Below are 70,074 nucleotides of genomic sequence, written 5' to 3' on the forward strand. Positions count from 1 at the left end.
TAGTTGATAAATTATGAAATCTTTCATGGCCAGCAACATCAAGTTTACAGTGATCCAATTGCATTCTTAAGTGATACAAATCTTGTGAATCGAAATCAAGATAATAAAATTTCTAAGCAAGTCGATAGATATGATCAACATTAAGAAGCTTAAAGTTTTCTTTAGGTTTCAAAGTACAACTAAGTTTAAGAAGTTCAACTGCCTCATCCTTGAATCAATTATTAAGCTCTTCAACTTGAAATTCTATTGTAGCTGTAAATACATCAAATCAATAGTGGTGCTCAACTGTGGTTGAATCATTTTGTTGATAAGAACGACCTATACCAGATTTATAACTAGCTTCCATGTGAAGTATCTCAATGTCATACTTGACACAAACTTCTTTCACATGACTAAGTAGAAGATCAAATCCTTCTTCTATCAAAGTACAAAGCAAAGTTTTAGGCGTTGAAACGTAATCCATTGTACTTAAAATATCTAGATATTTCTTTTGCAATGCTCGACAAAGCAGATTTGTTATCCCCATTATCTTATGCATCAAGTATAATATGAATATGAAATCAAAAGACTTCACTGCAATCAATGCATCACTAGCTTCACCACGAATGGAATTAGAAGCTCCATCATTCACAATATTTTCTAACACGGTAATCACAGAGCTATACATATCGATCATGCTACAAAGTGAGTCAAAATTAGAATTCCAACGAGTATTTCCATGTCGTAATAAATTTTCAATTTGATTACATCCTCTACCTGTATCACGTTCATCAGTAGCTACCATATGCGCAACTTCAATTCTTTGAGCAGAATGTAACTCATCATGTCGTTTAGAAGATGCATTGATGTGATTACAAATAGAATTCAATTTTAAAAAGAATAACCAAATGGATACCTTTTTTTCAGCAGCTGTGGTTAATGTTAGTTGAAGCCGATGAGCAAAATAATGTACATAATATGCACACGCAATCTTTCAAGAAAAGAGCCTACAATCCATTCCGAGAACAGCGCATATTTCTAGTGTAACATCCCGTAATAAAATAAATAACACTACTTTAAAATTTGCGAAAATTTTAAAGTAGTATTAGTTATTTTATTATGGGATGTTACAGCTAGCACCATCATATCCCTGTCCACGCATGTTGTGGATATGCAAGTCATAACGACCAAGTGCATCAGACATTTCTTTCTTAAGTGTTGCAGCAGTTGTATTTGTCACGTGTACAATGGCAAAGAACCGCTATCGTAAAAAACCTTGAGTATCCACAAATCTTAATGCAATAGCTATCTGCTCTTTGTTAGATGCATCTCTCGCTTCATCAACTAAAATGCAGAATTTTGTATCCCCAATTTCTTTACGAATCTTCGCTCTCACTTGGTTGGAAAATGATATTCAAAACATCTTTCTGAATATCAGGTGAAGTATACTTTGCATTTTTTGGAGCTTTCTCTAAAACGATGTTCCCAATACTCTTTTTTATTTTTCCTATAAAATTTATCATCTCGATAAAATTTTCACGATTATTAGAAGATGGTGATTCTTCATGCCCTCTAAATGTACATGCTTGCAAAGTGAGCCATCGAATGCTTTCAATAGTTGCTGTAAATCACAATCTGTTCTTCTGTTTTTCTTCTAAATATTGCGCATTTATCACTTTGTCAATATGACGAGGTATATTCATCAAATTATCAAGATATTCTACATCATTGTTATGTAGTGAAGTATTGCATCCTATAATCATTAAAAATGCGCATCTATCGTCATTATTAACTCGCTTCTAATATTTGAATCCATCAATTGTAAATGCAGGATTACGAGGATGCTTATGTTCAAACAAGAAGCACGGAAAACAAAATGCAGCATCTTTTGAAGGAGATTATTCTAACCAAGTAAAATTTTAAACCAGTTACTCTGGAATCGTCGATTTTGACTTCCAAATTTGGTCGATGGATACTCATTCTTAATTGGCTGATATGGACCCATCTTGATATAAGCTCGTCTAACTTCATCCATTTGATTAACATGATATTTCTATATCGAAGTTCGTAATGCTGGACCAGGTTCAAAAGAACTCACATCAACATCAATTCTAGGAGATTTGTTAAGCTGTTGATCAATGGGATTTGAGATATCAATATTGTATGGAGAATGTTCTTAACTTTCCGATGTCTGCTCTTTTTGTTTAAAAAATGAGTCGATTGTTTTCTTCATTTTTGAGTTTCTTTTCTCCTTGGTGTCGTCTACACCATAAAATATTACTTTAGTTATTTACGGCTAACCGAATCAAATCAACATTACCGACACTAAATAATTGTTACTTTAATCCAATACACCTTGAAAACAATTATAATTATTCCAAAACAATTCTCGAAGTTAACATTTGACAATCCTAAAGTATAATACATTTAAATATAAAAATTTTACAGCCATTTAAGTTCGAAAATCCCATTTACATAATTAAGAATTTTTAAAAAATTCCTAAAAAATTCCATAAATTTGCATTTATATTTTCCATAACATCTAAACAACCAAATAATAAATAATAAACACTAAAAATAAAAAATCCCCAATGTAGAATCTGGAAATTCGAAATAATGCCCAAATAAATTCCGAAAAATTATCAATACATCCAATCGGCTCAAATATAGCACCTACAATCAACAATTTAACATATATCAATTATTGGAATTCAAAAGAACCAAAATACCCAAATTTCGAAACACTAAAAATATGAAATTACCTTTAAAATTCGAAATCTAACTTAGAACAACAATAACGAGCTGTAGTAAGTCTAACACTAAGATTTCATCACGATTTCTCGTACAAACGACGACCAATGGGCGACGGCCGATTTCAAGATGAAAAAAAACTTCAAAAATTTAGTATTAAAAGAAAGCGTATGTCGTGGGCTTTCCGAATCTACAATCGATTTTGAAAACCGACTATCAACGGTGAAGTTACAGTCATGTCAAGTAACAAAAATTGTGATGGCTTGAGGAAAAAGAATAGAGCTGCCACAGAGAGTGCAATGGGTGAATAAGAGAGAGAAAATTGATTGGAACTAGTCAACAAAATTTTTAAAACAAAGTATACCTTTTTTAAAAAAAAAAATTAAGTGGGGCTAGAGCCCAACCTAGCCCCAGTGTAGCTCTGCCCCAAGTGGTGGTGAAGGCCATCGGGAAGTTGAACTTGATGTTATCTCCGGCGTCGTAGTACCCACCGGTGAGGTTCAACGTCACCTGTCACCTGTCGCCTAGCCCGGAATGCCCACGCCACGATATTCTCTGGTACGCCGGAAAATACCCCGCTATCTAGGGGTACTCACGGTGTGGTTTTTTTAAAAAATTCAAACCGAATTGCCATATGCTGTTGATTATTATTTTAAAAAAATAATCGCAGTTTTACGTGTAGAATTAGTCTTGCGATTTTGAGCGGTTTAAGGCGGTTGCGGTCGGTTTACAATTTTTTTAATGAAAAATATTTTACAAATATTTTAATTTATTTGAAAACAACAATATAATGTCTTCAAATATAAAATATATTTCAAATCATACAAAGATAAAACTAGATAAAACAATAATCAAGATTCAAAACTAAATTAATAATTTGACAACACAACACACTCACAACAAAAAATACATTTACACTATTTTATCTTTTTTTTAATTTCAAACACAATATTATGATAAAAGAAATAAATATTCTAATAAAATACTAATATGAAGAATAATTAAAAAGAAGATAAGTTTTATTTGGAGGATTAATAATTTTGAAGAGAGTTGACATATAATGAATGACGATTTTTTTTAATTGAATATGTTGTTTACAAATTATTATAATCGTGAGCCAAATATCATGACAAGCGGTTTAGGCGATGTGGTTTGGTGCAGTTCTTGGGAAAAAAATAACCGAGCCGCGTATGCGGTGTAGTTTATGGTTACTATTTTTTATCACGATTTTTATAAAAAATATTAGGAAAAACGGTGCGATGCAATTCGGTTAGAGCGATTAATAAAAAAAATTTGATCACTCTTACCGCTCTATGTCCCTCGAAGAACAAGATGGATTTCGACAATGCGTGAGCATAGTCGTGGAAACCCATGGCGCCACGGCAGAAAAATTGGAAGACGAACGTGTGCACGTCGAAGGACTCTGTACACTTTCATGGCTGATATCTTCCACTTTTAGGCAAGCCGGCTGGCCTAGAATGGGGGAGATGGGGTTGAAGGAGAATGGGTTCTGAGGTCAGCTAGCTTTAATTTTGGTGCCAGATTTGAGAGTTTCTTGTTTTCAATAAAGAAATTCTATCTCACGCATGGCTGCACATGAGGTTGCAAATCAAGAGCTTGATTTGAACCGAAAAGGGGATGATTTGTGTACAAGCGTACGAGTGCGACTCGAGTGCGTGAAATTTCGAATCGATCAAGGCAAAACTGCCAACCAAATTTCACCTGACTTTTTGTTATTTTAATTTTCGAAAATTCATTCTAGATAAGTCATTAATTTTTTACTGTTTTGTTGTTGTTGTTATACATACATCATATTTATACTTCCTAATAAATATTTGTCAGGTTAGTAATTTAGTTTATAACAATGAAAGTGGCATTTCAATATTTGAAAATCAAAGTATTGATTGTAACAGAGTATTTAATTGTCATAATAAAATTATAGTCCAAATCATATTAAAACGATTCTACTACAGCTACACATTTTATTGAAACCAAAGTCGCGGATTTCGGAAACATCAATTTTAGAAACGTAATCTAGTCTAGTAAAAAACAATATAATATTATTTGATTCGTGTCATGAAACAACAACAACAACAATAATAATAATAATAATTCAAATTATTATAGAATTCGAGTCCGGGGGAGAAAACATAGATGTGGCCTGTTGTTCCTAAAAGTTGACAAATCTAAGGGCCCAACCCAAGTCGTCCAATTTCAGAAGAAAGCTACGGGCTTGGCATTATCTTTTATTCCAAGTCCAATTGTATTAGGCCCAAACTTTGGAAGACCCGGCCCACCCCTAATTTTATCGAATCCAGTTATCTGCTAAACATTCGAGCTTACATGGCTAGAGCTAGGCTATTATTCGGAACCAGGGTTAGGTTTTTCTGAAGGAATTGGAAATCACAGTCGCGCTGAGGATGAAGAGACTGAATTGAACGTGATTCCGTCGGAAAATGGAAGAGGGAAATTTGGGAATTGAAGAAACCAAGATTGAAGAAAAATGCGAACTTTTTCCTGTATTGGGTGGATTGAATGTGAATGTCGGCGGAGAAATAACTGAAATGAAGTCTTTAGAGGAGGTGGAAGCCGAAGATGGAGAAGAACAGGTTGTTTTGGAGAATCATTTGACGGCAGAGTCGGAAATCATGGAGGAGGCGGTAGCGGTGGCTGAGGTGGACGAGCCACTTAAGGTTGGGGAGCATGTACTAGAAATGAAATCAGAGCAAGTATGTGAGAGAGTGGACGATGTTAACGTGGGAAAGGATGTAACTTGTGCAGGGGATGCGCAACTGTTTCCTGGGTGGCAGGCGGAGGCGGAGGCGAGAGGGGACGAAATTTCCGTGGACCAACGGGGCGGAGTGAAAGAAGAGGTAAAAGTTATGATGGCTGTAGTTGATTCCAAGGTGGAAGCAGTTGTTACTGACGTAGCCGAAACTGTTTCGTGTTCCGAGTCCCAGACATCTGGGAGCGGCAATGATTTGCTAGAAGAGAGGGAGGGGATGGAACCATGGAATGATAAATCAGGAAAGGAGTTGGAGGGGAAGATGAGTGAAGGAGAGAAGTTTACAGAACCGGGACTAGTAGAGGTGGATGGTCTGAGGTTAGAAAATGATCCGGATTTGATGGTGTCAAGTGATGCAAATGATGTGGAGAAGATTGACATAGCTGCCAATTATTTGGGAGTTGAGACAGCCGAAAAATCTTCTGATGTTGAAACCGAGGAAACACATATCGCAGATGTTAAAACAGGTATGGAGCTAATAACTGAGGTGAGCCCAGATATACTTGATGCCAGAAAAAATGTGCAGGTTCATGAACTAGGTGATATGGAATATGCTGGTGTTGATGCTAGAGATGAGCTTGCCAAGAGTAAAGAGTTAACCGCGGAGGAGGATATGATGTATGATGCGAAGATGCTGGAAGTTGAGAACACGAGTGTGGAAGTTGAAAAGGATTTCAAGTTAGATGTGTGTGCGACTGTGGTGGAAAATAGGGATGACATAATAGTACACGAGGATCTTTCTGCAGGAAACTGTAGAATTGAAACAGTGGAGGGATTGGATTCAGACATTAGGAATGATGTACCTGAGGTTCATATGGAAGATGCTGAAGTGAAAACAGGGACAGCAGTGGATGTGGTGGCTGATAAAATTGCATGCGAAGACACAAAGTTTGAGACAAAGATAACTAGTAGCTCCACGTGTGATCCTTGTGAGGGGATGAATGATTCGTCAGCTGCAGTACAGGATGAAAACAATGATACAGCTACTGCCAAGGAGGAGATAAGAACTCGAGACACTGAAATGGAGACAGAAACAGATGTGGTTGAATCCGGGAATGCATTCGGAGGGAAGCGGAAGAGAGGAAAGGTTTCTAAAAGTCCTTTGGTTTCTAAATACGTTGGAAAGGCCTCATCTAGGAAGACAGCTGAAGAAGACGTTTGCTTCATTTGCTTTGATGGTGGGGAGCTCGTGTTGTGTGATCGGAGGTAAGGTTTGAGGTGTGGGATTGAAATTTTCAATTTTGCCTAAGAAAGAGTTACTTTATTTTTATTTAGTGTTTGCTGACTATCTAATTTTTCTCATCCATTACATTTCTTCCATTGTTTCTCAGAGGTTGCCCAAAGGCATATCATCCAACCTGTGTTAATCGAGACGAAGCTTTTTTCAGGTCGAAGGGTCGATGGAACTGTGGTATGTGTTTCTTTACGTCACCTCAAAACTCATGCACAAATTGATGATAGTTGATCCTTTTGTTGATGCTTTGAGGATTACACCTGCTTTTTATCTAAGCATCAGGAAACCAACCGTTAATAGTTGTGTTATTCTAAGTAACTATAAAATTACTAATTTGGTTTGTATTAATTATCACTAGTTGCAAGCTGCTATGTCTGGTTGATCTGTTCATTATTCACGGTAACCTGTTCGGTAACTTCATTATGTTTTGGCTCTGTAATTTTAAAAAGGACTTTGCTTTCAATTCCAATTGAAATGGAAATACAGATTATTGATGCAGATTTTTAGTTTTAGATGGTTGCGTGTCAAATGTGTTAAGACTATCATAAGTATTATAGTGGTTCAATTTTGATCCCTCCTTCATGCGATGGACATACGGAGGGAATTTGATTTGGTGTCATTTATCTTTTATCTGTTTCTCTGACAGACAATTGCCCCTTTCTCTTCATATCCACCCGGACAAAATAAATCCTTCAATTCAGTCTATTTTTCCCCATTTTTAAGTTGCTCTAATTCCACTTATATATGATAATGTTTTCATAACCGAACCGGTGATCAAACCGATATACTTTATAAAAACGGTTCAACCGATTGGACCGGAAAACCGTTTATATTGTATAAAAATAATAATATAATATAACAAGTAATATATTTTAAATTCTAAAGATCTTAAATATGCATATAAATAAATAATTAAAAATATATAATTATTTTAGTTTGAAATCTTAATAATATACATATAATTAGAGGCTGTGCAACTATTGGGTTAAACCAAAAAAACCGACCAAACCAATTTTTTTGAAAAATTCGGTTCGGTTAATTCGGTAGTTCGATTTTGAAGTTTTAAAAAATCGGTTAATTCGGTTTGGTTCGGTTTCAGTTTTAATTTTCTAAATTCAGTTAAACCGAATTAACTGATTTAGTATATATATTTAGTAAAAATAATTTGTATATGGGCTTTTAGAAATAAAATTAGAAGGAAGCCCAATTTTCATACATGTGCCAAACTTTTGAACCCAATATATTTTGTCTGATCCTAACCTAATTCTGATTTCTGCGCTAACTAAAATTCGAAATTATCTTCCGCGTGCAATTCGGTGATCGTGTCTGTAATTTTCGTCTTCTTAATCGAAAAATCTTCAAGGTAAATACTGTGTGACATTGTGTTTGTGTGACTATGTTTTCTTAGTCATGGAACTACAGCATTTTGTACTCGAACCGCATCCTTTATCGAATGTGTTCAAAAAATGGTCCCCGCATTAATTAGATGATATAAATAAAGGCATATCGCTTGTTGTGTGTATTCTCACTTTTCAGCTGATAGCTTAGAGGTTTTTTGTTGTCAATTTGTATGTTAAAAATGGATTTTAATTTCAAAAGCATATTTGCAGAAATAATAGCTGTAGTTCTACTCTAGAGTTCAAGGATTTTTATTAATAAAATCTCAAAATTATATTTTTCTACTTAAATTTCGGTTATTACCGATTTTAAAATCGGTTCGATTTATTCAGTTTTTATATTTATTTTGGCTGGTTCATTTTTTGTAAAATTTAATCGGTTAAATCGGTTTTAGGTCTATTCGGTTTGGTCGGTAATCGAATAGACCGATTGCACACCCCTGCATACAATAAAATATAACTGTATTTATATTTTTTAGACGAAAAATAAAACAAAACACGCTCCAATATTATCAAACTAATATTTTTTACAAAGTTCAAAATCCAAATATTTATATATAACTAAAAATAAAATTGAAAATATAAGAAATAAATTTTTTAAATAAAAATATAAGAAAATAATCAAATTTAAAAAAATTAAAAATCTTAAAAAAAAATTAAAACGTGACCACAACCGGTTCACCGGTTTAACCGGTAAAAAAGTTTTTAGACTAGGTCCAGAACGGTTTTTAAATAAAAAATCTGTTATATTTACATTGTCGGCTGATGCTTAAGTGGGTTACTTTCGCAGCAACTATCAACTGGTAGAAATGGTGATAAAGACATACCTTGGGAATGGGGAGAGTTAGGGATGTCTGTGACAATTGATATGTTGCACTAACTAGAACGGTTCATTATATATTACCTTGCAAGTGTTTGGATCGTTACTGAACACACTTCAACAAGTACGAGATCGATGCGCTAAGGATTTAATCCTAAGCTTTGCACCGTCGTCAAAGCTTTCTAATCCAGCAGCGCGGAATTGATATTGACTAAAGCGGAATTTAATGCAAAAAGTACCACAACTGAATGTGCAAATGTAATCCACAAGCAAGTAAATATAAAAACTAACCAAGCTAAATATATTTAGGGTTTAAAATTCACCTTGGCTACTTCTAACATCAAGGATGCCCAATATTGTTTGCATCCCATGTTTTTATCACATAATAATTTGGTAAGAAAGAAAACGAATGCTTTCGCTTTATTGGAATGAATTACACATGTTAGATTTACCTCTTAAATCTCTATGTGCAGTATAGTTTACAAACATAATTTAAACATTGAACTGATAATAAAATTCATTTACAACTTGAGTAACTTCTGCAATGGAGAGTGATCCCTATGAAATTCCTATTTTCATAAATAACAATCCTGCGTCTTCAGTTAAAGGTCTTAATCCACAAAAGTTTAACTTAGGACGAACCATGCAACAAACCACCTGTCCCGTTTGTTGCTGTTTAACCCTGTAACACTATAAAGTGTGAGATAGGAGCATGTTTAAGATGTCTAGGCTTGTGTGCCCCTTTGCTATTTGCAGTTTTAGGTGGAATGGAGGTGAAATATGATTCAAAATATTTCTACTGCGTATATTCTTTCTATTCAATTTGATCCAAGAAATGCCTTAGTTTGTCTTTTTATGCCTCTTCTAACGGCCACAATGGTTGGGTCATGCGTTGTATTCTGATTCAACTTATGTTTATCTTAATCTGAATTTGAAGCCTATATAGTGTTCCACTCTCATACAATGCTTGTGTGCTTTTCTTGTTTTCAGGCTGGCATATGTGTAGCATTTGCGAGAAGAATGCCCTCTTTATGTGCTATACATGTACATTCTCATTGTGCAAGAAATGTAGTAAAGATGCGGTTATCTTATGTGTCAGAGGAAATAAAGGTTTTTGTGAGACCTGCATGAAAACCGTCATGCTAATTGAGAACGTTGAACAGGAAAACAATGATGTATGTACTTTCTCTCCCTCTCTTCTAATGGTTTGGTTGATATGATATGTTAGTTTCAAGTCGGACAGGTTACTAGTGGCATTTGTTTTCCAAAGTTGAATATTGACCTTATGTTGTTTTATGAGTAACCTGTTTGTTGTCAGAGTGTATTTATCTTGAACTGGAAGATGATTCACGCAAACTGGTCTGTAAATCTGAAATTTCTATTATTTTGACTTAAGTTTTATTTTTAGTTTTTTTTTTTTGCAGCTATAATTTTTTTTGCTTATAGTTATATTTTTCACCTGACTGGTTGATTTGAATTTTTTGTTTCCATTTGCCAGACATCCAAATCTGGCTTAAACTTAAGGGGAGACATGTTTGCTTTTTCTTGTCAGCCAAATGTGAGCATATGATTTTTGTACGTAATCCCCAAGTATCTCAAAGATTGTCTTATTTTGAACTAGACTAATTAGTCGTTTAACTGGAATATGTTAAATGTGTGTGTTAGATTTGAGCTGGACCAGATTAACTCAATTATGTTGTTAGATTTATTTATTGTTCGCATTTGAGCATTGGCTTCTCACTTTCTTTTGTTTTGATGTCAGATTTTAGTCCTTATATAGCACCTTTATGTTCAGTTTCTAGATAAAGTGTACCTTAACTAATTTGGCCCATTTCCTGTCCCTGAATCATTGTGATCTATGTTTGGACATATTCTGAATGTTATATTGTGGCCCTTCTTGACTGATACAGGCTCTAACAAGTTTCGATGATAAAGGTAGCTGGGAGTATCTCTTCAAGGATTACTACACCGAATTGAAATCTAAGCTGTCACTTTCATCGGTTGAGGTCACAGAGGCTAAAAACCCATGGAAGGGAAAGGATTTGTTGTCTGGTCCCAGTAAACAAGAATCATCGGATGCCCAGGCTAATGGCATTGATGAAGGATCTGGTTCAGAAGAGTCTGTTGAGAATCTGAAAACTATTAAATCTAAAAGAAAAAAGAAAGGGAAAAAATCGAAATCCCTCACCAAAGAAAAGGATTTGGTGAGGGCTGGTGTTACAACTGGGGGCAAAGGTGTTGCATCATCAGCCAACTCTGAGTGGGCATCAAAAGAGCTACTTGAATTTGTTTCACACATGAAAAATGGTGATGCATCTGTGCTCTCCCAGTTTGATGTACAAGGTCTTTTGCTTGAGTATATAAAAAGAAACAAACTACGTGATCCTCGCCGGAAAAGTCAAATCATATGTGATGTAAGACTCGAAGTTTTATTTGGGAAACCTCGAGTTGGGCATTTTGAAATGTTAAAACTTCTGGAATCTCATTTTCTTCTTAGAGATGAGCAGAATGATGATGTTGAAGGAAGTATTGTTGACACCGAAAATAACCAGTTAGATATGGCGGGCAATACCGACCATCTGACCAAGGGTGTGAAAGATAGGAAACACAAAACACGCAAAAAAGGCGGTCTTCGGGGGCCACAGTCCAATCTTGATGATTATGCAGCTATTGACATGCACAACATTAGCTTAATTTACCTGCGAAGAAAATTGATGGAGGACTTGCTTGAGGATGTGGAGAAGTATCATGATAAGGTTATCGGGATGTTTGTTCGGATAAGGATTTCCAATAGTAGTCAAAAACAAGACTTGTACAGATTAGTGCAAGTTGTAGGTAAGAACTTTCTATTTGTATGTTACCACTGTTATGTAAGAACTTCATCTTTGTTATGTAACCACTGTATCGCTAGTATTGTTTCTAAGTTCTGTTGGAACTTTGACTATTTTCATCATAGTAGCTATCAGCTCCTTAATATGCACCCCCTCGAATAAAAACAGTAAAAGTGAATTATATTTGTATTTCATCTGCAGGCACGAGCAAGGCAAAGGAACCATACAAAATTGGTAAAAAGACCACCAACATTGTGTTGGAGATACTAAATCTAGACAAGACCGAAGTCACATCAATTGATACAATCTCAAATCAGGATTTCACTGAGGTGATTGCATCTACCATAGAGCCTTCAATACCTCTGTTTACGAGAAAATTCCTAATGTCATCTACATAGCATTCCCCACCCCCAAGTTTGTCCCCCACTCCCCCAATCTCTGATGTGATTTATCAATGTACTTCAAAGTGCAATCTAGTAAAACTTCTAGTTGAAATTATTGGATGTATTTGATATGCACTGGGTAACTACCATGCACTAGTCGGTCACTCAGTCTTATTGAATTAAGCTGTGATGTTATAAACTATGTTCAAATTTTCGAAATCTCAAGTTAAATCGATTTTAGAAGTCAATCATATATCATGATTTTTTCAACTTTTACAGGAGGAATGCAAACGCCTGCGCCAGAGTATCAAGTGTGGACTGATCAGTAGGCTGACTGTGGTAACTGTTTGCATACCTCTCGAGTATTTCTCGTTTTTGCCGCACACTTGGATAACGATAATTGTGGATTGCAGGGTGAAATTCTTGACAAGACCATGGAAATTCAGGAGGCCAGAGTTAATGATGTGTGTTTGTTTCCTGTTCTTTTGAAATTGTTCTGTTTATGGAAATTCTAATGGATGTTAAAAAAATGTATCTTTAAACCCTTCTTTCTTCCTAAAATATCTGGGAATGTAAGTTTTGGTACTCATGTAATGATGGAAACGGTGAGCAACTTGTTCTGGTCTTAACACTTTAACTGTGTATTTATTTGAAGAATCTCAACTATATGCTTTACATGTCAGAGTAAAATCTAACTTCTATTGAAAATATAATTTTTTTTTGGAAGATAAGAAAATATGAGTTTCTGAGTACCCTTTTTAAAAATACTTTTCAAATTGTGTAAAAACAGAAGCTCTTTTCATGTTTGGATATAATGGTGAAAATAAACTTATTAAGAAGCAGAAGCCACATTTTCTGTCTCTGAAAATTGCTGTTTCAAGAATTATTTAAATCAACTTCCGCATCCAACATTATAAATAATCTTGAAAAAAGTGTTTTTATGTCTATTCTTCTGAACACTCTTATTCTGGAATATGTCCTAGATTCGGTTCTTACTGGTCTTTTATTAAGGAGGTTTTGCCTAATATTATAGACTTGCTACTTATAACCCTCTGATGCACCTAGAAAACTCTCTCCGACTTTGTTTTTATTTGCTAATTTCTAATTTAGGCAATTTGACCTGTTTGATTTTATTAATAAACTGCCGCATCTTATTTAGCGCCAAGACTATATTCAGTTCTGGTCTCCTGGACGAAAGACTATATTTAGTTCTGGTCTTCTGGACAAAATCTAGGGGTTTGTTTTGTTAACAATTTACAAAAGAAGGGGTTTGGTATCTGTCAGTCACTTGAAGGATGGGGAGAGGGTAAATTCTAGAAGGAAAATACAGATAACTTGGTATGGCGGCTGGGATATGACTTGCATCATATTCTGCCTGTTAGCGAGAATGGACTCTATACGGGGAAAGGATAGGTGAATTGGCATTGAGATGGCAAAAATGCAAAATATGTCTTAATGAGAAGGGTAGTGTAAATGCTGGCTCGAGGGCTGCATGATTTAAGTGTCTTTGGTCTTTTTTCTTTAATTTGTTTGTTAAACTATCAATTTAAATGTCAACTGACACGGTACCCTTTCATTGATCCCCGTGTACATTTTTTATTCTTATATGATATATGAAATCCTGAACTGATATCTCCTGGTTTGTTTATTTACTTTTCTCCTTGTGGATGAAGAGTTCCATATGTTAGGTCATTTTTATCTAGTGAAGCGTATTTCTTTGTGGTAATTTACAGTGGCTGGAGTCAGAGTCTTTGCGGCTCAGTCATCTCCGTGATCGAGCCAGTGATTTAGGACGTCGGAAAGAATATCCTTTTTTTCCTTTTGATAGATTAAATAATTTAGTTCACTTTTTGCCTGTCATGTTGAGTCTTAAGCCTGTAGAAGTGTGAATAATTTTTTTGCGGCTACGCAATGCATGTAGCTAAAAGATTACTCTGCTTGTGAGTTATTTAGATTATTGGCAACCATTTGCAATTCCTGTATATCAACAAATACACGGATGCAGAGCTAGACAATAGTAGATATACTCCGTTTGAAGTTTGTTTTTCATAGCATGGAGAAGGTGGAAATCAGTTAGAACTGTCACTTTTTTTGTCAAATTTTTTAATGAGATCATCTATCAATGCAAACTCTAAAACTTGTCATTTAATACAATGGTTAATATGAGTGCTGTTAGGCAGATATTAAGCATGTGGATTTCATATGCTATATGTGACTGAAAGTGACAAGTTAGCCTTGACTTGTTTCCACGCTCAGAGAGTGTGTGGAAAAGTTACAGGTTTTGAAGACCCCTGAAGAGCGGCGTCGCAAACTGAAGGAAATTCCTGAAATACATGCTGATCCGAAGATGGATCCAAGTTATGAATCTGATGAGAATGACCTTGAAACTAAAGAGAGTAGACGAGGTTTTCTTCCTTTCCACAACTAGTTGTGTGAATACTGTAGCCTTTACCTAGTCCTAGCTGTTTATGTAAATTGATTTGCTGTATACAGATGATTTCTTGAGATCTAGAGGTTCCAGTTTTAGCAGGAGAGAAAGCGGCCTTATCTCTCCTGGAAATGACCCTTCTGTAAGGGGTGGTGCAGGAAAAGTTTCAAGCAAGGACAGGGAATTGAGTAGAAATCTGTCTGGTAATAATTTTTCTGGCAATGCTACTCATAGTGGTGAGATGGTAAACGAAATTTCTTGGAATTTAGAAGCCCGAAAAGATGCACAAGATTCCAAATATTTGGAGAACGTGAGTTCTAATTCTGCCTCTTCCGACAGAGGCAAGTGCAATGTGTCCCGAAGTGAATCACTTGCTGGTGTTTCATCAGTAACCTCAGAAGCATCTCTCTCAGTCAGGATTGCGGAAACTTCAACTATAATAAATGAAACGGAAAAGATGTGGCATTATCAAGATCCTTCAGGAAAAGTTCAAGGGCCCTTTTCCATGATGCAATTACGTAAATGGAGCAACACAGGTTACTTTCCTACTGATTTGAAGATCTGGAAAATTACAGATAAGCAAGAAGACTCCATACTTATGGCTGATGCGCTGGAAGGTAAGTTCAAGAAAGAGAAACCAGTTGTTGACAATGTTTTTTCATCAGCTGATACCCTCCAGAGTCTACCCATCTCTGCCAGCCATTTTGATCGGGCTTCTGGAACATCCTTACTCCATATTAAGAATAGAACTAGTTTCGATCAAAGCCCCGTGTCACACACAAAATTGTCTTCTGAAAAATGGATTGGAAATGATATAACGAACTTACCATCTCCTACTCCTAAACAAAGTAATGCAGCATGGACCGGAGGAGAAGGTGGCGTTCTCATAAGTGCTAATCCATCGCGTAGTGTTGAGAGAACTAATATTGGAACTCTTTCTGTTGCTGATGCATCGGTTTTGAATGCTATTGTCCAGTCTAGCACCGCTTTTAGCCCAACACCTAATTCACAACAAGTATTTCAGGTGCGTCCGGCAAACTCTTTTAGTTTTCAGTCGACCACAACAAGCGAAGGGGGAACACCACGAAGGGAGAGTGTACCGCATGCGATACAGATGCATGGCCATCACTCGACCATGGTCCACCAAGTTGTCAGTCAAAGTCCTTTAACTGAAACTCAGGTCATGGGTGGCTCAGCCGAGCCTCAGCCTCAACCTCAACCTCCTAATTATGGTTGGGTTGCGCCGAACATGCAGAATTATGCTGCAAATTTCTCAAATTTAAATACCAATGCTGCATCTCAACCTGAATATCAGAGACCAGCTCAAAGTATTCAACCGAACATATATCCTCCTGCCGTGCCCGATGGTACTAACTCTGGCTGGGGTACTCCACATGCGAACGCTGGCATGGGATGGGGGGATCCTTCACCGGCAAACACAAATATGTACAGGGGACCACCTATGCAACCCACAATCAATACAAATTCCGGTTGGATTGCTCCCGCTGGAAATGCTGGGGCTAATATTCCAGGACTGGTGCAGGCTCTGGGTCCCGGTTGGGTTGCTCCGCCTGTTCCGGTTCAAGGTCCAATACCTGGGAATGGGTGGGGCCCACCGAGTGCTAATCCGGGAGCACCCGCTCCTGTTCAAGGGTCTGCACAAGGAAATACAAACCAAGGATGGGGTGCTGCACCGCAAGGGAACCAGGGTTTGTGGGTGGGCCCACAGAACTACGGTGGTGATCAGTTTTCGGGACATCATAATGATCAGGGTCGAGATCCTGGTTTCGTTGGTGGCAGACCTTGGAAGAGGCAGTCGTCATACGGTGGTGGAGGCCCCAGAGGTTCTTTTAATAAGCGAGAAATGATGTGTCCATACTACGCAAATGGTCGATGTAGGAAGGGAGCACATTGCGATCTTCGGCATAACTAACTTAAAACACATTCATAGAGTTTGGGTAGTTTATGATTTTGTATAGTCATTTCATGTCAAATTAAAGTCGTAGGCTAACTTTTAGCAGCACAAACCGACCAATTGGGCTTGTTAGAAAATGGAAACTTTGTGCAGTATGTATGAATTACTATTTTCTGCTTACCGCCCTTGCTGTTTTTGGTCCCATTTTGTGAAATTTGAGCTGGCAGATTAAAATTCAATCCGCCACTCGTAAATCAAAGATGTATATTCGAGCATAAATAAATTTAAAAATTCAGAGTCATTCTACCTGATAGGCGAACTCTGAATTTGTTTTTCTTTTAAAATCTTAAAGCATAAACCTCAAAAAACATACAAAATTAAAACAAATCCGCCACTAATTTTTTCTTAAAAAATTGTTATTGGAGTACGCGTATTTGATATAGAATTTTCACCAAATTAGTGGTTTGTTAATTCTTTTCTCTTATTTTATGTACCATTTAATCTTATGCCACAATAATTGAAATTAGGAGACTATTGTAACAAAGTTATATGTTTGTCCGTTTAGTTTAGTTTTTTTTTAGGTGTAGCTCACACAGAGGATAAGATTAGTGAGAGACCAATAACGGTTTAAATCCAACATATCTTATATTGACAGGTTAATGGAAGGATGAGAAGGAGGGGTAGGAGGAGAAGTATAGGCAATTGACTGACATGATTTTTACTCAAAATATTAGAAATTTCTTAACAAAATCATGTTTCTACACATTTATGAACACGATAAACAGTATGCGGTTTCGGCCATTGAATGATTTGTAAGTTTTCTAATTTCCTCTGATTGAAGCTTTCTAAGCATTCCAATTATCTCCGTAGATGATGTATTTTGTTCTTATGAAGTGTGTGCTTAGGGATTTCAATCACCACTATTTATATGCATTTCTCATACCATCGATGAGTTTATCGGGAGCTCGAGAGTCAAAAGAAGAGACGTATGGGCGTCTCAATTTTCGAAAGTTGAGGCTGCTTGTACCGTTTGTAAAAAATGTAGCTATGGCCATCACTATTTCCTTCACGTCTTTCATTCTTTTGATAGATATGAGTCATTTTTCTTACATTCTCCTACTTGACCCATATATCTCTTTTACCATATGAGAAAACAAAACACATGAATCATGACGATATGTCCTCTAAAAACGAGTATTATTTTTCATGTATTACAATGCATTATGTTCTCAAATATGTATAATTGAATGAAAAAACCCTATGTTTATTCGATGTCCAACTTTATTGATAAATCACAAATCAATGAACGTGTGCGCAACAAATATGAGAAAATATCACATCATAGTTTCATAAAAATTGTTCTTACAATAAATTACATAAATGAACCAAGTCTCATTCTTTCTGTATGATCCTTAAATTTCAAGGGTGCAATGCCTTAGTCAAATGATCTGCAATTATTAGTTCAATGCTAATGTGCTCAATAATTAATTTCTTATCTTTAACACATTCTCGCATGGCTAAATACTTAATATCGATGTGCTTGTTTCGACTACCACTTTTGATATTTTTAGCCATAAAAACAACAACTGAATTTTCATAATATATTCTTAATGGCCTAGATATAGAATCCATAATTTTAAGCATCGAAATGAAACTCTTCAAACATACACAATGTGATGTTGCCTCAAAACAAGCTACGAACTCAGCTTCTATAGTGGAAGTAGTAGTCAATGTCTGCTTTGCACTTCTCCAAGATACAGCTCCACCAGCTAGCTTGAAAATATATCCTGAAATGGATTTCGTGAATTAATGCACCAGCGAGCGGAGTTTGAATCAGAGTAGCCAATTACTTTCAAATTCTCAATTAGTCTGAACATAAGCATATAATCTTTGGTCCCTTGAAGGTACCTCATCATTTTCTTTGCAGCTTTCCAGTGGTCTAAACTTGGATTACTCTGATATCTTTCCAACATCCCAACAACAAATACAATGTCAGATCTAGTGCAAATCGGAGCATACATCAAGTTGCCGACAGCAGAAGCATAAGGAATGTTTTTCATTTGTTCCCACTCTAGATCATTCTTTGGGCATTGGCTTAAATTGAACTTATCTTCTTTCACCACAATGAGAGCTATACTTGGTGAAAAATCTTTCATCCGGTATCTATCTAAAACTTAGTTGATATAAGTTTTTTGAGACAGACCTAGAACACCTCGAATTCTATCTCTATGTATTTTAATGCCAATGACATAAGATGCATCACCCATATCCTTCATATCAAAGTTTTTAGAGAGGAATTGTTTCACCTCATATAAAAAAAACCTTATAATTAGTTGCAAATAATATATCATTCACATATAGAACAAGGAAATAAATCTTACTCCCACCGACCTTCTAGTATATACATTGATCATGGGGTTCTCTACGAATTCGAATGAAGAGATAACATCATGAAATTAAAAATATCATTAATAGGAAGCTTGTTTCAATCCATATATAGATTTCTTAAGCTTACATACCAAGTGCTCACCATTACTAGAGAAGAATCTTTCAGGTTATTTCATATAAATCTCTTTCTCTAATTCTCTGTTGAGAAAAGCCGCTTTCACATCCATTTGTTGTAAATCTAAGTCAAATGTGCTACTAATGCTAGAATGATACGGAAATAATATTTCTTAGATACAGGAGAAAAATTATCCTTATAGCCGATTCCTTCCTGCTGAGTGAATCCTTTAGCTACGCGTCTTGCTTTATATCTTTCAATGTTGTCTAATGAGTTTTTCTTTGTTTTAAAAACCCATTTACATCCAATGGCTTTTACACCATCAGGCAACTGAAGAAGATCTCAGACTCCATTAAATGCCATAGAATTCATATATTCTTTCATAGCATTAATTCATAGTTTTGACTCATTACAACTCATGGCTTGTAAAAACATTTCAGGATCATTTTCGGCTCCAATTTTAAAGTTCGATTCTTGTAAATACACAACATAATCACTAGATAGAGCTGGTCTTCTTATTCTAGTAGATCTCCTTAGGTTGTTTGGTTTATCAACAATTTCTTGTTGTTTTTCATTAACAATCTACTGGATTTTGATCAGCGATTTGTAGAACTTCAGTAACCGGTGGCCTAACACCCGTTTGGTCTTGAGGGGTCTGAATAACAACAAATCTATCATTTGAATAAGAGAGTTGTGAATTAATGTGATCTTTCTCAAAAACTATGTCATTTGATTGATCACTCCCACTAATCAAGTCATTCTCAAGAAATTTATCATTTCTTGATTCCACAATTATAATGTTGTGAGATGGACAATAGAATCTGTACCCTTTGGATTTTTCGACGTACCCAACGAAATATCCACTTATAATTCTTGGGTCCAGTTTCTTTTCATGTGGGTTGTAAACTCTTGTTTCAGAAGGACAACCCCAAACATGTAGATGTTACAAACTAGGTTTCCAACCTTTTAATAATTCAAATGGCATCTTTGGGACATCCTTAGTTGGAACTCGGTTTAATATATACGCAACTGTCTTAAGAGCTGCAGTCCACAAGGATTTAGGAAGTTTGGAGCTACTAAACATGCTCCACACCATGTCCAATAATGTTCGATTTCTCCTTTCAGCTACACCATTTTGGTCCAAAGAACCAGACATAGTATATTGGACAACAATCCCATGTTCTCAGGACAAACTTTGCAAACGGACAGGTGCATGTCAATTCTCAATGTATCTACCGTAATATTCTCCACCTCTATCAGTTCTCACGATCTTAATTTGTTTACCACATTGCTTCTCCACTTCAGCCTTGAAAACCTTAAAAGCTTCAAATGCTTCATTTTTGTTATGAATCATGTAGAAAAACATGTATCGTGAGTAATCCTCAATGAAAAAAGATGAAGTATTTCGGACTTTGCATATCCATATCTAGACAAAAAATATCTAAATGTATGATTTCTAATATTTATGTACTCCTCTTAGCGCACTTTTTATACTAATTGGTCTGATTTCTCTTTATACAGTCCACACAAGTCTCAAAATTAATAAAATCTAAAGTACTAGGTACTCCATCATTTACTAATATTTTAATTATCTCTATGAAGATTTATCCCAATCTCTGATGCCATAATACAGAGGAATATTCATTTATAACACATCTTTTGATACCTCTTTGAACATGCATAATAGTGTTATTATTTTGTAAAGAAATAAAGAAAATACAATCAATCATTGTACCATTTTCAACAATATTTGATTTATAAAATAAATTTATTGGTTTATCCAAAAACTGGAAGAAATAACCAAGGGGTATAAGATTTGAAAATAAAATTAAATTCAATTAGAAAAACTAGAAATATAAAATGTATTTTCCAATTTAAAATAAAATCACTATCCAATATAAGGCAGCAAGTCACAATAGTCTCCACATGCGAAGACATCTTGTTTCCTAAATAGATGTTCCGCTCATTTCCTTGAGATTTCCTTAGGCTTTAAATACCCTGCAAGGTATTTGTAACATGGATTTTAGAACCAGAATCAATCCACTATGTGTTATAAATCATATCAATCATATTAGATTTGTAACATACAAATGAAATAGAAATATCTTTCTTTTCAAGACAATCCTTAAATTTTTGCAATCCTTCTTCATGTGTTTCGTCTTTTTACAGAAGAAACACTTGGATTCTTTCTTGATGTCAAGTTGGGGTGGAATTATACCTATCACACCCCGAGCCCGGGTGATGGATTAGTTCGGGCACCTTTGAAGGTGCTTCAAACACGATATTCTCAATGAGCTGCAATAACTCGTGTTTTAATAATTTAAACACCAATGAATTAGATCGAGTTTTGTTTTAAACCAAGCGGAAAATACTCGAAATAATCTTTCGTTAAGAAAGATAATCAGTTTAAAGCTTTTAAATCGTGTAAACTGATTAACTGATATAAGGGGGATCGATTCTTGCATATATTGGTTTAGTTATGGTGAGAACTGAACTGATAGCAGCTTGAACTGATCAAATCAGTTTGAAAACGAAAGTTAAGCAGTAAAATACACAAGATATATTTATGGACGTCCAGAGACTTCAACTGCTCCTACGCCATCCCTTCTACCACCTCGGGTAGGTTCCACTAGAAGACTTTGATTTATACAACACCTTGTACAAACCCACTCAACTTAGGACTTACCCTACTACCTAACTCAACTCCTAGCCTAGATTGAAGGCAGCACCTTCCAGCCAACACTTGTTTAACGTCTATGTGTCAAAGACTACATACACAAGTTTTACGTCTTTGTGCAAGACTCACTCAACTATTCAATAAGCTCAACTCTCTGTATGTGAGTTATTGTGTGTGTGCGTGTGTGAAAACTGATCTATGAATAAAACACGAAAGTGTTCTCACACACTGAGAATTTTGATTCTAGACTAAGCAGTTGGCATGCCCTTTTTCTCTTATTTTCGATCTTCACACACTTGTGTTTTTTTCCACACACTTATAAATTGATAATCGTGGTCTGGTATTTATAGAGACAATGAGATCGTACACCAATACTCATCAAATATGAACGTTGCAATTTGAATCTGTTTCTCGATATTTGTCTTGTACTTTCCGACAGCTATTTTGGAACATTTTGGCTTTAAGCATTGCTGCAACGTCTATTATTGTCCTTTGGCTGGACAAAAACATTTCCTCAGTGCGCACAACTGGATTTCATTGAATAAGCTTGTTGTGTTCTACAAACTGATTGACGCCTAACTGATGTTCTGAACTGGTCAGTTCAACTGATCTTGAATTGGTTCGGTGAAATCAGTTGGCTCGTCAGCTGAACTGATTTCGCTGCTTCAGTTGAACTGGTCAGATGTACTCGTCATCAGTTGAGCTCTTCATCAGCTGGCCGGGCTTCTGAAGATCTTCTGCTGAACTGACTATCAGCTGGACAATTAGTTGAACTAGTATTTTGATATTTCAGTTGAACTGGTTCAGTTTGGGTGATCAGTTGGCACTTTCAGTTTGCGTCTCGATAGCTTCAGTTTTGGCTCGATAACAGATCAGTTCGAATCCTGATCAGTTTCAGTTTCTGCGCAACTAGTTAAAATCATTTGAAACAAAATAACAAGGTTTGTGAACATCATAATCAAGATTGCGAACATGGAATGTTCTAACACCGGGCCCGCGCCTGCGTGACTGCACAATGGACCCTTATAGCAACTACTTTGTATTCGTCCTCGCTTTACGAAAATGATTAACCTAAGTTGCTATAGAAGTCCATTGTAGTTCATTATAAAATAATGTTAAATTTTTTATTTTTATCATGTAAGACAAGAGGTATCACAATCATCCCTTCTTCAGAACGCGACGTCTTCGTCGTGGCCTGACCCATCAATCCACCAGCACCGAGAATCTAGAGGTGACTCCTACGAATATACCTAACTAGTCCATTCATTTTGATAAGGTTCAAGTCGAACTTTTGGCTTGCTACAAGCTGGGCTCAGGTGAATCCATGGAGGGCCATCATTGAATATGATTCGTATGTATAAGGAAAAATAAGGTTCAAGAGATGGCCTAGTAATGTAGCACTTTGCCCCGCAGGTTCAAGAGGTGGCTCTCATGCACGTAGCACTTTGCCCCGCATAACACTTATTTCCCGGTGTTTCTTGTTGGTGACCGTCTATGATACCATTCTGTTACGCCCCGAGATCGGGCACGCGCTTGTGTGACTGCACAATGAGCCCCTATAACAACTACTTCGTATTCATCATCGTTTTATGAAAATGATTGACTCAAGTTGCTGTAGAAGCCCATTGTAGCCAATTATAAACTCATTTTAAAATTTTAATTTTTACCATATGAGACAAGAGGTATCACAATACATTTTTCTTTTCCCTTGACTTTGGTTTGCTTCTTGTAGTTTCATTGTGTAGTCATAAAAACATTATCACTCGTTTCCATTAACAAACCTTCCCCATCTTGAACACACATAGTCATTAATTAATTTATTAACCATTTATCTTTATGTGTGTTGTAGGAAATTTTGAAGGGTCCATATTGTTGTGTAAGAGTGCATAAAATGTAGTGCACAAGAAAAATTTAAGACATTTCTACTTAAAGTGTCTTGAGTCGAGCCGCTATGTCCCGCATTTTCATGATGTGCTCTCGCATACCTCTAACACTGGTGAGCCTTAATGAAGATAATTTCATAATTAGAGTGCTGGCAAGTGCCTTATCTGAAGATTGAAACTGTTCATTAATAGCTTTTAGTAATTTTATGACATTATTATGCTGATCGATGGAATCATACATGCCAACAGAGATTTTGGTCTTTATGAACATTACACAGAGTCAATTAGATCGCTCTCATTTTCATAAAGATCAACATCATTTGGAATACTGTTTTCAGTCATAGCAGATGGTTTGTATTTTCGTATAGCATAATCAATATCCGTCCACCCTAATTGAAGAAGAATTCTTTCTTTCCATAATTTATAATTATTTCCCCTCAGTTCGGAAATGTCACATTTCATATCAGAAAAACTCGCATGTTGCATAACTGCATAAAAAAATATGATATGCTTATTATGTTTTAAAATTCTGAGATAATATCATGTTTTACCAATGTAAATTATGTTATAAAAATCTAGTTACATAAAATTTGTCTGTGGGCTAAAATTTTAATCTAACAAGATTTTTCTGGAACTTTATGATAAAACTATCAAAATATATTTTTCCTTAACTCTTGTGGGTAAGTTAAGAAAAATATAATTTCGATATTTTAACCTAATTAGTTATAGAAATATAATAAAAATCCTTGTGGGTACAATTTATTATGTTTATATAATTAATTACAATTGATGTCCATTATGTGATCCAAATTCACGTAATGCAAAATTTTTCATAATTAAGGATGTTGTGACTATTCCTTAAGTATTTAAAATTATATGGTTCACAGAACAAAATTTTAGTTTTACTTAATGCTTTATATAATAATTATTTAGTGACACAATTAACACTTTTCAAGAGTGCTCCTAGGAAAGATAGGTAGGGATAAGACCTTTTAAATATCTAACTCCTAGACAGAACAACATTCATCAGGGAGATCAGCGGCAAGTCAAGACAGTTTAAACTGATCTACGAAGAATTTCCTCAGATGATATTTTCTTACGTCACCTTATAATTATTATTTAATTTAATTATCCACATTTATGTGAATCTTTATAAGCCAAAACTTTTATTAATAACTTTATATTCACATTTTTACGTGATATGTTCATTAAAAATTATAAACAATTTTATATAATTTAACATGAACATAATGTGAATTTTAATGTTCTGAAATCTCATATTAAAAGCATAAAAAATATTTATGGTTTTAATTTAAGTATATTAATAATATTCCACTTAATATTGTATGTATATACATAAATAATAAATTATACATGCAAAAACAGAATAAATATTTTTATACACAAATTATACAAAAGCTTTTAGAACTATTTTTAATGTATACATTATTTTTTAAGAAAATAATAATAATAATAATAATAATAATAATAATAATAATAATAATAAAATTGAATTCATTGCCGTGTGGGTCTCCTTCAAAAGCCAGCAACACACACACACACAAAACAGAATAAATATTTTTTATATACAAATTATACAAAAACTTTTAGAACTATTTTTTATGTATACAAATTATTTAACCAAATGATATATGTTTACCTAATTATACATATAACTTAATAACACATTAAATAATTATTTTTTAAGAAAATAATAATAATAAATTGAATTCATCGCCGTGTGGATCTTGTTCAAAAGCCATATATATATATATATATATATATATACACACACATATCACATTAATTATTATTATTATTATTTTTAAAAAAAAAATAAAAAAAATGAAACATTTACCGACTCAACTGAAAGAAAAATTAAAGACATTCAATTTGTGGGGGCTCTTTAATATTAAATAAATAAATATATATATATACACACACACACACATATCACATTAATTATTATATATATACACACACACACATATCACATTAATTATTATTATTTTTTAAAAAAAATAAAAAAATGAAACATTTACCGACTCAATTGGAAGAAAAATTGAAGACATTCAATTTGTGGGGGCTCTTTAATATTAAATACATACACGTTACTTTGCATTATTCAATACATGCAAGTCTTCATCTTCTACAAATTTTTTCTTCTTCTGAATTTGTTTGCTCTAAAAATTTTGATCATCTAGTATCAAAAAATTTTAGAAAACAATTATCAATTTTAAAACTTCAACCGAGAACAATGTTTTCGCATAAGTAATACTCCGAAGATGTTCTAATGTAAATTTTTTATCAGATCTTCAAGCTTCTTATGCAAATTTCAGAAAGAAAATTTTCAAAATTTTATGATATCGGATTTTCAGAAAATGAAAACAAAATTTCAAGACAGAAGTATCACGGCTCTGATACCAAATGTTAGAGATTTCTTAAAAAAATCATGTTTCTACACATTTATGAACATGATAAATAATATGCGGAAGCAGATCGAGCGTTACCTTCGGCCATCGAATGATTTGTAAGTTTATTTCCTCCGATTGAAACATTCTAAGCATTCCAACTCTCTCCGTAGATGATGTATTTTGTTCTTATGCGGTGTGTACTTAGGGACCTCAATCACCGCTATTTATATGCATTTCTCATATCATCGATGTGTTTATCGGGAGCTCGAGAGTCAAAAGAAGAGGCGCATGCGCGTCTCAATTTTCTAAAGTTAAGGCGACTTGTACCTTTTGTCAAAAATGTAGGCTATGATCGTCGTCATTTTTTACACATTTTTCCTTCTTTTGATAGATATGGGTCATTTTTCTTACACAAAATATTTAGGTAGTCTAGCCCAAAAAAAAAATCCAAATAGGAACTATCAAATATCAATTTAATTGCTAACATGTTAGTATTAAACTTCAAATATCATATTAATCTATATTTATCACGATATTCTACTATTGCATATATAATTAATTTTATATATATCTTCTTGTGATACTCTAATTTATTACTTTATTAGAAATTGCATTAAAAATATAATTACAAAATTACACTAAAATTTTAAAAACGTGGAGAGAAAATTTAACTCATATGTAGAACATTTAAAAATAATATAAAGATGAATTATTTGATAAAATTAATATATAGGTTATATTTTACTTTTGAAATTATAAAAATTACTACAATCAATGTATATTGTAGCAATAATTCATTAACTATTAATTATATATTAGGTGAAATAACTATAAATTTTGATATTCTATTTTTGGATTTGTATTGATAAGGAGATCATTTTTATCTTTTCACAATTGAAAAACAAAGTCCATGATCCACACACACACACACATATATATATATAGTATTTTACAATTTTGAATTGGATATTGATAGATGATATTTGATTTTATATTTTTTTTATCTTGAATGTGATTAAATCGGTTGGTTTAAAGTGAGTTATTTAGTGCGAAAATTTGTTGTATGCAATATAATTTTATGACTTTGTAACTGATCATATTAGCTAATAATTGGAATTAATAAAAAAATAATATTTGTAAATTAAGGGATTTTATATTGCTAGTTCATTATATGTTTTTCAAGTTTTTTGATAAAGAAAAAATTTTATACTATTTTTCGTTTTGATTCAAAAATATGCTTCAATTTGTACATCATTATGAAATCAAAAGTAAAACAATTATTGATAGTATATGATTTAGATTGAATATAAGTTATCTTTCTAATTCAACAAAATTCTTTATATTTTTTACATGTACTTAATTTTATTAGTATTTTAATTATGATATTTTTCCCACCATTCTCATTTTACAACATTCATGAAACAAGGTTTTTTTTTTTATGAATATTAACTCCTCAAGACGCTTCTTCGAGAAAAAAATTTGTCCACCTAATGAAAAATTTTTGACCACCCCTAGGGTAGGTCATTGAAAACTTAGATAAATGTGGTTAAAGTTGATATTTTAGATCTTGGTTTAAAAGATGACATGTGTGAAAATCATTTAGTTTGGAAAGTTAATACCCATATAGCCGATCTTGCAACTAGCGAGAATGTGCTATGTGATGAATTATTTTTGAAATTAAGCTAATTTTATATAAAATCACGAATAATTATATTAAAAATATTTGTAATTACTTCGTCGTACTTTGTTATTATTGTTTGGATGATAAAAAATATATAATTATTTTAAAAATATGCTAATTTGTCTAGATAACGTGTGACTTTTTTATTTTGTATAAATGTAACCATTATTTTAAATATGTGTAATATGTTTTTATTGAATATTTGTATTGTGTAGTATGATAATTTGAACTTAATTTATTTATTCCATTTGGCAAATTTTTTATAGACTAATTGTCGTGGAATAAATAATTGAGAAAAATCTGAAAAAAATTGAAATAGATATGTTGCACATTGGTTTTGTATTTGGTGAAATAATAGAAGTTTTATTGAAAATTTGACTTCTATCTTATCGAAATTGCCGAGACGTGGTTAACGACTTGGATACTCGGAGTCAATTCACGAGATTTTTGTTGGTCCCAGTGCGGAATTTGAGATAATAAAACCCGAAAATAAAGAATAAACTAGACACCGAGATTTACGTGGAAAACCCCTTAAAATTATTAGGGTAAAAACCACGGGCAAGATGAAAAGAATTCCACTATAATATTTTGTGGTATACAACTCACTCACTGTGTTTCCAAAGAGAACATACACTCTCTTAATACAGGAGAACAAACAACTTACAAATATTATAGAACTAATAAGATGAGAGAAAACTCGAAGAATGAATGATTTCAGAATGAAAGAGGGGAGCTCTATTTATAGAGCCCCTTGTTCGTGTGAATACGCGTTAAAAACGCGTTATTCTCGTCTGAATTTTCTTCGTCAAAAGTTTGCCAACCTTGTTTAATTTTTTTTCAAAGGCTGCAAAACATTTTGTCCCTACAACAATAAATGCATATTGCCGACATTTCTCCCACTTGGAGATTTGATTGAGAATCAACACATCTCCATACATCTTTTCAATCTTGCCATTACATGCTGCTTACGTTTCCGCTAGGCCACTTGAGGATCTACACCACTCAAACTTATCAGTGTTCACCGGCTTAGTCAGAAAATCAGCTATTTTATCTTTTCTATGGATCTTCCGCATATCCACACTTCCATCTTCTACTACTTCCCGCACAAAGTGAAATTGAACTCCAATGTGTTTCGTCCTAGATTGAAAGGCTGGATTCCTTGCTATGTGCAAGGCACTCTGACTGTCACAAAACAAAGAAACATTCTCTTGTTTGTGCCCAATCTCCTCCAATAACCTTTTAATCCAAATTGCCTCCTTGCAAGCTTGAGTAGCTGCCATGTATTCTGCCTCTGTTGTAGATAATGTCACAACTGTTTGCAGTTTTGAAACCCATCTTACTGCTCTTCCTGCAAGTGTAAACACATAACCAGTAGTAGTTTTTTCTTATCATGATCACCTGCATAATCTGAATCGACATAGCCCCTGAGTGTAAAATCCGATCCTCCATAACACAGTACAGCATTTGAGGTACCCTTAATGTATCTAAGAATCCTCTTAACAGTGCTCCAATGCCCTCGTCCAGGATTCGCCATATACCGACTAACTGCTCCCACTGCTTGATAAATGTCCGGTCTTGTACAAATCCTAGCGAACATCAAACTTTCCATTGCTGATGCATATGGTACTCGAGACATCTCCATCCTCTCTGGTTCACTGCTAGGACACATCTCGGATGATAACTTGAAGTTAACAGGAAGATGGGTTGATTTGTCCAACAACATAGCTATTGTTTTGTCCAACAAGGTCCTGTTCATCCGCTCCGCCACTCCATTATGTTTGAGGTGTGTAAGTCATCGTGAATTGTTTTTTTGATGCCTTCATATTGACAATATGCATCAAACTCTTCACTGGTATATTCTCCTCCATTGTCAGTCCTCAAACACTTGATTTTTTTTTTCCAGAATCAAGTTCAACCCGCGCTTTGAAATCTTTGAAGATCTGGAAAACATCTGATTTCTTCTTGATTGGATACACCCAACATCTCAAGTATCTCGCTCCTCCTAGTGATACAACTGGTGCTTGCCTAACAACCGAATGAATCAGCTCCAATATGATTTTGTTCCTGGCAGTAGAAGTGCCAAACTTTAATCTGTGTTGTTTACTGGTAACACGGTGCTCACAAAAGGGTAGTGACACTTTTGTAAGTCCCGGCAGCAGCTTTCATTCTGAGAGAATTTTCAACCCCCGTTCTGACATATGCCCGAGCTTTTTATGCCATAACACTGTTAATTCTTCTCCTGAACTAATTGATGCAACAGCTAGTTCCGCCTCTTTGTGTGTTTCTCCCAAAAGTGCATACAGATTTGCAGCAAATTTTTCCGTCTTCATAACTACAAGCGCACCCTTCACAATTTTCATGATCTCGTTCTCGATACATGTTTTACACCCAATGTCATCCAATTGCCCCAAATACAAAAGATTTTTCGTCAGTCCTTTCACATGTCGTACCTCCTGAATGGTGCGAATGGTGCCATCAAACATTTTTATTTTGATAGTATCGACCCCAGCGATTTCTAAGGCATGATCATTTCTCATGAATACAGATCCTCCTGAGACTGGTTCATAATGATCGAACCATTCTCTCCGAGACGTCATGTGCCATGTCGCTCCTGAATCCATAATCCACGTGTCACAAAATTTGTGTCTGCCTTCTGCAATAGTTGCTGCTTCGCTGAATAATCTTTCACCACTGCCTGAAGTACTGGCCACATTTCCTTGAGAACTTTTCTCGATACTCGTACATTCTTTCTTGAAGTGCCCTTTACCGCCATATTTAAAGCAGTAAATATTTTTCTTCTTACTTCTCGACTTTGATCTATCTCGTCTTTAGCTCCCATTGAAGTCACGGTCCATAAATCTTTCTCTTATCATCGGCAAAGCCTCTGCCTGCTTCGAAGTTACCAACATATCTTCCTTATTCTTGCGCCAGCTCTCTTCTCCGAGAACCGCATTTAAGATATCGTCGAATTTTAGAAAGCCCATAAGAATATTGTTGGTAATGTTGATGATAAGTTGATCATATGAATCTGGTATACTTTGATGTAGAAGCTCCGCACGTTTATTTTCTCCTATTTTATGCCCCATAGAAGTGAGTTGGGAAAATAGTGTATTTAGCGTATTGATATGATCGGTCATCGATGATGATTCCGTCATCTGAAGAGTATAAAGCCTTCTCTTTAGGAAAATCATGTTGTATAGTGACTTGACCTCGTACATCTTTGTCAGAGTATCCCAGATAACTTTGGCTGTTTTTATCTCAGAGATACTTGACAGTACTTCATCTGCAATAGCCAAGTGTAAATTGACAACAACATTATCATTCATCTCATTCTACTTTCCATCGTCCGTAATTTCCACCGGTCTATCTCCAATAGCCCCCAAGCAATTCTCCTTTCTTAAAACTGTTTGTATCTTTATTTTCCACATCATAAAATTACTTCCGTTGAGCTTTGCTATCTCGTACATGCCGCCATTATGTCTACAACAATTTAGTAGACTGAACAAAATTAATCCCGCCTTAATAAAAAATCTCAAAAAAATCTTTTCTGAAATGGAAGATCAGTCTAGGCTGCAACCACAGAGCATACTCAGAATTTTAAGAAATTTTAAATCCAAGGCTCTGATACCACTTGTTGGTCCCACGTGCGGAATTTGAGATAATAAAACCTAAAATAAAGAATAAATTGGACACCGAGATTTACGTGAAAAATCCCTAAAAATTATTAGGATAAAAACCACGGGCAAGATGAAAAGAATTCCATTATAATATTTTGTGGTGTACAATTCACTCATTGTGTTTCCAAAGAGAACACACACTCTCTTAATACAGGAGAACAAACATCTCACAAATATTATAGAACTAATAGGATGAGAGAAAACTCGAAGAAGGGATGATTTCAGAATGAAAGGGGGAGCTTCTATTTATAGAGCCCCTTGTCCGTGTGAATACGCGTTAAAAACGCGTTATTCCCGTCTGAATTTTCTTCGACAAAAGTTTGCCAACCTTGTTTAATTTTTTTTTTCAAAGGCTGCAAAACATGTTGTCCCTACAACAATAAATGCATATTGCCGACAATTTTCGAAGTATTCTTTTTGCTCAAGAAACCCTCATATTCTGCAAAATAAAATAATTCAAATCGAAAGATGTTCCTCGCTTTGAATTGAATCTGGAGGTCGATGGCAGCATGTGTCAATAGTTGGGACCTTGATGTTAAGTCAATGTTACCCTTGAGATTAATCTTTTTATTAACTCGCATATTTTAACATATGAATCCAAAGAACTTTGGGTGATATGAGTGTTAGAGTAGGTATTCAACAAGTCAATTTGTAGCTTGAACTTTATTGAAAAACTATATTTATTTTAATAACATTTTACTATTCTATTCAATTTTATCATTTACTTTATCTGTATACACATACAAACTGCATAGATAAAGTCTTTGAATATACTATAGGTACCATGAGATCTATCTCTCAACATAAAATCATGAAACTCATTAAGGAGCGTAAAACATATTCTAAACAGGTTTCTGGTCGATTCAGCCACCTAAAATAAGGATAAATTTCGATTGAGCTTGAGAATAACAGTTTGTGATGTAAAACTCATATTTTATTGGTAAGGATATGGAGACGTCTAAGATCGATGAAGTTACAATTCACTGGACCGATTTTTGGAAGCAATGCTTGAAGTTACACTAGAAGGAAACATTGCAATTCCAATATTTTAGATCGTATGTTTGATTGTTCTGTTTGCAGAGTGTAGTGCTTGAGGAATGACAGAAAGATAGGAAGAAAGAAAAGTTGGCTTTCTTCATTGAAGAAGGTTCTCAGCATAGATTCAGAGGAAAGGAAAGCTGAGGTTCGTAATTTAGAAACAAATCGGATTGGCTAATAGTATGATGACTTGTTTGTTTATGAATGGAAACTAAATTTTTATTAAGTTTTTAATTCAGAGAGCGAATAAATCGAAGAAAAAATGGTTGAGGAAAGAAAAGCCATCGGTTTCAGATCCTCAAAATCCAGGGACTGTTGAAGTATCGTATCCTCGTCCTCTTCTGCCAATAAAAGATGTGAAGTTGATGGAGTTGGAGGATAAACAGACAAAACATGCTTATGATGTAGCAGTTGTTCCTGCTGCAGCCCATGACAAGGATGTAGCAGTTAACGAAATTGCTAATAACAAAATTATAGACACAAAAATTATAGAAGTAGGGAACAAAAGCAATCTTATAAAGTCAAAGCATTAAAAAAAATAAGTATATTATTGAAAGTATGAATATCATGTATAAAAGAACAACAAGAAAACAATAAATCAAACTGAAACGTGTATGAAGTACAATTTCGTTAAAACATATTTGTCCCCTCCGACGGTGTTTTGAGGATCTGGACGGACAATTGTTTCTCAGGATACAACGGAAAAACCTTGCAGCAACTTAGCACAAAGTAACTACATCGGCGAATTGAAATTGTACATTCACTTTATCACCGAAATTTAACGGAGGCAAATGAAAAGCTAACCATATGAAATGCAAGAAAATGCTTGATAGAGATCTTGAGTGTTTGTAAAATTTATTTATATATATATGGAATGAGGAAATGAACACACCATTTATAACCTCTAAAATGCACACAAAAAATAATGAAAGATTAGCTAACTCAGTTAATCTTCCAATTAACTAAAGAATATAAAGAGTCAAAAATCTTTAATTAACTCAAGAATGTGGAAAGTCAAAAGACAATGAACCACAACTAGCTCAAGATTGTGGAGAGTCAAAAGACACTCTCACATTCATGAGACATAATTTTTATCCAAACTTTAAATTTACTTAAAATTTCCAACATTAACTACCACACCAGAAACTCCTGAGCTACCTCAAACTTTTACTGTGGCCAGATTTGTCGGAAAATCAAAGGAGGAAATGGCGGCAATCAAAATTCAGACAGCATTATGTGGTTACCTGGTATAGTACTTTGATAATATAGAAGGGATACACATATTTTCTAAAGAATCATGAATCAGAAAATTTGGTGTTACTTTTAATTCCTTACTGAAAAACAAAATTAATTGATTAGAATAGAGTTTTTTATGGTGTTGCTAACATTAAGGCAATGAGAGCACTGCGAGCTCTAAGAGGGACTAGTCAGAATGAAATCATTTGTTGATGGGCAGATTGTGAACCGTCGAACAACAAACACTCTTAAATGCATGCAGGCTCTTTCAGATTCAATCAAGCCGGATCAAGATGTTAGAAGAGAATCGAGCTCTTCATAGACAGCTCCTGCAGAAATGTGCTAAAGAACTGGAGAGCTTGAAAGTTGGTATATTCTACTAATGCCCTTTTTTTCTTTACAAACATGGCAACATCTTTTACAGATGGGAAAGGAATGGGATGACAGTCTGCAATCAAAAGAACAAATTGATGATCTTGCTCCACAAGTACGAAACTGCTATGAGGCGAGAAAGAGCATTGGCTTATTCATACACTCATCAGGTACTCACTTTATCTCCATCTACCAGCATTGCATAAATTTAGAAATTTAACCTTTCTTTGACAAAGATTTTGTATATATGACCTATTCAATTTTTAATCCAAGGTGAAGAAAAATCTGTAACATTTGAAACATTCAAATGGAAGTATTCACTTCCGTAAATGTTTTATGGCATCATAAATCTTACATTTTTGTTAACTTGACGACATGTGAACTGAGCAACAAATGTGGAAGAAGTCAGCAGGCTCTTCAAATTTACTTTTCATGGACCCAACTAATCCTCATTGGGGTTGGAGCTGGTTAGAACGATGGATGGCTGATAGGCCATGGGAAACTCCAAGTTCGACAGAGAGAAGATATTAACAGTGATTCTGTATCGACAAAAAGTGCTATCCCCAGAACTAGTCAAGGAAAAATTACAAAATCTTTTGCATGTCACATACTAAACTCAGAAAATATGTCATCACCAATGTACCAAAAGCCACCTTCTAGTTACCAGTAAATTGGAACTCCCACTCCTCCGAAGGCATCTGCATCTTCAGTAGCAGCAAGAAAATTGAAACCCGCGAACCCAAGAGGATGGAGTGCTTTAAGTCAAGAAGATGATTCAAGAAGCATTCTTAGCTTACAATCCGAGCGTAATAGGAGGCATAATATTGTTGGTTCATCAGTTAGAGACGATGAAAGCTTGGGAAGGTCGATGTCAGTTCCGAGTTACATGACATCCATTCAATCTGCAAAGGCAAAGTCTAAGTTGCCAAGTCCATTAGGAATGGCAAGTGGTAATAATGTTAGCCAAATTGCAAATAAAAAAAATATAGAAGTAGGGAACGAAAGCAATCTCGTAAAGATACAGACAGAACGGCATTTTTAGGAGCCATCTTTATCCAATTATACTCAATATAGCAATCTATAAATGAAAAGCTTTCGAAACACTGTCGATGAGTAAGTATATCCATGTTCGGCAGAGGGAATTCATCTTTTGGGCAGACCTTGTTGAGGTCACGGTAGTCGACAATCAAAAACAATATACGAAAATTAGTATATTATTGAAAGTGTGAATATCGTGTATAAAATAACAACAATAAAACAGTAAATCAAACCGAGTCTTGTACGAAGTACATTTTCCTTAAAACAGATTTGTCCCCTCCGACGGTGCTTCGAGGATCTCGACAGACAACTGTTTCCCAGGATACAACGGCAAAATATTGCAGCAACTTAGCACGAAGTAACTACATCAGCGAACCGAAAACATACCTTCACTTTATTACCGAAATTTAACGGAGGCCAAATGGAAAGCTAACAATATGAAATACAAGAGAATGTTTGAAAGAGATAAAATTTCCATATTTTTGAAATGAAGAAATGAACACACTATTTATAATCCCCAAAATGCATACCAAGAGTCATGGAAGATTAATTAACTCAATTAATCTTCCCATTAACTCAAGAATATGAAGAGTCAAAACTCTTCAATTAACTAAAAAGTGTGGAAAGTCAAAAGACACTTCCAAAATAATGAGCCACAACTAACTCAAGAATGTGGAGAGCCAAAAGACACTCTCATATTCATGAGACATAATTTTTATTCAATCTTTAAATTTAATTGAAATTTCCAACAAATAATTCAAAGAAGGGATCTGCAAAGAAACACCTCTCGTTTCCACCTTCACCTGGCCAACCCAGGTGGCATTCTGGGTCATCGAAGGTCGACACTAGCTCCATTGATGTCAATGCTGTGAGTCGAGTTTTATGACCAAATTTTAAATTTTATTTATTTATTTTACATATGAGATTTTATGTTTTTTTTTTACTTTCACATGAGTCGGTAATAAACGATATTATCTATCTTCTATATTTTTGTTCTTTTTTTTAAAAAAAATTACATTTTATTCCACGTCCTCTCTCCGAGCTCTTAGATATATCACAATGAGTTACTAAGCAGAGCGAAAAGGGTTCCATGAGATGGAAAATGCAAAGTACTAGTCCCGCACGAAAAGGAGAATCTTGTGTTAGAATAGAAGTAGAAGGGATGTTGATTATTCAAGAATCGAAGTCGATTTGCTTTATAAAAAGATGATATTGATGAACTTCTATGAAATGCTTTCACGGGATTAAGCCAATTTTTTGATTGTGGAATATCATTGAGGAATAAGAATCCGCGATAGCAAAGGATTTCCTGCGATTATTTCTAGTATGGAATGTCAATCATACACTTGGTATCTTATTGAATAAAAAGGGTGATATTATTGTCGAATTGGTCCGCTGTGCTCCACCAAATAAACGGATTGAGTTGATAATATCTGAACCTACCCATATGATTGACCAATTCGACTTGTCTCACCTGGCAATTTTGACAATATAAATGGAAGGATATAACTATTTTTAAATTCAACTACAATAGAATTTAAGCCAAACACGTAGAGACAGAAAATTAAACCAAAGGTTTAAGTTCCACGAAAAAACTATCGCACAATATTACTTTTTTTACATCTTACAATTTCAAAGAGTAGAAGCAATTTATTAAACAATTGCAACTGAAGTCGCAATTCCTGCAAAGCGAGTTCTATTCAGATAGTATCTCTTTGAAGTTTCACACGCTTTTAGTTCCAACATTGACAGTAGCCTTGAGGATAGCCCTGTAAAGTCGGCTGTTCTCTCGGGATTGCGCCATTTGTCTTGAAAAATTATCCGTTTTCCTTTAATTTTACAGCAAGCAATCACATAGATATGGCAGTAGTGCCCCCAACTACTACTGTGTGCTTCATTGGACTCGAATTTCCACCTTTACTCGGTACTTGATTATGTGCAGTTGTTATGATTCAAGGGCAACTTTTAAATTCTTTGTTTTTGTAGTTGATGAAAGATAAATCTTGGTTGCTGTTTTGGGGGCGTTTTAGTTTTGATGGATGGAAATCATTCTTTTGTTAATTTCTGATTTCTAGTGTTTGCTCTTTCGAAGATGGAACAATGTAAAGCTTGGAGAAAGGAGGTTTAGTTCATTGAATTTTGTGGGATTGCGGCAGAGGTATTTTTCCTGCAACTTTTTCTCGCTGGTTTCAGTTTCAGCTAAAAAGATTAGTGCATGTATATTCTAGGTATGGAATGTGATAATGTAAGTTTATGCTTCTTTACTGGCATATTCCCGTTTAAAGAAAGTAACAAGCACTGCACAGAGTCAAGAATTACAAAGGCCAGGGAACAGATTCGAAGTAGTCAGTTTAAAATCCATTCTTATGTAGAAATTAACTGGTTGTGTAGAAATTATCAAGACTGGTTTATTTTCCAAACTGGGATCTTCAGATGCTACTATTTGATCTATTGGGGTTCTAATTTTCCTCATGCTTGGATTTAATAAACAGGAGAAATTTGATGTGTGCAGTCGGTAAGGATGCTGAGAAATCATTCAAGCAGATGGTGGAAGTAGATAGACTCATCGATATGCTGAGGGATACAGATGATAAGGAAGTAAGCCTTCTAATCTTTGTTGATTATTATGTCACATTGACTCCATAGGAAAATATGCAATGGTCAGGAGGAAAGATTTGGAGTCACTACAAGAAATTCCACGTTCATCCACACTCAAAAGACAACGGTTTTATCAGAAACCGTTGTCTTTTTCCTTTTAACAACGGTTTTAACGAAAATCGTTGTCTTTGTGAATTTTTTCCTTGTCAAAGACAACAGTTTTTTTAAAAACCATTGTCTTTTATAGGTCAACAACGGTTTGCTAAAAGCGTTGTCTATGGGCGTGCTTTTTGGTTGCTAATACAACGGTTTTAACAAAAACCGTTGTCTTTTATGGGTTGCGACAACGGTTTTTATACTGTTGTCTATGATCGGGTTTTTTTAGTAGCTACGACAACGGTTAATACCGTTGTCTATGAGCGCGTTTTTATGTAGCTAAGACAACGGTTTTTTTTTTAGCAGCTACGACAACGGTTTATAAAATCATTGTCTATGTACTTTTTTAGGGCCTAAGACAACGGTTTAAAAAAAACCGTTGTCGTATTACTAAAAAAATAGCTTTTAAAGCAACACTCTAAATCCTTTAACAACAGTGTTTAAAAAACTGTTGTTAAAAAAACCAATATCCCAACTTATCCCTACACACTTCTCGCATAACACACAGTGTACACCTAATAGAAATCGCGACACACACACACATACCAAACCCTCTCCCGTCGCCCTCCTTTTTCCCAGCCGAATCAAAGCCAGCCGCCCGTCCGTTCGCCGAGGGCCAGCGAAGGTAGCCCAGGTCCGGTCGACCTTGATTGCAACGGTAATCGGGAGTTTTGAGCAAGGCAAGGTCGTGAATCTTACTCCTATTCTGCGCGCGATTTGTCATCCGTTTGGGTAAGAATTTCACTCGATTATTTGGGTAATTTGAGGTTGTTTGAGATGTATTATAGTAGTTTTAAGTATTGTGGTTGTGTGTAGTTTTCATTGGACTCTCACTGTCATCGAGCCTTATAAGGAGATTGTTTATTTGGTGGATTCTCTAAGTCATCGCATTCGCGATGAGGATTGGAAATATGTTGTGGAAATGTGAGTTCATATTCCATTTTAATGATGCATTTCATTTAATGAAAAAACACTCATATATCAACTATGTTCAATGTTAATGAAGGGCGTTGAGATTGTTTAACTCAACTAAGGGAAGGAAAGGAAAAAAGCGTGTATAATAGGAAGTCATAAAGGTATGTGTATTTCTCATTCGAGCTAATTTTTTAATGTGTATATTTGTCATTCACAATTTGACATTTTTTAACATAGGCTCCTAGGCAACCGGATGAGAAACAATGTGGTTATTACGTGATGAGATTCATGACGCAGATTACTGAAGAAGTTGCAACTCTTGAGGGGGATTCACTTCGATCGATAGTAATATTATCTTGCTTATCTAAAATAATTACAAGTTATCTAGCTACTTATCATTTTGACGTAGGTCTTGTAAAACCATTGTTAAAGGCCCTGTGGTTAAAGAGTGTGCTCAAAGACAACGGTGAAAAACCGTTGTCGTAGACGTCTAAAGACGACGGTGAAAAACCGTTGTCGTAGGTCTTGTAAAACCGTTGTTAAAGGCCCCGTTGTTAAAGAGTGCGCTTGAAGACAACGGTGAAAAACCGTTGTCGTAGACGTCTAAAGACGATGGGGAAAAACCGTTGTCGTAGCACTGAAAAACCGTTGTAAAAGGTCCTATGGTTAAATGGTTCGCTCAAAGACAACAAGTGAAAAACCGTTGTCGTAGATGTATAAAGACAACGGTGATAAACCGTTGTCGTAGCTCTTAAAAACCGTTGTCTTATAGCAACGACAACGATAACCGTTGTCTTTTATCGCATTCGACAACAGTTAGTCAATGTTTTTAAACCGATGTCTTTCGCTGCAATATACAACAGTTTTACAACATTGTAAATCTGTTGTCTTTGGATTTGATTTACATCATTTTAAAATTGTTGTCTTATATATATAATCATTTTACCAAACCGTTGTATATTATATTTAAACCATAAATTGTTTAATTAATTAAAAAAAATTGGGCGTGAAATATATATCAATTAACCCTTATATAAAATCAATTCAAACATCAACATACTTGATCAAGAACTACATGCATGAATTACAACAGAAATATGTCATTCATAGACTTGTAATCTACCAAACCAACAAATAAAAAAATTATGTAACCATATTCCAAAAACTTTTAGTCAAGTTCACAAAAATAAAAATATCCTACAACCAAGACTTGCACATATCAACTCCAAAATATCTTCTGTAGCTTGTTGTAATAAATTTCTCTGCTGGTGCATCTTCCAAAACATCATTACAGTGCCTGTGAAAATAAAAACCACATAATGTTACTTAATCATTGTTAATTTTCAACACATACTCAACTTAGCATTAAAACCATTAACATATAGAACAAGTAATGTAACAAAAAGCAAAAAATCTTGTTAGAAGACAATAAGCCATGAATTGAGAACAATATGCAATAAATAAGTTTGTAAAAAAATCACTACAACTACTTAACTGTTATGAAGATCCAAAACAGTACTAATGACAATTAATTATCAAAAATAATGGTTGGATTAAAATCTGCAACAAAAAATGACTTAAAATACTTTAAAACGGATCTCAGGGCCTAGCAAAATTTTGGCATAACCTCCCCGCAAGTAGGACATACCAGAAAATTTAAAAACACACAACAACAATATATATTCGAAATAAATTTAAATACGACCATACACCACACCTATCACCTATACAGCCAAACCATATGTCACACCTATCATCTATACAACCATCAAGTACAACACAAACAAATACTCGGGGCATCTCCCAGGAGAATAAACTCTGATAAAAGACTGACAAGACTCTATTACATATATAAACAGATTAACAGGGGACTCCAACAGTGACAACCAAGACCATCCCCAAAACATCCCATAAACACCTTAAAACAACACCGAAACAGCCCCAAAACAGCACTTGAAAGCAACATGAAAACAGCACCACAAAACAGCCCATAAACCTCTTAACACCATTTAAAGAAGCCCGAAAACAGCTCCCATGACAGCCCAGAATTCAGACCCCAAAACCGTCCCCAAAACAGCCTCCAAAATAGCCCAACTGCTCCAAAATTACCACAAAAGAGCCTCCAAAATATTCTCAAAACCGCTCCAAAATCATCTCCAAGTTCACTTCCAAACAGCACAATACACAATATATGTTCATATATAACATTGATACAATGAATCTCAAACCATTCCATGAATCAACCAAAAAAATCAGATTTTTAGCAGCATTTCAACATAAATATTATTACTTTCAAATGCAATTCCTCTTCTCCACATCTTCAATCCCACCTCAAGTTCCAACTTATCTTTTTTTCCAATACATTCGAAGCCCAAAAACCAGTAAAAGAAAAGAAAAAATAATAAAAATGGCAGCTGTTAGCTGTTACCTTTGTAGAAGTCAAAATAATTACCACATTCTTTCAACATATCCCGAAAGCAATGAAGAGATCCACATGTCATTAACCAACAAACGTGCAACAAAAATAATCACATGTCAATCCAGTATCATTTGTATTCTTGATCCACAAACTGAAAGGAAAAATGCAAGAAACCAAAATAATATCACTTTTGAAATACACAGAAAAGATGTTACAAAAATCTTAAAGTAAACAAGAATTTCACCCATGTTAGAAGCTAAATAATGTGCAAAATTACTATTTCTGAAACAGCCCGTAAACATGTTAAAAAGTACAACAATAATGTCCAAATCCGTTCAATTTGAGCTGTATTTTTTCAAATAAGATGAACTCATGTCCTAACTATACATAAATATTATCTTGTATGCACTCGGCCAGCTCGGTGCGCACCTCATCAATTTCTTCCATAAAATACTCCGTTTTTGTGAACTATGAACACACACAAAAAGTATATTAGTAAAAAAACACAACTTAATGAATTTTCAAAATGATAAGTAGCTAGATAACTTGTAATTATTTTAGATAAGCAAGATAATATTACTATCGATCGAAGTGAATACCCCTCAAGAGTTGCAACTTCTTCAGTAATCCGCCTCATGAATCTCATCACGTAATAACCACATTGTTTCTCATCCGGTTGCCTAGGAGCCTATGTTAAAAAATGTCAAATTGTTAATGACAAATATACACATTAAAAAATTAGCTCGAATGAGAAATACACATACATTTATGACTTTCCATTATACACGCTTTCTTCCTTTCCTTCCCTTAGTTGAGTTAAACAATCTCAACGCCCTTCATTAACATTGAACATAGTTGATATATGAGTGTTTTTTCATCAAATGAAATGCATCATTAAAATGGAATATGAACTCACATTTCCACAGCATATTTCCAATCCTCATCGCGAATGCGATGACTTAGGGAATCCACCAAATAAACAATCTCCTTATAAAGCTCGATGACAGTGAGAGTTCAATGAAAACTACACACTACCACAATATTTAAAAATACTATAATACATCTCAAACAACCTCAAATGACCCAAATAATCGAGTGAAATTCTTACCCAATCGGATGACAAATCGCGCGCAGAATAGGACTAAGATTCACGACCTTGCCTTGTTCAAAACTCCTGATTACCGTTGCAATCAAGGTCGACCAGACCTGGGCTACCTTCGCCGGCCCTCGGCGAAAGGACGGGCGGCGGCTTTGATTTGGCTGGGAAAAAGGAGGGCGACGGGAGAGGGTTTGGTATGTGTGTGTGTGTCGCGATTTCTATTAGGTGTACACTGTGTGTTATGCGAGAAGTGTGTGGGGATAAGTTGGGATATTGATTTTTTTTAAAACAGTTTTTTAAACACTGTTGTTAAAAGATTTAGAGTGTTGCTTTGAAAGCTATTTTTTTTAGTAATACGACAATGATTTTTTTTAAACCGTTGTCTTAGATCCTAAAAATATATATAGACAACGATTTTATAAACCATTGTCGTAGCTACTAAAAAATCCGTTGTCTTTCACTGACGTTAATAGACAACCCGTTGTCTTAGCTACATAAAAACGCGCTCATAGACTACGGTATTAATAACCGTTGTCGTAGCTACTAAAAAAACCCGCTCATAGACAATGGTATAAAAACCGATGTCGTAACCTATAAAAGGCAACGGTTTTAACAAAAATCGTTGTCTTAGCTAAATAAAAAACCAGCACAGAGACAACGGTTTTGAAAACAGTTGTCTGAGCAACCAAAAAGCACGCCCATAGACAACGGTTTGCTAAAACCGTTGTTGTTGACCCATAAAAAACAACGGTTTTTGTTGTCTTAGCTAAATAAAAAACCAGCACAAAGACAACGGTTTTGAAAACCGTTGTCTGAGCAACCAAAAAGCACGCCCATAGACAACGGTTTGCTAAAACCGTTGTTGTTGACCCATAAAAGACAACGGTTTTTAAAAACTGTTCTTTGACAAAGAAAAAAATTCACAAAGACAACGGTTTTCGTTAAAACCGTTGTTAAAAGGAAAAAGGCAACGGTTTCTGATAAAACCGCTGTCTTTTGATTGTGGTTGAATCTGGAATTTCTTGTAGTGATTGTGCAGAATGATTTTCTTTGTTGACATGACTGAAAACAATAAAATATTATTCGGGCATCTCACATTTTATGTAAAGGAACTAAACATATAACATCATTCTTAAAGCTTGAAAACAAGAAATTATTTGTAAGTTGTGACTGCATCTGTTATTTTAGTTTCTGGAAATTATATTTTTCCTACGTTGCAGAAGTCAATTAGCTTATGTAATATGTGATCATTATCCTTTCATAATCAAGTCTGTGAAAAATCTTCGTAATTATTTTTTTATTTCTTATAACCTAAATCTATACTATCAAACACACCCTAATAATATTTTCTACCCATTCAGTAGAAGATAAACTGTGTTATTTCATCTAAACACTGCGATAATCTGATTCAGTTTTTTTAATATATGGAAGCAGCTTCGGAAAGTTGTCGCAGAGAATATTTTTGCTTTCAATGAGGGTTTTTGGATAAGACTTGCAGCTAGAACAGAAACGTGCAAATCCGAAGACGATAAAGCATGGTTTTAGACTTGGTCCAGTTTTTTTCATGTATAATTCTTAATCTACTGTGTGTTTCTTAATCAAAATTTCCTTTTGTTGTTCATTCCACAGAAAGATTATGAAGAATTGGCTGAAATATTGATGGGTATTGTGGATCGTCTCATCCACAAGACAAATGTATTACTTATCCACCACTCCAATTTCTGCATCAACATTCTTCTGTATTATCATAAGAGGGATTATTTTTTCTTAGGAAAACATCGAATCAGCTACTGATGTGCTGAAGGCGATTTTGAAACCTGTAGCCGAGAAAGATGAAGAAATTCCTTGGCCTCCTAGAGACCCTAATGCTCTTATTCTCATGCAGAAAGTACGTTTTCCATGTCTGAACTTAATTTGAAAATATCACACTTTTTACATTATAAAAGATGTTAGCAAAATTGATGCCTTTTATTTAGCTTTGGTTGGTGCTACTCCTCCATTACTTCAGCATTCGAACTTATTCTAACATGTATGCCAGATGATATTTTTATAATCAATTAATTGCCACATTTTAAGGGGTATTCCTCGCAGGCCAAATAATTTGGTTTCATCCAAAAAATTCACCAGAGTGATTTTATTTTGTTGTTGGGGGAACTAATTCTTTCGAACGATTTACCTTCTGTATAACTTGCTGGGTATTTTTAGGAATTAAACCAAAGAGAACAAGAAGGTCAGCTTGATGAGGGATTCCTCTCGGAAGTTAATGCACAGCTGCGGCAAGTAAGATATTTGTCGTCGTTTGTATATCACAATTTCACGATATCTTAAGATTCTATGGTGTCCGGGTTTTCCATCTCCCTGTTTTGACTGTCACATTTCCATTTCAATTTTATTGAGTTGAGTGCATTTTTCACTACGCATGCATAAAATATGAGATTGCAATTATATATATATATTTCACTGGTTGGTTTGTGTTTTTTTATATGAAGCATATATGAATTTGGCACTGATCAAGTGACTGTTGTGATATGCAGGCAAAAGAAGATGGTGATAAGCCGGGGCTCGAGGCTATGCTGCAAAAGGTCTATCAACTTTATGCATCTAGAGTTCTCTCCAAGCGTAGTTACGCCAAAAAAGGTGTATTTAATACACAAACAGCATCAAGTTTGTGTTAATCGTTGGAACCATTTGATTAATCTGGTGAATCATTTAATTCTTCATGATATATGTAAATAAATTTGAGTACTACAAATGCTAATCCTTTCAGCATTTCGCTGTCTTTATCGGGCATCTATTTTCTAATCATGCGCTACAATTGTTTTATCTAGCTCTACTCTCACTGGTTTCAATGGTTTTGCATGAACAGTGCCACCTGAAATCTATTTTTGGAGAGGTTGACGGATCCTTCGTTATTATTTTTGGGCAGGAAACGAGGTATTGAAAGCCGAAGAGTTTCTCGAAACCTTAATTCAAGGTACTTTCTCATGTCCAAATTTTTCTTTAATTTTCTTCAGCAACGGACTAGAAATCAGCCTATCTGATCTGCTATAGTTTCCGGTTCTTTATGATATCTATATTTACACCGATCTGTTACATGGAATAGCTTCTGAGGCAGAATGGAATGCAATATTGATTGATGGGTTGAAGATTGGCAAAGGTGATATTTCGCATGAAGAATTAGACGGTGTTATCAAAAAACGTATCGAGCGGACTTTGATTAGAACAGTAAGCTTTCTCATGTAATACTTTTGCTTTTTCTCAGTTAAAAAGAACACGGCTGGTAAGTTATAACAATAACCTACAAAAAAATCGTCCCTCAACCTTGTTTCAGGAGGGTGGATCGTATCGGCAACGTGTACTTATCGAGTATCTGAAAGGGATCCAAGCACGAGCAGAGGATGTTGTCCGTGTGCTCCAAGGTAAAACACGATAGATTTCTCGGCTGAGGTTCAAAGTTGCCTCAAAATCTGAGTATATAACGAATTTGGAAGGAATGCGACTTTAGCGAGCTGATCATGGACTTCGGCAAATCTCTTAATTCTTTTATATTATAATTGTTTATTTTTACTAGAAATATATTACAAATGTTTTATTTCATGTGAATTGTTTGATTTAATTAAAAACACTACACTCATTTAATTACATGAAACTATATAAATGAAATTATCATGTGTGACGGCCTCACGAATATGTAAGACTTGACAATTTGTTTATATCTATATTGAAAAGTAACACTTCGATATAAAAAACATTATTTTTTATTCAAATAAGCTTATATTACATAATATATTTTTGACATCAAAAATAATATTTTTCAATACAAAATATTTCTTCGTAACATGACTGACAACAGATTATGTTTTTATATTGAAAAATAATATTTTGATATTTTTCGTATAAATCAGTATATATTACACAATATTTTCATAATATAACTAATAAAAAATTGATAATTTTTAAATGTTAAAAATATTGAAATATTTTTTCTCAAATCAGCATTATATTACTCAATATTTTTTATAATATAACTAACAAAAAATGATATTTTTTATGGGACGGGTCGGAGACACGTCTCACAAATTTGGCATGGCGTTAAATTGAATTTTTTTTTTAATGTAAATGAAATTCCATTATGGGTAAAGATGTCAACAGAGGATGATTGGCCTTGGGCTTTCCCTAAATAAAATGTTCTTTTTTTTTGTCAAAATAATGAACATTAATATGCTGATATATTTTAATAATTAAAGGGTATTTTTTTATTTAAATTTTCTTACTATATTTTGATAGATGCTTTAAAAACACTATATTTTGATATTAAAAGAAAAAAAAAGACAAAGTATTATATTTTTATTTAAAAAAAAACAGGTAACTATGTATTTTATCGCTATTCAAATTTTGAATCAAATTAAGTCTCATATTAGCGACGAAATTTATGAATCTGCCACTAATTACGACAAATTGACATATTAAATAGTTAACTACCGAGGGAACTTGTAGTTCCCCTCTAATTTCAGTATACTAGTTTATTAAATAATTTCTCGCTAATTTGAGATGGATGAAAAATATTGCATTGCTAAACAAAGCAAATCTTGGTGGTGTTACCCGTTCATTGAACTTTAATAGGTGCAAGAAAATTCAATCTTAGTCGTTAAACCGATAATACCTAACGAAATTAATAAAACCTTTAAGTTGCAATCCGAATAATACGTGTTTCGTACATGCATAATATATACATGGAATGAATGGTTGGAACTTCTTCAAGAAATGTGAAGTTACCAGAGTTCCGGATTCTGATTTTCAGCTAAGTAGCTAATTATTTTATTTTTAATGGGTTTTTCCCTTTTATTAATGTTTTCTTATTAATATTTTTGGTTAATTGTTGGATAAATGAAAAAATGAAAAGTGGTGAATGAAAAAAAGGGAGTGAGAGTTGTGCCACATTGAAATATTAGACAAACTCTGTCTCCCTTATAAGCTCCAAGCTGTGTTTTGGTGAAACACACACGCGTGCGGCCGGCCGGTTTCGAATTGAAGTCGTTGTATCTTAGGGACGATTGCCTGCAACGTATGATTGATGTTTATGAACTGAAGAAAAAAAAAAGGTAGCGGCCCATAATTGTAGTCATGCCAAATGTTAGGTACAAATTACTAAAAGGAGAAGGTGGACATTGGAGTGTTATGCTCTGAATGGATTTCATGATATATCTGGTTGAGCAAGTAGTACTCTTGAGTCTCGAATGATCCTCAAAATAAATGGGGCTAGAAATGTGGTTTCGAATACTATAGTTTTGTGGAGACAGGACTATTGGATCCCAAAATAAACAAAACGATCTTATGTTAATTCATCGATGAAAGGATTCTTTATTTAATTTTTCGATTTTATGAATATGAAAATATTTAATATATATATATATATATATATATATATATATATATATATAGAGTTTTGCATTCATGTATTAACAAGAATTGTTTTTAATTTGGTATTTATCCTTAATTAAAAGAGTTTTATTGCTAATGAAATTCTTGTTTCCATATATTGTAGGACTCTTTTGTGGAATGAACTCTAGGTTAAATAAATGGTATAAAACAAGACAGTAACAATGTGTTTGGCAACCAGGATTTGGGAGGATTTCATGGGATTTGTATTTCAAAATTCTATTTTTACTGTTTGGCAAAGTGATTCAAAAAAAAAAAATTCGGATTTGTTTAAAATTTTATGGGATTTCATGGGATTTCAATGAGTATATCCAAATCTCATCAAATTTGATAAGATTTGGTGGGATTTGGATTTTAAAAACATACAATTACTTTTTATCCAACACATCATTCTCATCAGTCAACTTTCTCCACCAAAAATTTCTAAATGATTAAACTTTTTTTCCTTTTAACTTTTTTTAGAAGTTGAAAGATTTCGTTTAAATTTTATAAGTTTCGTATGTTATTTACTGATTAATATAATAGAAATTATAGTAATTATCAAAGCCTCTTTTTATATTTAATAATTAATTTCATGTTAAAGTTTGAAGTTGTTTGATGATTTTTTAATTATTATTTTATGTGCACTATGATTAATAAATAATAATTAATTTTTGAATTTACAAACACAACTAATAGAGAAGAATTATTAATTTCTAAACTTCTTTGGGTTATTTATGTTTATATGATTTCTAAAGGTAGCTTAGTAAAATTTTAAAATTCCAAATTCGAATCTTTTTTTCTCCAAACAAGAAATGGATTTGTAAATACTATTTTTAAATTTTAAACCAAACACCAAATGAAATTTCAAATACTTGAATTTCCAAATCCAATTCCAAATCCCATGAAATCCTCACAAATCCTGGTTGCCAAACAGACTGTAAGGTGCGACAGCGGCGGTGGTTTTCTTAGAGAGAAAATAAAACGCAGAGCTGAACATATTTGATTAGAAGAATTTGCGTGATTGATTCATCGGTTTGCTTTTGTTGCTGATCCGTGTTGAAGACACTTGAAGAACAACAATCGTGTGCACTGTTGGTTAAAGAGTTTTAGGTGGTTTCTGTTGTAAGCAATACGATATTTGCATCTGTGATTTTATTTAGGTTATTTTAGATGCAATTTATTTACTTTGATTGTCAAGGAATATAGTTTTTAATACGCGTCACTAGTATCGAGTTTTTGTAAACGATTTACAATTTTTCTAATGATTATTTTGTCATGAGGAATTGTAAAAGCTAAGTATAAATACTTGTACATAATTTAATCCGTCTTATTCTCGTCATTAAAGTTTATGTGTGTGATAAATAATACATTATACTGCATGTTATGAAAGGTGTTGACAACACCGACACACAACACCTAAATCCGATCAACACAATTTATTATTTTTGCATTTTTATGTTAAACAACCCTTACAATCGACATCATGACGAGATATAACCTACTACCCAAAAATGCTATCAAATGGGGTCGGAACATTTATAGTTCGAGCAATTCGCGATACACTTATGGGCACATGTATCTAATTTTAACATATTTAAAAATATTTCGTATTTTTTATTTTGTATATTTAATATATGGAGAAAATATTCATTATATATCTAACATTGTGTACTATAGGTATGTAGTCTAGTCATGCATGTGTCTCAAAATAGATATGCAACAAATACATGGGGGAATTTAGTGTTTTCGTGGTTTTAATAATATAATACTGATTCACAATATTTGCTTTTTTTTTTTAAAGGAAGATTCAAAAAAAATTTTAATAATAATGATTGCTCTCTCAAGACGACGACAAAAAAAAAAAAAAAAAAAAAAAGAAGAAACCTAGGGTTTATCAATTTGACTATGGTACTATTTTATCTATTTTTATTGGAAAATACCTATCTATGATACTTGATAAATAAAGTTTACAATACTGTGAACTATTTTTTACAGACAAAAACTTGTGTGAGACGGTCTCACAGATCGTATTTTGTGAGACGGGTATCTTATTTGGGTCATCCATGAAAAAATATTACTTTTTATGCTAAGAATATTACTTTTTATTGCGAATATCGATATGGTTGACCCGTCTCACATATAAAGATTCATGAGACCGTCTCACAAGAGACCTACTTTTTTTTATATGACTCAAGTGATATTGGATACCAAGAGTTCATAGATTCATATGCATGTTGTAAAATCAAGTAAAAATTAAAATATTCTTGTATATTTTCAACATGATGATGAGTTTATGTATGAATTAAAGATTGAAGATTTGGTGGCTTTGTGATTATCTTCGTTCTTGCAACAAAAAATCTAATGATTTGTTTTTTTTTTTTATATGTTTTAAGTTAAGTATCATTGGGTGATTGGGCTTTTCCCTACCAATATTCATAATAAAAAATAATACTTTTAACATAAAAAGTAATAATTTTTCATGGATGACCCAAATAAGAGATCCGTCTCACAAAATACGACCCGTGAGACCGTCTCACGCAAGTTTTTGTCATATAAAAGTTCACTATGTTAAATATTATAATTCTACTTTGAAATTAAATATTTAGACAAATTTATCTCCGTCCCTCTAAAAAAAATTGTCTAGCTCTGCCTGTGGGAACAAATTAAATATAACAATTATGCTACAAACTATAAATGCAGAACCAAAACTAAGTAGCAGCAGCACAAACTTATATTGCAGCATTCATTCATCATAACATGATATGAAACTCAACTGCAGCGGAATGAACATTTCTCTCGGCTAAAAATTTAACAGATGAGTAGACTTCATGGCTATCTCCCCGGTTTTTTTAAAAAAAATTTGACAAAACAAATTCCGTCGCTAATAATTATTTAGCGACTTAATTAGCCATTGTTGATCACGAAATTTTTTTAGCGAGGATCGGAGAGGATAGTTGATGGAGACAATATATCACAAGTATTTCAAAATTTACTTGTAGCCTCTTAAGCACTTTAGATCGTATCCATGACAAAATAGATTAAATTAAGCACATATTAACATGTGGAATTTATTGGATCCAACTGCTAATGTACTTAAACATAGTTATACTGTTAAATCATCCAAAAAAGAACATGATATATACATTGGAAATGAGACAACCTTGAGCAACACAAACAAAAAAATACATATTCAAATCACAAATTATTCTCATAGGAATCAACAAACTCAACATGTCTTAGATATTACTTCTGCCCTTTTGATCTTCAATCTCAATAAATCCCTATAAAATATACTTATTTGAAACAAATATACAAAAATGAACTGTATTTGTACATATACTTGGCTTCCTCAAGATTTTGGGTACTGATCGAAGAACTGTGCAGTAGTAGTGGTGAATGCACAAAAAGGGAGAGGATATGGAGTGGATGAAGTAGCAGTAGCAGTAGCAGTTGTACTCAGGACACAATTTTCTTGCTGCAACAAGCCAATGCCGGGTGAAGTAGAGTTCTCTCCGGTAACATAGTTTCCAGTTCCCTCCAGTTCAGGACCTTGATCATACAGAATGCCCGCGAACACATGGCCTCCAATGCTCACCGATGTCTGGTATGCATACTGATCTATCGCATTGTCCAGTGAACTCACACGAACGCAACGAAACACAGCAGGGAAACTGGCCTCAACAGGAAAATCGCCTTCTTGTAGACCTAAGATTGAACAAATTGCAAAAGAAAGTTGATTTATCATCTGTCATCACGATATCAAGAAATCGTGGAACATTAAGCATGCCTATTTGATGTAATATGCATATATATTAGAATGAAGTTACATCATCTAAAAATTGTATGTGCTAATGCTTAATTTAAGGCTATCTTTAAATTGAAAGATTTTGCTGTGAACTAAATCCAACTTGGATTATTCATAATTTCAAGAAATGATTTTAACATACATTCTTATAAATTTTATCATACATATACATAGATCAATTATTTTGATTTTATAAAAACCCTTTGTGTTTTTTAAAAACATGTGTTAATTAGATGTGCAACTCTAGTGTATTTTTTTTTATTATTTATAAAACATTGTATCATATAAACAAATAATTCTAGCTAGCCAATATTTAAACTTAGAAAATCATATATCAAAACTTAAATAACTAAGCATCTCGTTTAAAAATCATGGGCTGCAGTATTAAGCATATGGATTGAAAAAATATGTGAATATATATAGCTCTTGAAGTTTCAAGATATCTTTGAAAACACAAGAAAATTTTGCTTAGATTATATTTAAAGAATTCAAAATATAGAGATTTTAAAATTTAAAAGTTGGTTGTTATGTTCTTCACCACTTTTGAAACACCAGCGTAGGGTTATTAAGTGAAAGTTGTGGCTAGGGTTTGTGGGTTTACTATATGCACACTGCAGAAAGATTCATAAACATCAACCACACGCCAATTCCTCGATCAAGAACCAATTATTACACCGTATAGTACGTGAACGTGCGGGATCTGCGAGATCTTAAGGCAAAAAGTAGCGAGAAAGAAAACAGTACTATACCTAATGATGGTGGCCCTTGATTAGTGGCTCTGTATCTTTTAGGGTTTGGTTGATGGTCTTCTTGTTGATGAGCAGTTGGCGAATGAATATGTTGTTCCTGCTGCAGCGTTATTAGATGGTGCCTCGGGTACCTTAGAGAAACAGGAACCCATGTACTGTTAACGTGGGTTTGGCAAGCAAATCCCCGGCTTTTGCAGCAAGTTCTGCACCTCAAGTGTTGGCAATCTTTCTTTGCTTGATTCCCGCAGTCTTGGCACCTTTTGGTTGCTAGAGAAGCGCCACTATCAGCTACCCTTTCTTCTCTTCTCATCATCGCAATGAATGAAAAATATCTAGGAAAACTTGGTATGAATGTCCTATTTTCAAGAAATGGTTGCGTTGCTTCTAGCTAGCTGGCTCTTCTCGCTTTTATTACGATCGTCGTCGCGTACTAGAAGAAACAAGGAATTGGTTCCCGGAGGTGGGTTACTTGAGATCTAGCTCATGGCGAAATCGAGGATTCAAATCATACCTAGAGTGTGTGTGGTAACGTGAGAAGAAAAACGAATTTTCGGATTTACGGATCGAAAAAGAAAGGGAAAGGCTTCCCGGCCAACAACCGAACAAGCATTTTCCCGAGCTCGAATCGTGAGTTTGGAAGAGAAAAAAATGTAAGTTACAAACCAATGAACAAAAGGGCTTCTTCTCTCTAATCAAACAACAGATCTTTTCAACCTCTAAAAACACATTCTTCTTCAAGAATTAGGTGTTCTTTCTCCACGATTTTATGTCCCTTACTACAAGAACGTAGAATCCGAGCTCAAATCGTGAGTTTAGAACAAAAAATAAACAAATGAACAAAAGGGCTTTCCTCTAATCAAACAAACAATCTTCTAAAGCTATTAAAAAAACACATGCATTGATCCTCTTCAAGAACAGGCTACTCTTCTTCCAAGGGTTTTCTGATTAGGTTTCCACTACTCATGTTTGTTCAACTTTACCACCTTTCTCGCTGAGCTTCATTTCGTAGAATGGCTCACTGCTCAAAATGTACAGTTTTTATTTTGCGCCACACTAATTGGAATTACATGTTTAGGACATGGAACTCTTTCTTAGTAGCTTTTCCGTGCCCGTACACCGACTCACAGTGTTTTGTGGGGTTTCCAACATTTTACAAGACACACCAAACATTAGATCCAAATCAGATAAAGCAATGTCTCAACGGTACATAAAATATTATTAAAAGAAATAAATTACACTTTATTAGCATTAAATATTTAATTTTATTGATAAGTAAATTGCATCAAAATTAACAAAGTCATGTCACGTCAAACGACATTTAAAATTACATGGAATTTGCTATATTAGTTTGGTCATTATTAAAACAATTGATCAAGAAATGTTTATATCAATCGACTAAGTTAACAATATCATTGTTTTTAGTTTTTGTTATGTAATATATGTATGCAATCAGATCATCTATACAGGTGTAAAAAAAGACAAAAATTTGTGTAAGACGGTCTCACGGATCGTATTTTGTGAGACAGATCTCTTATTTAGGTCATCCACGAAAAAGTATTACTTTTTATGCTAAGGGTATTACTTTTTATTGTGAATATCGGTAGGATTGACCATCTTACAGATAAAGATTCTTGAGACCGTCTCACACTTAATCACTGGTGTTGTAGCTTATAGGGGTATCAATGGAAGCCTCGTGCAACAACAGTGTTGTGCTACTGTTTGCTTTCACATCACCTACTTTATGAATAGAAGGAAGAAATAATAATATGATTCTGAATTATAAAATAATTATTATTACCTATTTTTATTATCTGTAAAGTGTTCTTGAATTGAATTTCGAAAGCTATTATTTGCACTTATAACCTTATTCGCGGAGATTTAATGCTATTCTGATTTTTATTTAGCAATTTGCCCAACATATCGAATAAAAAATAGAATATCATTTTTACCCATGCATCAGTCTAAGAATGTTCAGAAATTGAATCAAACTAAAATAAATCGAATGGTTTGGATCGGTTTTTAGGTAATTACGATTTAAATTGATTTTAGAATCTACCAGATAGTAATAATTGGTTTGATTCAAATTTTGGATAAAATAAATCAAATCAAACCGATCAAAACAGACTACATTAATATAAAAAAAAAATCATTTAATTAGATTCGTTAATTTAGTGTGATTTTTTTAATGAAAGTATATTTTATTTGATTTTTTTGTTTCAATTATATTATTAGTGAGTTTTGTAACCATACAATACATTGAAAATTTATTTATTATAGATTTTAGTCCAAATAAACATAACTATAAAAATCTAGGTTTTTTATTTGAAAAATTATGTAATTTTCATAAGAGTAGGTCTTTCATAAGACGATCTCACGGATCTTTATTCGTGAGACGGATTAATCGTGTCCATATTTACAATAAAATTTAATATATTTGACATAAAATATAATATTTTTTCGTGGATGACCCATATAGAATATCTGTTTCACAAAATTGACATGTGAGACAGTCTCACAGGAATTTTTGTGTTTTCATAAATATTATAATATATGATTGTTTACTTATAAACATTTTAGTCTCGCTAAACGTCCACTTTATCGTATCCGAAAGGCGACCATTAATAAATGTTCGCTCAATTTCTGTAAAACTAGTGCACCGACACACGCGTTGCGTGCTTGTATAATATTTTTTATAATTTATTTGATTTATATTTAAATGAGGATCAAAATATAATTATGAAAAACAGTGAGAGACTACACTGTAATTTTGATATATAAATTAAAAAATAAATTGAAAAATAAAAGAATATAAAAATGACCTCAGTAAGAAATGAACATATAACCTAAATCACAAGAAATAATGATTCTATTCGCTGAACTGTATATAACTTGCATTAAAATTTTAACATTTTATTAATATATATAATTTTTAAAACAGACCATGACACCAAAGTTAGTTACTCTAAGTATCTTAAACTTAATAAAATAGTATAAAAGTACAGTAACTAAAAATTAATCACCCAAATCAAACCAAACCGAAAGTAATTGTTTCGATTTGTTTGGTAATAAAAAAATTTATGGTTCTAAAACCAAATCAACTGAAATAGGTTTGAAGAAAATATGCAACATTTGCCCCAACAAGATGCAGTCCTGGAGTCAATGAATCATGGTGATGGTTACCATAAACACGACGAGTATGCATTAAAATCATATACACAATCTTTAGTGTCATTGTACGACTTAAATATTTTAAATTTTCAAAACCGAGGCTCTTAAAAACGATACCTTACAAATCACCAATGCGATGGGTCCATTCATTAAAAGTAGCATTCTTCAGGCAAACTACGTATTTCAAGCCTCTGGCTTAGAAATAAATAACAATCCCACTAATATTGACAATGCTACACCAAACCTATAATGGTTCCGTTGCTAGACTATTTACCTTTGACAGAGTCGTTTCCGAACAGGGCTGCAGCCTGACATCAGAGATCTTCAAGATCCAAGAATAAAGGAGACGGTTGTGACAAAAAAAACTTTGGTGTATAGCCACAATTTTACCTGAAATCATCCCAAACAACCAAAAAAGAACTACCATAAACCATTTATCTCAAAGGTTCGAATTCATAGAATATGATTCAAACTATAGCCCTGTATTTTCACATTTTCACTCACGTGTAAGCCTGAGACTAATAACCAAGGTTTACATGCAAATGATCGAGTATTGAACAACACTCGGAAATAACCACCCAAGACCATGTTAATAATTAATAATAATTTTCTCTGCAGGATCAAACCTGTGCGTGCTGCTATGATACTATATTATAGACCATTTCTTCTGAAACCTTGAGCTTATGAAAGACAGCCAAAAAAATTTATGTTTTATAAAAAAATCAAGATTGGTATTTTTTGATAGGTGAAAAAAAATCAAGATTAGTAAATAAATTACATGCATTCCAAGGAAAAGAAGTTAACTTGCCTTTTGAAAACTGCAGTCACATCTTCATTTAACCGTTCCATTTCAAGAAACAAGTCTCCACAATCATTTACATTGACAGTTTCCATTTCAAGGTTTTGGCAACCATTAAATTCGTCCCATTCGAACCACAATTTTGCCACGGACTCCTTCCTGAAGCAGGTGGTATGATCAGCTTCCTCTGGGGAGCCACTAGCAATCAACCTATATGTATAAACCTTCCTCACCTGGCCAGGCCTGAATGCTCGCCCTATTGCTTGTCGTGTGACAGAAGGGTTTAGGTGAACATCAAATATTATAATGCGTGACGCCCCTACAAGGGATATTCCTTCACCACATGCTTTAATTGAGCCAAAAAAAACTTTCGCGTCAGCTGAAGTATTGAACTTTTCCATGTAAGATTCTCGAGTCTCCACATCTGAGTCACCTGTGATCATGAACATCTCTATACCAATTCTGTAACCCTTCATTTTAGAAGTCAATCTCTCGAGAAATTTAAGGGGCAGAAGATATTGGCTGAAAACCAGTAACTTTTCGCCGTTAGATGCACATAGCTGGAGGAGATTTAGGTAGAATTTAGACTTAACACCTTCTCTCACATCCAGTTTCTCCAATATGGTATCAATTTTCCCCTCGTCGATTCTATCTTTAACACCAGAATTCTGGGAGAGAGCCTTCAACTTTGGATGCGCATATATTGCACTGCCTTGTGCATTGATTGTGAACTTTCTTCCCAGCTTTGTTAGCTCTTTAACTTCTTTTTGTTGCCAGGGACTGAGATGGAGAAACACTGAAAAATCCACAAGTCCTGGAAGTTCATCTAAATTGTCACCCTTGTAATAGTGCAAGACTTTTTTCGTCATTTCACGGAGATCTTGTATGACAGTCACTTTCCTAGTGTAGTTCTCATCTTTTAACAGGGTGTGCTCTATCAATTCATAGAATTCGTTCTCTCTACCACTTTTCATCAAGTTCCTACGGGTGGAAATTTTCGCCCTGCCCAAGATACGCCTCTTCACTGCTTTAGATGTCTCCATTTTCAAAAACCTTGGGCGAACAAGGTTTAAAATATTGAAAACTTCTTTTACATGGTTCTGATAAAATGTTCCAGAAAGAACAACCTTCCTTTGAGTCTGAACCCTCTCAAGGGAGGTTAAAACATCAGTGTCCTGGTTTCGAGGAGTGTGCCCTTCATCCAAAATGAGAATCGAAGGACATAGCAGTAAAATCTCTTGGCATGCAACAGCAGTTTTCCCATTATCAGTGTCACATACAATAGAGGAGAACTGTTTATAACCCAAAAACAATATGCTCCTCACTTCTGACCATTGCTTCAGAACTTCAAGCTGCTGTGCACGACTATCAGCTTTGACGGAGTAGAAGTCGTACATTGGTATGTCTTCAACTTGCCATCTAATAAATTCTTTCTTCCAAATGGCCAAAATTCCCCTCGGCAGAACAACTAGAGGTCTGGCAGGAGGATATTTTGCCATGAAACTCTGAAGGAAACTGATTATCATAAATGTCTTTCCAGAACCAGGGGCATGCGCCATAATACAACCTCCAGGATTCTCCACCACCAAGTTGCTTACTAGAAAATTGAATCCCTCAACTTGATGTGGCTTCATCTCCTTCTTGTGTCGTGGATGTGGATAGATTTCAGCAGCAGTGAAATCACAACCAGATGGTTTAAATCCATCTGGGAAAACTTCTTCTATGTATCTGGATGTACGCCCTTCGTAATGGTGAGTCCTTGTGCTATAAATTTGAATTGGATGCAAGTAAACCAGTGGTCAGAGTAAAATCTCGTTTTTTCATCGATCCAAATAAACAATGCACAGACACGGATGGCTTCAGTGTAGAATTTGGAATTAGAGGTGGAACAAAATTATCGTGGAGGAAATTTCAAAATAAGCACTGAAAGGTAAAGACTGGATGTATTCAATACCACGTCCGACTTCCGTCTAGGAAAAAATAAGTTACAAAAGTAACTAAACAATTGTCCAGACAACTATTCGATAGGAAACAGAACTCCATCCAGATTAACCATTTGCAATATTCTTTTGGTGCACATTCATGGAATGAGAAAACGTTAAGATGCATATGCAGCTTAAGATAAATAATGGAATATTGATGTCCTAATCCATAGATATTCCTGATGAAGCAAAATATTTAAAGCCACAAACTAGACATAATGCTTCAAGAAAAACCTAGAATGGCACAATTTATCAATGCATTCTAGACACTGACAACATAAGTACAAAATGGACCAATATGTCAGACCTGGGTGGAAAAAGACGCTTACAATGTGCACTATGAGCATGAACTTATTTAGTTTTTCCATATGAAAGTAGAAAGGTAGTTACTACTCATCAAACATAATCGACTTGATAAGCACAAATGCATTAGAGTAACACAAATCAAGCAAAAGCACACTCGTTCAGATTAAAATTCGGGGTTTTTGGTATGTACAGTATAAACCGGAAGCAAAGCTTCTTTAGAAAACTGAAGTTAACTTACAGAAAAAACTATGACAGATCAACGTGGACCACTTGAAATGCTCACATCAGACTACAAACATAAAATTATAGCAATGATATCCGTTGAACTGAAAATCCATACCTTGGAGAAGTTATACTCGATAATCGTCTCTATTCCTCTCTTAATTACTCCACAAATGCGGCAGACATCACCAATATCATCTTTCAGTATCAAAGTATGTTGGCATTCAATTTCACCCTCAGCTTCATATTCATCAGGAACTTCATTGACTTCCTGGGACATATCAAAAGACTTTCCAACCACTCCGAAACATGTAATAGTGATTCAGATTTTTAAAAATTATGGAATGGACGGACAACTGCCAGATTTTCATCACCAAAAGTTTATATTAATTAAAAAAATAGCTATTTTAATTACTAGAAACCAACATAGATACGCGGTGGATAGCTATCTCAAAAGAATTTGGCTAAGAAGAAGAGCGCACGGCAAGACAAAGAGGTTTTAGTACAGAAATGCAAATGACAAACAGGTAATAGATTATTAGGTTTCAAAATAACAGAATTTAAAAACAGATATAGAGATATGTTTGGTTTTGTTCCCGGGATTTCGGAGGTTTGTTTTGAATAAATGAGGCCGTTCATAAAAAAAAACAATACTACGATCTCATAATTTCCACTGAAAAATTTAAAAAATATCATATCTTTCAGCAAAAATGCTAAGTTGCATTTACTTATAGAAAAGATACCTTTAACATCACCAAAAAAAAACTCCGGAAGAAAATTGTTATATCTGTTAGCAAACAGCTCCAAGTTACGATTTTACAGTTGCAGCACCAAAAACCACTGTGGAGTCGATCTTAGACTACCCAGAACCTAATGTTTGCCTCAATCAGCCACATTGATTTTGAGCATTTAAATATGTGTCATAAGTAGCATTTACTTATAGAAAAGATACCTTTAACATCACCAAAAAAAACTCCGGAAGAAAATTGTTATATCTGTTAGCAAACAGCTCCAAGTTACGATCTTACAGTTGCAGCACCAAAAACCACTGTGGAGTCAATCTTAGACTACCCAAAACCTAATGTTTGCCTCAATCAGCCACAATGATTTTGAGCATTTAAATATGTGTCATAAGTAGCTATGTGAGTTGAAAGAAGTGCAATGACCTTAATAACATTAAAAGGAATCACATAAATAGATCATAAGCACAGTTACCTTCGAACACTCTAATGCAACTGTCATCTCATTCCAAATGCCACCCAGACCATCAGAATTGGTGTCAGAAATTTCACTACTTTCATCCATCTCCATGTCATCATCCGTACCAGAAATAGACGCACTTTTACCTTCTAAGGATTGGGTTTCGCCAGACATACATACATTTCCTTCTCCAGAACTTTGGCGTCGATCAAAATTTTGTTCCTGCATAGTCATGATACAATCGAGTGAATGACAATCAAATCAAATAGATAACTGTTTACGTGATCAATGCATAAATTTTGTTAGTTCGCCATACAAGAAAATCCAGATAACAAAACCAGATGATTGTCCACACCCCCATCCCCACTCAAAATGTAATGCATGGAATAAATAACAATTATGTGGCACAATATTTTTTCATGGTTTCGGCACAAATACAACTCTCAATTTGATAAGGTCATGCTGACACAATTAACAGAATAAGCATGTATGATTCCATATGTAAACAAATTCAGACATAATTTACGACAAAATCCTTAATAAGAAGCTTTCCAGAAGGATTCAAGTTCACTTCCATATATGGAGAAGTAAAGTTCTCACTTCTGACACCATTGTCATCATCTAGATCAATGATAACAACTGGACCCGCCAGATGGGGTGGCTGCACAGATGTAGCAAACTTTTGGACTAAAGCATTACTTTCATCTACTTGATTATCATCAAGGTCGATGACATCAGGTTCAGCTGTTTCAGTTGTCCTTGGCACCATTTTATTTTGCACATCAGAACACCTGTACGGTAGTGAAGAATCCTCTCCATAGTGAGAGTCCAATAACTTCTTCCTTCGAGCAAGAAGCTCCTTAATATCATTGGTTACACTCCCAAATTTTCCAGAATCCAACTCTTCAAGCCAACAGTTTGACTGACCATAATGGATCAGAGTAATCTGAAAGTTTGGAACATGAATTTTTCCTTTTCTGCTCAGACTCAAATCGCCATGAAGCAATGAAAGTGCTGTCGTTGTACCCAATTCCCTCATTTAATTTTATCCTTTTCTGCCCTTTTTGGAACAAATCTGTCGGTACGCACTCAAATCCAGTAAATAAAAACTTTATAAACACCAATAAATTTGAAGTAACACTAACAACTGATGGCCAGTCATTTTTTGCGCATATAACTGATATTTAAATCAAGTTACAGTTTGAAAGTAGTTCTTTATCTTTAAAGTTTGACATACAATTTCTAAGTTCATCATAGGAAAACAATTTTTAATATATTTTTACAACCTTCATGCCCTTACAGCCATACTACCAGACATTCGTAGCACAATATCTCAATTTAGACAACATACTCTACCGAACAGAAGCACCTATGGACCACCAAACCGGTGGAGTTTCTTAGCAAGCTTTTGACCCCTTCAACATATATTGCTGAATGCTGATGCACCAAAATTAAGGGCCTAAATATGATGTGCCCTCACCCTGAGCTGAATTATATCTAAACACATTATTTTCTCTTTGATTGGGACCTATCAAAATACAACAATAAATCTATGCATGGCAGATCCATTGGTTCAAGCATGGGCGGAGCCAGCTAAGGCCCAGTGCCGGCACTTGCCTACACTGGGACCAAAAAAAAACTATGTATATATTATAATTTTTAGGAAAAAATTTAAGTATATATATTATAATTTTTAGGTCAAAAATGTTAAATTTTGATCTTCTAATATTGCGTAATTCCCCAAACTTAACTTAAAAAACAACAAAAAAAATTTCTTTAGTAATTTATAGACCTAAATTTTAGACTCACAATTTTTAATTTTTACTTGATAGTACTATTCTAATTGACAATATGTAATATTCTATACAATTTTTTCCACATAAGCCACATACCTCTTATGATTTGATTAATAGTCATTTCAATTCATATTACCTAATGTCCTCATTTTTTATATTACCAATAAAATCCAGAATTTTATGAAATTTAAGGATCACTTTTTTAATTCAATATTATTTGATCATTCAATTGTTTTAATTTTTTTTTTTTTTTTTGCAATCGAGAATGAATTCATGCATATTTTTCCTCTGCAAAATTTATATTTTCTATCAATTTTTGTTTAGATTGTTGGTTTTGTACGCAATGTTTTTTGTCATTTTTCTGGCGTTTTCCATCGACTAAAGATGCTTCTGGCTTTGTGTAGCTTGTGTTCTAACCTAAGAACACATTATTTATGGTTTTTGTTTAACCGGTCATTTTTTTTTTTGCTTTATTAACTGTAGTATATTATTGCCTATAGTGAATAATGATCCTGACTCCGCCCTCGGGTTCAAGTGGGTCTATATCAAATTCAACAAAGTTGAGATCCGTGCATGCCTTGTGAAGTTCCACCCAGATTCCATACCGATTGTTTAAGGAACATACAACAACAAAAACAACCAATCCTTGCCTCAAACTAACAACGAACACGGAATCGACACAAAAAAATGGTTCAAAAACTCATGAAACAAAATCAAAGACAATATGGGTCAATTAAAAAAATAGGAGTGAGTCACAAAATATTTAAAAAACAAGGACTCTGACTTTTTTTTTAAGAAACAAGGAATTGACTCTTGATTATTACATTAACTGTAATTAAACTTTTAACTTAATTAATTAATTGTCATCTTCTCTTTCTTCTCCGTCGACACACATCTTCCATTTAAAATTGGATTACCAGCTCCCCAAATAAAAAAACCATTAAAATAGCCATCTACCCCATCAACTACATGAAATCCAACTTCACCACCTCCCCTCAGTTTACTCCCAACATGTTCTTGCTCATTCCTCAGATCTATATCTAAATCTACTCCAACATCTTGTCCCGATTCCTCTGTATTTGAAGACCGATTCCTTTGTATTTCAAGAAAAAAAGTCCTGTCGGTTCATGCACAAGTAAGTTTTCTCCATTTTCCTTGGACCCCATGTCATTGTTTTCTTCATTTAGCCAAATCAAATTTTTAATTGACCTAGTTGCAGCTGGTTCAAGTATTGGTGATGTGTTGACCCGACCCTGAAACAAGAGTCCACCCAAAAGAATTGGTCGACCAAGAAGAATTGGGTCGACCAAGAAGAATTTTTCTTGGTCGACCAACAAAATTTTGGTTCGACCTGGTGTGGCCACACTTATTTATGTTTTTCTTTATACAAATTTTCACCCATTCTAATTATATTTGGTGAATTTTGTAGGATATGCCTACAGTTATTGTTGTTCATTCCGATGGTAAATGGGAAGTCTGTGAAGAGCTGGATGAAATCCAGGGTCCAATGCAAAGTTTGTTCCTACTCCAGTAGATGATGATATTTGTTATTTTGAAAATTTAAAAAGTGAATTATATAGAGTTGGGAAAGTAGACGATACTGCCAACTTGAGGTTGAGTTATCTTCTAGAGTTGTCGTGCAACATTCAACCGATTTATATGAGAATGACCATGATTTGAAAGCATATTTGTATTTTAGTTGTCCGAAAAGTAGGTCAGTGCTTCAAGTTGAAATTGAACATGTTGCTTCTTTTGATGTTTCAAATAATGTGCACGGAGTTAGTATCGATGAATACAATAGTAATTTTAACGAATATAGACATTTTAATGATTATTTTCACTTGAATATTGTTTCTTTGGATCGTAATGATAGAAGAGAGTTTTTCGACAAAGCACATAATGTGGATGTCATCCATGTGGATCGTAGTAACACGGCTGAGATATATGATGAAGCACGTGATGTGAATGTCATCCATGACTATCAGATCGAGGCATATGTGGTTGCAAGTAATGACGCAAATGTGGTTGCAGATGTGGATATTGATAATGACACATTTTCATTCACAGATGGTTCAAACTTGTTTGTTGGTCAAGAATTTTCAAACAGAGAAGCGGTGAAAAAGAAGTTAAGTAGAATCAGTTTGGAAGCTTGCTTTAATTTAAGACTGTAAAAAGTAGCCAAAATATCGCCACGGATCAATTGCCCGATATAACCACGCATCAATTGCAGCTACAACTAATCTGACCCTACCATCGAGGGGATTCTTCGTAGCAGGTTCACTGATGCCCAGGGAATGCAAGTTTTTGAATTAGGATGTCTTGAGTTTGATGTTAGGAGCCGTGGACATTCAGCCATAGTGGACCTGGAATCAAAAAAATGCACATGTCGAGTTTTTGATATTGATAGAATCTCATGTGCTCATGCTATTGCAGCCAGTTGATTAGCCAAGATTGATTTATATGATTTGTGTTCAGAGTACTATTTTACTATGACATTATGCATGGCTTACTCAGAGATTGTTTATCCCGTTCCCGATGAAAGTGAATGGCCACACAACAATAATTTTCCAGTGATCTTGCCTCTTTTGTTAGAGAAGAGACTTGGCAGAAGAAAACAGAACAAAATTCCTTCAATTGATGAATTCAGCAAAAGATAAAAGTAGATTCAGCATTTGGGTCGACCCAAAGTTACAGCATTTGTGTCGACCAAAAAGCAAACAACAAGTGTCGACTCAGGTCCTTTGGCTAGACCCAAAAGCAAGCAAGGTCGACCGAAATTTCCAGTCTTTGGGTCGACCCAAAAGTTACAAGGTCAACCCAGAAGCAGGAACCTTGGTCGACCCTTTGTTGGCTACATCAATTTTGTTTTTGGGTCGATCCAAAAGGCTGGAACTTTGGGTCGGCCCAAATTGCTAGGTAATTGCTGGTTTGTCGACCCAATATAAATATGTGCTTCATATGTTAATGAAATTGTGATTCATATGTTAAAAAATGTAACATAATTGTGAAATTCTTAAAAAATGTAACATAGTTGTGAAATTGTGATTCATATGTTAAAACATGTAACATGGTTGAATTGTGATTCATATGTCAAAACAAACATGTATCATAGGATGTTAAAACATATGACATTATAGAACATACTCGTGAAATTATGTGATTATACTTGTGCTTAATTGATTCATACTCATACTAACCTCTCGACGTGGTCGCTTCGCCACATGACATAACCGCATCAGGAGTCACTTGAATATCTAAAACCAAAAAGTTTATTATTTAATATACTTTATATAAATATATAATCAAAAAGTGCATTACCTCACCTTCGGAGGATTCCTCTGTTATGGTTGGAAGGTCAGGCTCAAATATCGGTTGTGGGTGTGCTTGGCTACTACTGCCAATTTCCCTAGCCATATTATCATCTACACCTAACAGTATACATACATCAAACAAATTAAAATTAGAATGACAATTCTAATAAATCAATCTCTTACGTAAACATAAATATAATTAATAAAATTAATCACCAAAATCTGTCTCGGATGATTTCCTCTTCCGCCTTCTGCTATAGGCTATGCTATAATATCTCTCCTCACGCACTGGCGTCGAAGACCTATTCTCAGCAACACCTGGCGTGTGAGACCTGATCTCAGCAAAACCCGCTCTAATCTGTTCGGTCAAACTCGATCTCAACTCATCGAAAGCCAGATCTACATGCCTGATACTCGCCCTGGTCTCAATAAATCCTGCTCTCATCTCAAGACGCAAAGACGTAACGGAATCCTCCAATGCAGTCAACCGCCTCTCGAAACGATGCTCCAGGGGTGATGGGCGGCGGGAAGTATTGAGTCCAAAGTGGACTCTAGGACCCGTACGTATGGAAGAAACCGGTGCTGGAGCTGGATCTAGCGGCATGAGCAGAACGGGTGCTGGAACCATCCGAAGATAAAGGCGTGTGCCGGATTGAGGGAGATTCCAGAGGGTGCTCGCTACATATGACTGTTTGACCCTGCCTCCACAGCTCGAGTACCCGAGTGATGACCGCATCGGGCGCAGAATCAACAAAAACTCCGGTCAGTATAATAAGGTGAAATGAGCTCCTCGGGAGTAGGAATCAAACATCCAAGACAATCCTACATTTAATTAATAACGTATCAGATTAATTAAAAATTTATGTCCACAGTTATTATATCAAATCAATTCATATTACTTACATCTATGGCACAGTCACCAAAGGCTGCACTGACATCAACAGCAGATGGGGCATGGTTTGAGGGCCACGTGTTAGTCACCCACTGAAATATCCTGGGCAACATCAAACCGTTCATATCTCTTCTCTTTGCAAACTTTTGTGCCACGCTCGGATAACATTCATAAGCGAGGATCTGTAACATAAATTTCAAACAATGTTATTAGTAAAAATAAAGATAGCAAATCCACTTTAACATTCAAAAAATAATATACCTGCATAGGCAGCACAAAACCACCGACAAGGAAGGTGCCATCAACTTCTTTCCGACCATGTGCCTCGGTGAGGTGAGTATATCGCCCTAAAAGGTCCTTCTTCAAACATCGGACCGCAACACGATAAGCTATTCTACCCCAAGGATAAGTATTAAACCTATCCAAATCATCTACAAGCCTCAAGTATTTAGGGTTGATCTTGATCGTCTTTTTCTTAGTCCCCTCACCGAAGACGGCACAACAGAAGTAAAGACTAGCCATCTTTAACTTCTCCACATCTATACCAGTCTCATTCTGCACTTGGACACTGATCTTTGCCTCCAAATCATTCAAAACAATCTTAGACTTACCGGCAAAGTGTCTGGTGCCAAAGACACCTCCATATGGTAGATCTTCGGGCTCTATAGCGCAATCGAGACCGGTTATTAAACAATACTCTATCAAAGAAAATCTAACCGGCTTCTTGCGCACGACCATCCACAACTCATCACTACCAGTATCAATTATCTGATTACTCATTAAATACCAGATAATTTGACTAGAAATGTTAAAATCTCTATGATACCTAACCAAATTACCAAAAGGAGACTGCTAAAAAAAAAAGGCTCTCTCGTCGTTGTTGAGGTAGTGATGAATCTTCTCGGCAATCTCTTTATATCTAGATTCAAGTGTCAATTTGCAGCGAAAAATTGCATCTCTGCCTAGTTTTCTTGGCAAATACACCTGTTACAAATACACATAAATACATTAGAAAAATAAATGGAGAATTTGGGTGGGTCAACCCGGTCGACACAAGATTCGGTTGACCCAAGAGTGGGTCGACCAAAAAACGTTTTTTGGTCGACCCACGCTTGGGTCGATGACGTGGGTCGACCAAGCTTGTGTCGACCCAAGCGTAGGTCGACCCTTTCTTCTTCAACACGAACACAAACCACAAATCACGTACGCAGAAGCAATAAATCGAAATAAACATGAACATTACCAGATTTTGGTTAGCCATTTCTTCGATTGAGTTTGCGTCGAAAATTTCCGGGCGTCGAGGGAAGGGAATTTACGGGAATAAAAATCGATCTGCAGAATGCAATATTAAGGGTTTTAATCAAATTTAACGGTGTACTTACACTTAAAACATAGAAACATTTATGTAAATTGACTTATGGATCCTATTTTTTAAATAAATCAAAATGTACTCCCTCTCCTCTAAATTTCCCAAGACAAGATGTACATAAAAACATGCCTCCATATAGAACGTGTCCATGCTTCCAGACAAAAAAGAAAAGGAAAAAAAACAAAAACAAAAGAAAAATCCTATGAGAAAATTACCGCTTGGAGTAGTGGCCGGAAACCTTTTCGCAGAGGCATCCCCGTAATACATTTCAGTAGCAGCATACATGTTACACTAAACCAAACAAAAAATAATTAAAATGGAGAGTTACTCCAAATCAGATGTCGATATTCGAACAAAACAACACTGAATCCACAGGGTTTCAAAACAAGGGTAACAATATTTTTATTTTTACTTTAAAATGATCGAAAAGCACCAAAAAAACAAAAACCCAGACAAAAGTACAACTAATAATAGAAAATCCCTTTCATGGAGATACGAATAATTACTCACATTGCTGCCGATTTAAATGAAAAAATGATATGGGTGGGTTCTTCTTTTGGGGGGAAATCAGTAGAAGCAGAAGACACATGAAATGCTTCTCGGAAAGTCCGATGGTCTCGTGACACTCAACTGCTGACTACTGACACAGACGACGCAAGCTAATTCATGTGTATTTTATTATTATTATTCCTTTTTCCACACGGGAAAATTACTAATGCCAGAACAATTGTTTTTAGTGCATATCAAATTTGTCGCGATTGACCGTAGAACCCTCGGTCATTATTCTCTCCTCTTTTATACATACGTTTTATATTTTTATTTTAAAAAAAGAGCACCGATTGTGGTAAATATGATTATATGAGTCAGAAATTCATTGAAAGTAAATCCAGACATGTATACGAGTAGATAGAGATCCGGAAGAAGACAACAAACAACGACCCTTATTAACATATATATATATATATAAGCAGAGTTTTTACCAAAAATAGTAATTTTCCGTCAAAATGTCAATTCTAAAAAAGGAAATATATATCATGAATATTGAAATATGTGTACTGCAATAAATGATAACTTCAATTATTACTTGCATTGATTATATCGATTCATTTAGTTGAAATTTGAATTTAATTTATTTTTATATTATTCAAATATAATTTATGTATTATATGATTTTTATTTTTTTATTTAAATTGAAACTAATCTCTATTGAAAACATAAATTATATTAAGTATCATGTCATTGCCATAGACTAACACAATCCAAAATTTTGATATATGATAGTGATTATTAGCCAAAATTTTGCTTAAAATAGCAAGTTCCCGCCAAAATAACAATGCTAAAAAAAGAAAGATATAGATATAATGAATCTCGAAATAGGTGTACTGCAATAAATGATAACCTCAATTATTATTTGCATTGATTATATCAATTCTTTTACTAATTCAAATTTGAATTTTATTATTTTTATATCAATTTAAATATAACTTATTATTTTCATTACCAAGAGTCTACAAGTTTTTTCCATATATTTTATTTTTTTGATATAGATGTATTATTTATATTTTTTTATTTTATGGAGTTCACACATATATGAAATAATCAAGCGTCCGATCATGAAAAGAAAATATTCTCAAATAATGTCATATATATATAAACATAGTTTTTGTTCTATTCAAAAAATTTCCGCCAACACTAATATGTTATAAAAGAAAAATAGTTGATAATTATTAATATATTTACTTATCATATTAAATATTTGAAACAAATAAGAAATAAATATGTAAAGAAATATGATTTTTTTCAATTTATTTTTTAAAATTTAAATTTAAATTTGATGTTTTTTGAAAAGATAAACTACATTTAAGTATTTGCATTGATTATATCACTCTATTTAATTCCAATTATGTTTTTAAGTTGTGTTATTTTTATAGAGTAAATTTTTACTATTCTATATCATATTAAATAAAATATCAAATTTTAATATAATATTAAGTTTTTCAACTATTTTAAAAAATGTCATTAATTTTTTGTATATTAACTCCATGTGAAATATTATTATTATTATATATTTTAATTGAACTTTAATATATGTATCTTAATAAAAATCTAATTTAAATATTTTAACATTTTCAAAAATTAAATAAATTTATTCATCTAAGTAAGTGACATAAAAATTTAATTTTCAAAAAAAAATATTTATTTATTATTAAAAATTTTGATAGACAAATAATATATGATTTTTAAATGTTTTTTATTTTTTATTTATTAATAACCGTTTCACTTAAACAAAATAAATAAGTCAATTTAATAACAGAATATTATTATCATCATTTGAGTGTTATCTCAAATGACATAAATATTTTGATATGATAACTTTTTATAATAATATTTAAAATTTAAATATATTCATTATATTATATTAATTATTTTAAATAATTATTCAAACATTAATACTTACTAATTTTAATCATTAATTATATAAATCAACACTCCGTGCATCGCACGGGTGAAATGCTAATACCTCACAATGTTTAAGTGATATTTTCAATGAGAATATGTTTCACCATGAAAATATTTACTCATGTCATCTCAACTTTTATATAAAAGTCATCAGCTCTTATTTTGTTACATTTGCTAAAAATTGATGCTGAAATTGAGGGAAACATACTTCGATAAATAACAAAAATTTGAGGAAGTAACTTTTAGGAAACTCCTTGAACTTGATTTAACGACTTGATTTTATCGGATAAAATGATCAAAATCATGATTGGTCACATAAAACATGTTTAATATGTAAAAGATGTCTACTTTTTAGTTTCAATGTA

At 34.1% G+C, this 70,074-nt stretch overlaps 5 protein-coding genes, 2 long non-coding RNA genes and 1 pseudogene across 11 annotated transcripts; 4 read left to right on the plus strand and 4 right to left on the minus strand.

The window, feature by feature from the left end:
• Nucleotides 1–268: 268 nt before the first annotated feature.
• Nucleotides 269–784, minus strand: LOC142554775 (uncharacterized). Its single transcript, XM_075665452.1, has one exon. The coding sequence runs from the start codon at nt 782–784 to the stop codon at nt 269–271; it is 516 nt and encodes a 171-aa protein (XP_075521567.1).
• Nucleotides 785–5,080: 4,296 nt separating this feature from the next.
• On the plus strand, nt 5,081–16,727 carry LOC142554111 (uncharacterized). The gene is made up of 10 exons (XM_075664754.1): nt 5,081–6,721; nt 6,847–6,926; nt 9,957–10,141; nt 10,877–11,801; nt 11,999–12,126; nt 12,460–12,519; nt 12,594–12,644; nt 13,914–13,984; nt 14,431–14,585; nt 14,674–16,727. The coding sequence occupies exons 1-10, from the start codon at nt 5,187–5,189 to the stop codon at nt 16,539–16,541; spliced, it is 5,058 nt and encodes a 1,685-aa protein (XP_075520869.1). The 5' UTR covers nt 5,081–5,186; the 3' UTR covers nt 16,542–16,727.
• A 15,579-nt stretch (nt 16,728–32,306) lies between these two features.
• Nucleotides 32,307–35,928, plus strand: LOC142554776 (protein IQ-DOMAIN 2-like; annotated as a pseudogene).
• Nucleotides 35,929–36,739: 811 nt separating this feature from the next.
• LOC142554114 (uncharacterized) lies at nt 36,740–45,826 on the plus strand. 5 transcript variants are annotated; one of them, XM_075664759.1, is made up of 11 exons: nt 36,740–36,966; nt 37,118–37,200; nt 37,535–37,640; nt 43,664–43,767; nt 43,859–43,924; nt 44,001–44,117; nt 44,435–44,509; nt 44,764–44,866; nt 45,156–45,203; nt 45,333–45,454; nt 45,561–45,826. In XM_075664759.1, the coding sequence occupies exons 4-11, from the start codon at nt 43,765–43,767 to the stop codon at nt 45,660–45,662; spliced, it is 636 nt and encodes a 211-aa protein (XP_075520874.1). In that variant the 5' UTR covers nt 36,740–36,966; nt 37,118–37,200; nt 37,535–37,640; nt 43,664–43,764; the 3' UTR covers nt 45,663–45,826. The 5 variants fall into 5 exon arrangements, with proteins under 5 accessions (XP_075520874.1, XP_075520872.1, XP_075520873.1 ...); XM_075664757.1 differs by having other exon boundaries at nt 37,555–37,640; nt 43,664–43,762; XM_075664758.1 differs by having other exon boundaries at nt 37,135–37,200; nt 37,555–37,640; nt 43,664–43,762.
• LOC142554113 (uncharacterized) lies at nt 38,205–39,108 on the plus strand. Its single transcript, XR_012822091.1, has 3 exons — nt 38,205–38,720; nt 38,803–38,872; nt 38,949–39,108. It is a non-coding gene; the product is annotated as an uncharacterized LOC142554113 (long non-coding RNA).
• Nucleotides 39,118–42,159, minus strand: LOC142554112 (uncharacterized). Its single transcript, XR_012822090.1, has 3 exons — nt 42,047–42,159; nt 41,895–41,964; nt 39,118–41,818 (listed from the first exon to the last, which is right to left on the minus strand). It is a non-coding gene; the product is annotated as an uncharacterized LOC142554112 (long non-coding RNA).
• Nucleotides 45,827–50,559: 4,733 nt separating the features above from the next.
• Nucleotides 50,560–53,115, minus strand: LOC142552543 (protein SHI RELATED SEQUENCE 3). Its single transcript, XM_075662227.1, has 2 exons — nt 52,205–53,115; nt 50,560–51,355 (listed from the first exon to the last, which is right to left on the minus strand). Exons 1-2 carry the CDS (start codon nt 52,515–52,517, stop codon nt 51,000–51,002), a joined length of 669 nt encoding a protein of 222 aa, XP_075518342.1. The 5' UTR covers nt 52,518–53,115; the 3' UTR covers nt 50,560–50,999.
• Nucleotides 53,116–55,366: 2,251 nt separating this feature from the next.
• On the minus strand, nt 55,367–67,903 carry LOC142554777 (protein CHROMATIN REMODELING 35-like). The gene is given in 15 exon segments (XM_075665453.1): nt 55,367–55,762; nt 56,181–57,935; nt 58,129–58,141; nt 58,787–58,952; nt 59,897–60,103; nt 60,408–60,806; nt 60,808–60,956; nt 64,875–64,931; nt 65,001–65,105; nt 65,205–65,745; nt 65,892–66,062; nt 66,142–66,648; nt 66,888–67,054; nt 67,465–67,540; nt 67,760–67,903. Coding segments are annotated over 14 exon segments (4,311 nt in total). The 5' UTR covers nt 67,535–67,540; nt 67,760–67,903; the 3' UTR covers nt 55,367–55,758.
• Nucleotides 67,904–70,074: the final 2,171 nt, after the last annotated feature.

The sequence above is a fragment of the Primulina tabacum genome, chromosome 8 (assembly GCF_025594145.1).
Source record: "Primulina tabacum isolate GXHZ01 chromosome 8, ASM2559414v2, whole genome shotgun sequence".
NCBI lineage: Eukaryota > Viridiplantae > Streptophyta > Magnoliopsida > Lamiales > Gesneriaceae > Primulina > Primulina tabacum.

What these genes read in the sequence shown, in the direction of transcription:
- LOC142554775 (XM_075665452.1), bottom strand. Translation starts at nt 784, where the DNA reads ATGGTAGCTACTGATGAACGTGATACAGGTAGAGGATGTAATCAAATT.
- LOC142554111 (XM_075664754.1), top strand. Translation starts at nt 5,187, where the DNA reads ATGGAAGAGGGAAATTTGGGAATTGAAGAAACCAAGATTGAAGAAAAA. An exon ending in CTCGTGTTGTGTGATCGGAG is followed by an intron (nt 6,722 to 6,846) that starts GTAAGGTTTGAG and finishes ATTGTTTCTCAG; the next exon opens with AGGTTGCCCAAAGGCATATC. An exon ending in CAAATCAGGATTTCACTGAG is followed by an intron (nt 12,127 to 12,459) that starts GTGATTGCATCT and finishes CAACTTTTACAG; the next exon opens with GAGGAATGCAAACGCCTGCG.
- LOC142554114 (XM_075664756.1), top strand. Translation starts at nt 37,545, where the DNA reads ATGTGTGCAGTCGGTAAGGATGCTGAGAAATCATTCAAGCAGATGGTG. An exon ending in GTCTCATCCACAAGACAAAT is followed by an intron (nt 43,925 to 44,000) that starts GTATTACTTATC and finishes ATTTTTTCTTAG; the next exon opens with GAAAACATCGAATCAGCTAC. An exon ending in TCTCGAAACCTTAATTCAAG is followed by an intron (nt 45,204 to 45,332) that starts GTACTTTCTCAT and finishes TACATGGAATAG; the next exon opens with CTTCTGAGGCAGAATGGAAT.
- LOC142552543 (XM_075662227.1), bottom strand. Translation starts at nt 52,517, where the DNA reads ATGATGAGAAGAGAAGAAAGGGTAGCTGATAGTGGCGCTTCTCTAGCA. An exon ending in TCAAGGGCCACCATCATTAG is followed by an intron (nt 51,356 to 52,204) that starts GTATAGTACTGT and finishes GTTCAATCTTAG; the next exon opens with GTCTACAAGAAGGCGATTTT.